Raw genomic sequence first — 54,753 nt, 5'->3', positions numbered from 1 at the left:
TCAACAACTCAGAAACAAACTGAACAAGTTTTACAGACATGTGACTAACAGAAATGGAATAATGTGTCCCTGAACAAAGGGAGGGGTCAAAATCAAAAGTAACAGTCAGTATCTGGTGTGACCACCAGCTGCATTAAGTACTGCAGTGCATCTCCTCCTCATGGACTGCACCAGATTTGCCAGTTCTTGCTGTGAGAGGTTACCCCACTCTTCCACCAAGGCACTTGCAAGTTCCTGGACATTTCTGGGGGGAATGGCCTTATCCCTCACCCTCCGATCCAACAGGTCCCAAACGTGCTCAATGGGATTGAGATCCAGGCTCTTCGCTGGCAATGGCAGAACACTGACATTCCTGTCTTGCAGGAAATCATGCACATACTGAACAGTATGACTGGTGGCATTGTTATGCAGGAGGGTCATGTCAGGAAGAGGCTGCAGGAAGGGTACCACATGAGGGAGGAGGATGTCTTCCCTGTAACGCACAGCATTGTGATTGCCTGCAATGACAACAAGCTCAGTACGATGATGCCGTGACACACCACCCCAGACCATAATGAACACACCACCTCCAAATCGATCCCGTTCCAGAGTACAGGTTTCTGTGTAACACTCAATACTTTGACGATAAACGCAAGTCCGACCATCACCCCTGGTGAGACAAAACCGACTCTCGTCAGTGATGTCTGGTAAGGACCTGCCTTACAACAGGCCTAGAAGCCCTCAGTTCAGCCTTTTGTGGACAGTCGGAGCACTGATGGAGGGATTGAGCATTCCTGGTTTAACTCGGGCAGTTGTTGTTTTCATCCTGTACCTGTCCTGTGGGTGTGATATTCAGTTGTACCAATCCTGTGCAGGTGTTGTTACATGTGGTCTGCCACCTGTCTCCCTGTAGCACTGTCTTTGGCATCTCACAGTACAGACATTGCAATGTATTGCCCTGGCCACATCTGCAATCCTCATGACTCCATAAAGCATGCTTAAGGTACATTCACGCAGATGAGCAGGGACTCTGGGCATCTTTCTTTTGGTGTTTTTCAGAGTCAGTAGAAAGGTCTCTTTAGTGTCCTAAGTTTTTATAACTGTGACCTTAATTGCCTACCGTCTGTAAGCTGTAAGTGTCTTAATGACCGTTTCACAGGTGCATGTTCATTAATTGTTTATGGTTAATTGAACAAGCATGGAAAACATTGTTTAAAACCTTTACAATAAAGATCTTTAAAGTTATTTGTATTTTTACAAATTATCTTTAAAATACAGTGTCGTGTAAAAGGCTTTTTTGCTGAATTTATGTAGGTGGTCAAATTTTGTGAGTTTCTATTTAAACAAGAATGCAGGGGACTGCCTTTTAGTCCCTTTTAAAGGGATAGTTCACCCAAAAACTCATTATTTACTCCCCCTCATGACATCCCAGAGGTGCGACTTACTTTATTCTGCTGAACTATGTACTTTCTGAAAATTAAAAGATTTGTTCACCATTCATTTGTATTGTATGGACCTATAGAGCTGAGATATTCTTCTAGAAATATTCATGTGTGTTCAGCTGAAGTAAGAAATTCATACACATCTGAGATGATGTGAGGGTGAGGGTGTTGTTCCAAACCAACTTGAGGTAAACCACTCCAAACACTTAATCGTATTAAGTGTGTATCAGCTGTTCTCTACATAACAGCAAACACTGGTAAAAAACACTTGACTCATATCACATTCTTAAATACAAGCTATTTTCAATCATTATGTAGTAGTCACTAGTTGTCTTCAAAATATTATATTGATAACTGCTCTCATCATGATGCATTAAGATACACAGTACAGTATAACCCATTTATTTAACCACAAGCAATGACAATCATGTCACTTTGTCAGGGCAACCGCAGTTTCCTGAGAGACAACTTCAGGGAGACAGACCAGCGATGTCTATCGGCTCAGAACAGCACGTGTAGCTAAATGGTTAAAGTATATGACAGACAAATGCACGAGTCGATGACTGAGTGGTGTGTGTTTACACGTGCAGAGCCTGCAAAAGAGTTCAGTCTGTGAGTTCAACCACCCAGCCAACGAACCAAGTGGTAATTTTAAAGGCATTATTTGTTTTCTATAAATTCCTCTGATCTTTGTTGTAAAAAAAAATTACTAAAAAGGGAACAACTGAACAAGTAAAGGGCTAGTGCAGATATTCACTCCAGTAATACAGTGCCCCCTGCTGCTTCAAGTGCTGTTTTTAATTTTTCTGCCTCCTCTTTAGACACATTAGCCCGGATCTCTTGAGGTAGGGACTCCACAAGCTTCTTTGCCTGTATTTAGGGAGGGTGGAAACATAATAAAGGACACATTGCAATATGAAATAAGACTTTTTTATGCAAGAAAATGTGCAGTAACATAACTGTGAGCTCATGTACATATCCTACCTGCACAAGATTCAGGCCCTGAATGCAATTCTTCACTTCTTTGATCAATTTCACCTTCAGTTCTGTCAGTTTGACTGTAAAATGTGTTTTCTCTTTCTTCGCAGGTACTGCGTCCTCATCTGCAGCCTGTATATGTAGTAATACAATGTAAAGGGATCAATGAAAAGGAGGAGGCAAGAACCGGCTTGACAATATAAATAATCTTCTTGTAACAGTGTAGTACACCCCCACCTCCCCCATAAAGTTCCCTAAAAAAACTTGTCTAATTTTGCGATCTCTTCATGTATTACAACTTGTGAGTATGTGTGCGTCAAGACAGTTCTCCCAAAAATGAAAATTCTCTCATCCTTTACTCACCCTCATGACATGCCAGATGTGTATGACTTTCTTTCTTCTGCTGAACACAAATGCAGATTTTTAGAAGAATATTTCAGCTATGTAGTTCCTTACAATGCAAGTCAACATGGTCCAAATCTTTGAACCTCCAAAAAGCACATACATATGATCAGAGCCGGATTATCCATAAGGGCACTTGGGCCAGTGCCCAGGGGCACCAACCATTCATAACCACTAGGGGGGCACCACATGACACAAGCTTTAAAAATATTTTTCGTAAATTGTTATATTATTAACTTGAAATTCTTGAAAGACCATACATAACTTGTTTATGAACACTAATTTAACAATAATAATAATAATAATAATAATAATAATAATAATAAATTATAAATAAATGAAGATTACATGACCACTATCACTCCCCTCACCAATCTGTCAGAGTTGAGTTGGTCCAGAACAAGTACGCGCAAATGTGTCATTTTTTTAACGGCTACAGAAAATGAATCAAAATCCAAAATGGACAGACGGGCGTCACGTCTCGGTGCACGAATTTACACGGAGAATACACGGTATAAAAATAAATAAAACTAAATAGCAATACATATCGCTCTATTTCGCATAATGAACAGTCTGATCAAGATTGCAATGCTGGAGTGTGTGCGTGTGTGTGTGTGTTTGTGTGTGTGCGCGCGCGCGATCGAACTGTGTGTGTGAGAGAGAGACACAGATCTATTATAGAATGTCATTATATAGATCAGTGGAGAGAGAGAGCGAGAGAGAGAGGCGCGGGCGCGATCGAACTGTGTGTGTGCGTGTGTGTGAGAGAGAGAGAGAGCCGTGGTCGCGATCGAATTGTGTGTGTGTGTGTGTGTGTGTGTGTGTGTGTGTGTGTGTGTGTGTGTGTGTGTGTGTGACGTGAGAGAGAGAGAGCCGTGGGCGCGATCAAACATAAAAACATACTCCGTCATTTTGTTCATACAGGACATCATTCAAACTGCAAAGTGTTTACTTATATTCGTGTACACTCGCAATAAAACACAACAAAGTGCTTTTGTCACACTCTAAACTCTTGTCAAACTGTAACCTACAACTGTCACCCAACAAAACACACACACACACACACAAATCTGTTTATTTTTAAGTTACACATTCTACATTGATTAAAAATCAAATGTGTTTTAATGGTAGTCAGGGTTTCCCGCAGCACTTTGAAACTAAGGCGCCGCCTTAACTACGTCGTCAAAAAAATATATATGAGGCGATATTCGCCGTGTTACTCTGTCCTGTTTTCTCCCTTTCCATCTTTAAATATGTGATAAGCCTTCGTGTTCGCTTCAGTCTTGTTATCAGCGCGTTCTTCCGCAGGACACTATAAAGCCACAGAGCATAACCATATAACTTAAATCACAATATGCAAAATGCATAGTGCTATGGGTTTGTGAGTCTGACTTGAAGAACGAACGACTCGAACCGAAGAGACGAACTAATAATTTCTCTTTCCGGTACTGACAGCATAGTCTCTATGGGACTGACAGGAAGAACGAAAGACTCGGACCCGGCCGAACCCAAACCCGAAGACTCGAGAGTCGAGACTTGAACTAATCATTTATCTTTCCGGATCCGGACCGGTATGCTGCATGTGCATGCAGTCAGTGAGTGCATTGGCTGCTGTGTCACACCACACGGCCCACACACAGACACTGACGAGTCGACATCGACAACTAAGTATTTTTAACGTTTTGAAGTTCGAACCCGATGACACAAGAGGCGGAGAAAAAGGAGGTGAGGTGAACTAACTGCAATAGCTTAAACTTAAGACCCAATTAATAAATTAACATTTCGGTTTCTTATAAATTGGCTTTGGCTGCATTACCCTATAGTTTATTTTTATTTATTTATTTCAAATTGAATCAACATTTTCGTAAGTAGACTACTTGATGTTTTGGGCTATTTAACATGACATTTAATTATATTCTGCTGAAATGAACGAAATGACTCGAAAAAAGATTCGTTCATTTTGCTGAACGAGACTCAAAGATCCGAGTCAGTAAAATGATCCGAACTTCCCACCACTAGTGTGTGTGTGTGTGTGTGTGTGTGTGTGTGTGTGTGTGTGTGTGTGTGTGTGTGTGTGTGTGTTTGTGTGTTCATCTGAACCTCATTGGTCTGTCACTGCTCGTCAATGTCAGAATATTTGAGATGACCAATCAAATCAAAGTAGGCGGGCTTTATGTTCACAGCGCGAATTTTAGTAGAGCGACTCGACAGTAAAGGAGCGACTCGACGCTAATCTAAACTTCGTTCACTTTCCGTGTAGATCAAGACAGACTTGCGGAACAGACTGCAGGGGAACAGTCTGACAGCCTGCATGAAAATATACATAAATGGTCCACTCGTAAAAGAGTGCAATTACCGAAGGGCCCTTGAATTGTTTTTTTCTAAACCAAGGAGGATAGCCTGTAGCGATGCTAGGTGTCAGCTCTGCCATAAGCAGTGATTGTAATAAGCTTTGCACATTTTGACGGAATATTAGATGTAATGTTATATTACTTTGACAAACTAATACATCATTAAAAAGATATGACTCAAGTTTCAGTATTTGTCTTAATTTGTGTCTGGAGTTATGCAATTCCAAATACACCCCCCCACCCACCACCACCTTAACTAACACATTTTCTGCGGGAAACCCTGGTAGTATTAATTAATTGAGACATTTGAATATAGTGCTCACTGCTCATATGCCTACATGTATGTAGTTGGACAAGTTAGGAAATTACATTTGAGAAATCACCTTGATTATGTCTTGTCTGATTGGGGGGGGGGCCTTTTGAGGTATAGTGCCCAGGGGCACCACACTGTCTTGATACGGCCCTGCATATGATAGAGAAACAGGTAATTATTGAAGTCTTTTTTTTTTTTTTACTATAAATTGTCCTCCTGCCCAGTAGGTGGCAAAATGCACAAAGAATGTGAACTGCAAAAAACAAAAGAACTCTTAGAAATGAAGTGTTGTTTGAAAGTGGAGAATGAAAGTAAAAAAGGACATTTATATTGATCTGTTTCTCACCCACACCTATCACGTCACTTCTTAAGATATTAATTAAACCACTGGAGTCTTATGGATTACATTTATGCTGCCTTTGTGCTTTTTGGAGCTTCAAATTAATTTGCATTGTATAGACAACAGAGCTGATATATTCTTTTAAAAATATTTGTTTGTGTTCTGCAGAAGAAAGAAAGTAATTCACATCTGGGATGCCATGTGTGTGAGTAAATGATAAGAGAAGTTAAATTTTTGGGTGAACTATCACTTTAAGTAAGTGGTTCCTAATCCTGTTCCTGGAACCCAACACTACACAACTACCCTAATCAAACACACCTGATTCAACTCATTCGCTCATTAGCAGAGACTCCAAGACCTGAATTGCATGTGTCAGAAAAGGGAGATACACAAAATGTGCAGTGTTGGGGGGCCTCCACGAACAGGGTTGAGAACCACTGCTTTAAGTTAATGGTTCCATTTCTTTTGGAACATCTTTGTAAACACTATAAATCAAGACAAATTTAGCATTTTTGAAAAAATAAAAGAAATTCTCTCATTACCGCAACACAAAACCCTGGCCAAAATCTCAGAAGCTGAGTGATTTGAACTTGATGTCAACATTTAGTAGAGGCTCTAAACATATAATCATTACTTGCCAAATATGATTAAAAATGAGGGCTGTCAATCGATAAAATGTTTTAATCTAATTAATTACATGGTGTCCCGATTAATTAATCGTGATTAATCGCATATACAGATATTTGCTGAGAAAGCCCCTGATATAACAATAATTCAATATATAATGATGAAATAATTATACATAGTTATCTTTAAATATTTAAAATTATATATATATATATATATATATATATATATATATATATATATATATATATATATATATATATATATATATTCAGATAATTATAATGCATTACATTCTTGTAGCAGAAGAGTTAATCATTGATAAGACAATACAAAAAGCGGCTTTAGAATACAATGTATTGTTTACGACCATATTATTGATCATATGTCAATCATTGTCATACAGTTCACAGCAATCCATTTCACAAGTGAATTTGTCAATCAGTTGGAGATTTATTATGAGGGCTTGTTTAAGGGCCCGTCAATTTACACCTACATCAGACGTCTCGGGTGTGTTGCGTCATAAACATAAAATGTTTAGGTCACTCTGTCAAGTTAAATATAGTTTAATACTCAATCTTTAAACTCATCTTGAGATCCCTTAGATCGCATTTGAGCTCCTTCGAATGTTTTGAACGCAAGAACGTAATGCATGTTTTCGTTTTTCTGCCTAAATGTTTTCTTCACTTTATAAACTGCGTGTTGCTCATACAGCTGAAATTTCACTTACTGCCCTCTGGAGTAAACAGGTGTTACTACAAGCTTGCATTTCTCAGGAATCTTATTATGGTGCGATTAATAGCGTTAATTTTTTTAATTGACAGCCCTACTAAAAAAACATATCTCTATTTACTGAAACACACCAATTAAATTTGCAACTTGCGTTCATCAATATTTTTTGTAAAACTTTTCTTGTATGTCTACATTATTAAGGTATTGTTATGTTTAGTAAAGATAAGTTATGGAAATGAGAATTAATTATTCTCTTTCTACTACCCCTTTCTTTCTGACTCATAATTTAAACTTCAGTAGCAAAAATGGCTTTAGAGTTGGTAAGTTCAATTGATTCAAAATTGTAATTCAACGATTCACTTGTATCTTCATTTAAAAATATTAAAAAGTCTCCAGATTTGTATGCATTTAAATGTTTTAATAAACTATATGTTGGTAAATCCTTCTGTTTATTATTATGTAATTTTATATTGGTGCATATAAATGAACATGATTAAATATTCTTGCGTTCATTGACTGAAACATTTTTAACTAGATTTTTACTGTTTTTTTACTTCTCACATTATATACATTTTGAATCGAAAAGTTTATAATGGCAGTTTAGTTCAAATGAATGGATCCTCTGATTAAATTCCTTTCAGAGCAAAAATAAATAAATAAATAATAAAAAAGATACATGTAGGCTATTGAGTGTCTTCAAATTCTGAAAACTGAGATATGTTTTAATGAGTCTATATCACCCAACCCTACACACTACCATTATTTCAATGGAGTTTTGGCAGTGTGCTGGTGTACCTTAAGTAATTCATTGAGGTCTGACACTTCTATGAGAGTGAGACTGGAGATGTCATTGACGAGCTGCTGGATTTTGGGTGAGTATGGCTTTGGTGCTCCATCAAGAGGAGATGTGGCGATGGCATCGAGACTGACAGGACTGGTCTTGAGTGCTCGCAGTGCCGGCTTCTGTAGATTGTGTCTGTGGAATGTGTCCATTCAGACAGCAATCATGAGAATATAAAACAAGCAACATCACATAGAACTCAGCACAAGGTGTATTTAGGTAGATCTCTGTTGCATGTGCGGCTTTTTCAATTTGCGAGGACATGATGCATAGAAGATGGAAAAGTGTTAAAGGGGTCATGAAAAGGAGAATACAATTTTCCTAAATATTTCGACATATTAGATTAGATTCAACTTTATTGTCACTGTGCAGAGTACAAGTACAAAGACAACGAAATGCAGTTTGCGTCCAACCAGAAGTGCAAAAAAGCAGAAAAGTGCAATGTGATAATCAAGTATAGACAGGTGGTGCATAGGCAGGTACAGAAATATATTGAAGTCTTATAGTGCAGAATAAATATGGCTATGTAATATGAGCAGTGTATGAACAACATGTACAGATATGTGCAATGTAGTAGAGGTAACTGTACTATAAAAACATACTGTAATTTTCAGAACTAAAAACTTCCTCCCCAGTCTAAAAAGAGCATTTATAGTTACCACCCCACTGAAACATCTAATTTTGAAATCGTTGTTCGTAACGTCACAAAACATTGCTCATTTGTATTTACACATCCCACAACATGTGTCATTGTACCCTTGGCCCCGCCCACTGGCACGCAGTTCAAGTCAAGATGTCAGGCCTTGTGAGGCTAACTATTCCTAAAATAACTCCAAAGGTGTTAAAATTGCCATGTATCTCACTGCTTTTAAAAGATGCAGTGTCAAGTTACAACTCTGAAAATGGAGACGCAATTCTCTCATTCTGCAGCTGCCTTTGTCATGAATGCGTTCTTTCACCCATCTGCGCTATTAATTGATATTAATTGTTGGTGTATGTAAACATAGGACATCTTTGACCGCTTCGGTGTGTTTCCGGCGATGTGCGCCTACAGTATGCGTAAACCTTGCAGTTTTGTTTTATAATGTTCGTCCAATTGAGTTCGCTGAATTTGAGGGGCTGCATGATGTTTGCAGGTGTAGGTGTTTACGTTCATGTTTTAAGGAGGTGCTTAGGCCAAAACAGAGTATTTCAGACAGAGGGCCAAAAACAGGGAGGAAAATGATCATATATTACTAAATTATGACTGTTCTGGTGCAAAATTTGTGTTTTTAATAAAATGATTACTGGACCTCAGGGAAGATAATAAAATTATATAAAGAAAAAGCATTTTATGACCCCTTTAATAATGAAGGGATGCCTTTAAATTAAAAGCTTGTACATCATCATATCTGATGACAGGTCCAAAATGTTTAAAATGATTATTTATTTATTTATTCTTAAGGCTGCACATTTTTCTTTCTGAATAAGATACTTAAATACATATTACCTTTTAAGTATTTACTAAGTAGAGCATTAAAAATGTAAGCTATATGAGCCAATTCAAGTAGATTGTCATTTAACATACATTTCTAATATACCAACATCAAAGTCTTCAATAAAAAAATGTAAATGTGTTGCCACAGAATGGGTTAAAAAGTAATATTTGTGTAGTCAGGGTGCCAATCGATATTTGTTAACGTGAAACTGCAAGACATGGCAAGTAATGTAAGGGTCACCTACTGTAATGCATAAAGTAAATAATCAATTTATTAGACAATGAAAAAGTAACTGTGTTAGAAATTACCTTCTATACCGGAACAGTCATTCATGTAATTTAAAGGTTACATTCTAATAGGTCAAATCTCTGAGCAATAATGCAATATAACCTGTGCTATGCACACATATTCCCTAACATTGAACCTCTGATGTTATGAGATGTAAACATGCTGCAGAATATATTAGGATGCTCATATCATCTCACCTCATGCTAAATGAGATTTGTGCACGTTAGCTTTTAATCAAACTGAACGCTGGGTTTAATTATTGACACTGCCGTTACTGGCACATCTACTGTGTGTAACGTTCACTAGATATTCACCGACCTTGAACGCTTTTATCTTAAGTGTGTTTGACACAGACAGTCTGCTGGTATCAGTCGCTTACCGGTGTGTGTTCGCCGCTATCCGCTGCGCGCTCCGGACGCAAAGTCTCGTGCAGTGCATGAAACCGGTGTCTCAAACAAAACGCTTCAGTAAACGCGTGTGACCAGGGGGCTGTTCCATAAACCAAGATTAGAGTATAAGCCAGGCTTATTTCGTTTAGTCAGGCTTATTTTTGGTAGATTCGGTTTCATAAATCAAACTTAAAAAAGTTCAAACTCTGTTACCCCGGCAACTTATGCTGGCAAATTAACCTGGTCCGGGGCAGGCTAACTGTCAGGCTAAGTCTGAGTTCAGGCTTAACGAGCATACCATTTACAGGTGAAACTCGAAAAATTAGAATATCGTGCAAAAGTTCATTAATTTCAGTAATTCAACTTAAAAGGTTAAACTAATATATTATATAGACTCATTACAAGCAAAGTAAGATATTTCAAGCCTTTATTTGATATCATTTTCATGATTATGGCTTACAGCTTATGAAAACCCCAAATTCAGAATCTCAGAAAATTAGAATATTACATGAAATCAATAAAAAAAAAAAAGGATTTTAAATACAGAAATGTCGGCCCTCTGAAAAGTATAATCATGCATATGTACTCAGTACTTGGTTTGGGCCCCTTTTGCATTAATTACTGCCTCAATGCGGCGTGGCATGGATGCTATCAGCCTGTGGCACTGCTGAGGTGTTATGGAAGTCCAAGATGCTTCAATAGCGGCCTTCAGCTCTTCTGCATTGTTTGGTCTCATGTCTCTCATCTTTCTCTTAGTAATGCCCCATAGATTCTCTATGGGGTTCAGGTCAGGCGAGTTTGCTGGCCAATCAAGCACAGTAATGCCATGGTCATTGAACCAGGTTTTGGTACTTTTGGCAGTGTGGGCAGGTGCCAAGTCCTGCTGGAAATTGAAGTCAGCATCTCCATAAAGCTTGTCTGCTGAAGGAAGCATGAAGTGCTCTAAAATGTCCCGGTAGACGGCTGCGTTGACTCTGGACTTAATAAAGCACAGTGGACCAACACCAGCCGATGACATGGCTCCCCAAACCAACACAGACTGTGGAAACTTCACACTGGACTTCAAGCATCTTGGATTGTGTGCCTCTCCATTCTTCCTCCAGACTCTGGGACCTTGGTTTCCAAATGAGATGCAAAATTTGCTCTCATCAGAAAAGAGGACTTAGGACCACTGAGCAACAGACCAGTTCTTTTTTTCTTTATCCCAGGTAAGACGTTTGACATTTGAAGCCCATGTTCAGGACCCGTCTGTGTGTGGTGGCTCTTGATGCAGTAACTCCAGCCTCAGTCCACTCCTTGTGAAGCTCCCCCACACATTTGAATGGCCTTTTCCTGACAATCCTCTCCAGGCTACGGTCATCCCTGCTGCTTGTGCACCTTTTTCTTCCACACTTTTCCCTTCCACTTAACTTTCTATTAATGTGCTTTGATACAGCACTTTGAGAACATCCAACTTCTTTTGCAATTACCTTTTGAGGCTTTCCCTCCTTGTGGAGGGTGTCAATGATGGTTTTCTGCACAACTGTCAGGTCAGCAGTCTTCCCCATGATTGTGAATTCAACTGAACCAGACTGAGAGACCATTTAAAGGCTCAGGAACCCTTTGCAGGTGTTTAGCTGATTAGAGTGTGACACTTTGAGCCTACAATACTGAACCTTTTCACAATATTCAAATTTTCTGAGATTCTGAATTTGGGGTTTTCATAAGCTGTAAGCCATAATCATCAAAATGATATCAAATAAAGGCTTGAAATATCTTACTTTGCTTGTAATGAGTCTATATAATATATTAGTTTCACCTTTTAAGTTGAATTACTGAAATTAATGAACTTTTGCACGATATTCTAATTTTTCGAGTTTCACCTGTATACTCACCTGCTGGTATTTCGATGTCATTTTATTTTACTTAACCACTATTAATACATTTTTTTTTTAAATAAATAAATAAGGAAATGTACTTTTACTAATAAATGTAAGAAATTATAAGGTATAAATACACTAAGAAATGTTCAAAACTTGTGTGTTTAATTGGTGAGTTTGGTAATTAATTAATTAATTAAAAGTATATAAATAGGGAGCTGAACTCGTTTCCAAACATAACCATGGCGTGTCCTTTCATAGATGAGGTGGTGGATGAGGGAGCTATAGTCTTGCGGAGGGCATTTCAAAGAGAGAGAACTTTCAGAGACAGGTCAGACCCATTGGCTTTTAATGACAGCTACCTATATGAGCGATATAGGTTCTCAAGAGATGGGATTGCATATATTTGTAGATTACTAAGCCCACACATTGCAAATAATACACGCCACAACAGAGCGCTCACAGTCCCACAGACGGTGTGCATTGCACTTCGCTTTTTGCCAGTGGAACATTTTTGTACACAGTTGGAGATGCAGAGAATATCAGCAAAGCATCAGTTTGCCGCTCTGTACCGAACTGTGTACCTTTCTTAAAAAGACTACTCAATGTGTTCATCACATTCCTGGCCACAAAGCTATTCGTACCATTAAACATGCCTTTTATGGAATAGCTGGTAAGTTCAAATAACTATAAAACATGGAAATATTTCTTGACTGTTGATTTTACATGGGACATATTTAAAACAAACAAATAATTTTCCTAGGTTTCCCAAATGTTATCGGTGCATTGGACTGCACCCATGTGTGTATTAAGTGTCCGTCTGGTCCACATGAAGCGGACTTTGTGAATAGGAAATCAGTACACAGCATCAATGTACAGGTACGGTCCCACTGAGATGATATTGAAGGCTATGCTCTAGCACTGAGTGTTCTGTACTAAGCTGGGCACCATTGTTTAGTTTATTGCAATTAAAATGTAGTGACCTACAGGTTTAATTTATTTTAGATGATTAGTGATGCAGATTGCATCATCACAAATGTAGAGGCCAAATGGCCAGGCTCTGTGCATGACTCCAGAATCTTTAGAGCCTCATCTCTCTACCAGCAACTAGCAAGAGGTATGCTAGTAATCACTTAAATCGCAAAAAGTCTTAAAAAAAAGAAGAAGAAAAAAAACTACATTATATATCTATATATATATTAATTCTGTCTATGCAGGAGAATTCTCAGGAGTTTTGCTGGGAGACAAGGGATACCCATGCCTGCCTTACCTCTTGACACCCTATCAGGAGCCCCAGACAGAGGCACAGCACCGTTATAACATTGCCCATGCACGCACAAGAGGTCGTATAGAGATGGCATTTGGGCTGATAAAGTCAAGGTTTCAGTGCCTGAAGCACCTCAGAGTGACTCCACCTAGGGCATGTGACATTGTAGTGCTCCATAACATTGCTTGTCTGAGGAGAGAGAGGCAACCAAGCATTGTTGAAGAGGAAGACTGGGGCAATGAAGCAGTATTGGAAGAAAACGAAACAGGCAGACTTATACGAGACACATATGCAAATAATTATTTTGCTTAATATGGTCTAAACCATGTGTAGCCTTTAAAATTTTCCACTGGCCCCTCAACTTTCTCCTTAGTTGAACAAACACACAGAAGTCAAAGTATTTAATGTGATTTGTCTTTATTCAGAGTGAATCTGCCTGTTGGGGGTGAAAACACACAAATAAATGTTGTGGAAAGTGATCAAAAAGGTAATGTTTTTTTTTCTTTTCCTTTTTTAAAAATGGTAGTTCTACTTGCATTTTTCTGTAGCTGTTGAATTTCCAGCTCCAACTTCCTCATCTTCAGTTTTTTATACTGGATGTCGATATCAATCGCTTCCATTTGTTTAAGGAGGTAGCGTTTATACACTCCTTTTATGTTTTCTGGGTTCTGTAGCAACATAGATTTAAGTTATTTCATTGAATACTCTTGTCACATTGTTTTCATTTCTTAATACTCACTTTGTCACATGTGGTCCCAGACTGAGAGGGCTCTAGAACAGTGTCAGCATCCTGAAAACACATTATGATCATTTTATCACACAAGTACACTTTTTAATATTCAATACAGTATAGCATGGAACCTGTGAGTACCTCAGGCCTCCTTGAACATACAGATACAGTCTCCTCATCCTCCTCAACTGATGGGCCTTCTCCCTGTGACCACTGATTAAACTCAGTTAAACTCATTAGCTTACATGACTGATTTAAAAGGTCTCATACTCACAGGCAACATGATGTCTGGTGGATCCATAATGCATACAGCATCTTGATAGAAAAATTTTTTTTTTTTTTTACCAAAATGCACCATTACAGTAGCACAAGTACCTCTACGTGACATTACTGCTATGATGTACTTAGGCTTACAATGCCTAAGGAAGGAGGAAATCAGTTAGTCAGGAAGGAATAATGATAATAAAACACACACACACCTTTTATATACTCACTCCTAATACTACGTGATATAATTTTAGATGATGTCCCCCCCTCTATTCCCTCAAGGATGGGCCTCCCTTTATTAATTTCCAAAGCCAGCTCCTCTGCAGGAGTGAAGCTGGCTGGTGGTGGCCCTCCCCCAGTGCCAGCAACCTCAGTCTTCTTTTTGGTCGCTGCAATTAAAAAAAATAATAAAAAAAAAACCTGAATAGTTGTAACTTCAAGCTGGCATTGATTACATATGTACATACCATTAGATTTACTTACCATTCTGAACTATATTTTTATATTTTATTTTCACCTGTTGCCAGGTTCTTTTTCCTTCACTTAAGTTGCTGCTGCGTGAAAGCAATTAACGTTACTGTTATTCACACACAAACTTTGCAATGTATTGTGACACACATTCAATGTTGATAAAGTATTTGAAATAGTTTACACCGCTACTTACGCATTGAGACGATCAGCAATTTCCTGCCAACCTTTCTCTCTTGCTTTATTTATTGCTGCTGTATTGCGTTTTTTGGTGATGACATCTTTAAATTCTTCATATGTTTCCAATAGCAAACGCTGTTCCGTTGCCGTGAACATCGCTGCTCTATCTTTTCCTTTTGTTGGCATGGTAGCCCACAGTAAATCGATTGGCCCATGCTCGACTTTTCAGGACTTTTAAACAATGGCGTGCACGCGCAATTATCTAGACTATTTAAACCTGACTCAAATTAGTAAGATCACATGATCCTCAACTTACTGTTATGGAACCAATTTAAGCGCGGATGTTTAGCTCGGCTCATTCAAGTCAGGTTTTGGACTTTAATCCCCGCTTTTCTAAGCGGCTTTTATGGAACAGCCCCCAGCTCTCCTGTGCTGCAGCTTAGCTCTATCTCATCTCGTGTGTGTGTGTGTGTGTGTGTGTGTGTGTGTGTGTGTGTGTGTGTGTGTGTGAGCGTGTATTTATCACTTTGTGGGGACCAAATGTCCCCATAAGGATAGTAAAACCCGAAATTTTTGACCTTGTGGGGACATTTTGTCGGTCCCCATGAGGAAAACAGCTTATAAATCATACTAAATTATGTTTTTTGAAAATGTAAAAATGCAGAAAGTTTTCTGTGAGGGTTAGGTTTAGGGGTAGGGTTAGGGTTAGGTTTAGGGGATAGAATATAAAGTTTGTACAGTATAAAAACCATTATGTCTATGGAAAGTCCCCATAAAACATGGAAACACAACATGTGTGTGTGTGTGTGTGTGTGTGTGTGTGTGTGTGTGTGTGTGTGTGTGTGTGTGTGTGTGTGTGTCCTGCTGTAGCAGAAACACTTGGCGTCCTCCTCACGCACCCAGACCTACCCGCAGTGCACTGCGCACGAGGGACAAAACTTTATTTAAAATATTCCTGAACTATGCAGCCACAAAAGCGTATAAAATGGCTTAAAGACATTAAATACATGTATTGCACAAATTTACAAAATCGTATTACAATAAATGTATTATATGTTCAAATTATGCACAGTAAACTGTCAGCAAGAAATATGAAATATAAATCTTTACATTGGGATTCTAAAATAAAAGTCTAAAAAAATTAAGCACAATACAATTATTACACAAAAGTCTCAACAAAATCTGAATGAGATCATTCAACAGTCCAGAGCTATATGTAGGGGAGAGCAGAGGTCTAATAAATTCTAGCTATCACTTGATATTATGAAAATGAATCTGTGACAGAAAGTCATATGATATGCCATTAGAAAAATGTGATCCAATGGGTCAACTTGCCCCAGGTTAGGGGTACACTGCTCCTGGTTAGTGGGTAAGATGAGTCATATGGTAGGGTGACCAGATGTCCCCGTTTTCCAGGGAGAGTCCCAGTTTTTGTTGGCCTGTCCCTGACTAGAGCTGTCCACGAAATGTTGTTTTTTCCAGAGTGTTCAAGACAGCCTTCATAGTGAAATATTACTATGCAAGAAACCCCGAGCAGCAAAGCCTACTTTCTGCTGTTTATTTTGACTAACAGGGATTAATTTTGAGGTAAGAAAGTTACTTTTTTAACATCATTAATTTGTGTGATGCAATGCCTGATTTGTAGTTAAACTCATCAAAGTTAAATTATGTTTATTGTGTGTCTGTGTAGATATTTTTCATGCAAGTTGTTAGGTGAGCTAGTTCATGGCTATAAGACTCTGGGTTAGATGTAACATCAATGAAATAGGTTACAACCTACCCCAAGCAAATGTTTTGTTGTATTCGTTTTAGTGTCTGCAAACAGTGCTTCACTGGTTTCAGAGTATTATTTATTGCTAAGTGCAGCATAATTTATTTGCGCTGTACAGAAGTTGCGTTTGTTCCCACGCAACCCTGAGTTTCGGTTTCGGGTGACCACGTGACTAGCTTTGTTGTGATAAGTAGCATTAAGGCGTGGCCAGCGCCAGGTAAACTATTTAAACTGTTAGAAACATAGTCATTCAGGAGAAGCGATCTATCTACAGGAGTCTGCAGTTGTATGTAAGTGTGTTTATTTCATTGTTTTTAACGTTGTTATAGTGGTATTCATTGCTAGATCAGGTGCTGTTTGTTTACTGTCTTTAACGCGGGTCGCTTAGACGTGTGTTTGGTGTGTGCGCGCTATATTTGTGTTGACTTGTCCCATAGTATTTGCTGATAGAATTGCTAAACTTGTTTAAACTTGTCACGTAGGATTTGTTGCTAGATTTGCTTAGACTTCGGGTTGGTTATCCTGTGTGTGTGTGTAAAACTTTCGTCGTTTTAGTGTCTGCAAACAGTGCTTCACTGGTTTCAGAGTATTATTTATTGCTAAGTGCAGCATAATTTATTTGCGCTGTACAGAAGTTGCGTTTGTTCCCGCGCAACCCTGAGTTTCGGTTTCGGGTGACCACGTGACTAGCTTTGTTGTGATAAGTAGCATTAAGGCGTGGCTGCTTTTTTTCCACTGAACAGCTCGTAAAAGTTGTTATTTATTGGACTTAATGCTGACGCGGAAGCGGCAGCGGAAGTGGTGGCCCTCGTGTGAAGCCCTCCTTGTGTGAAGACCTACTTGGGTAAAGACCAGCGAGTCTACCTGTGCGAGTCCACCGAGCAAGAACACCGACAAGGCTCCACTCACCAAAGCACTTAAGTATTTTTCTATTCTATCTCTTTTATTATTTTACTTATACATACATACTAACATGTCTAGTTCACTAATAACACATGCCTTCAAGCACATCCCTGTTATCTGTTGTAGACCGTTCACAAGATACAGATGCAAGACAAAACGCAACCCACACAACCTACGGCCGCTTTGCACTTCAACACCTGCTCCACTCTCGTTCTCAGTGGGACTCTGGAACTGCCAGTCTGCTGTGAACAAAGCTGCCTTCATTCCGGCTTTCGCCACGCAGTCCACCCTCAGCATCCTGGCACTGACAGAGACATGGATACGTCCTGAGGATACAGCAACACCTGCTGCTCTCTCTAACAACTTCTCCTTCTCCCACACCCCTCGACATACTGGTAGGGGTGGGGGAACAGGTTTGCTCATTCATAATAACTGGACTTTTTCACCACATGCTTCACTATGTAACAATACATCTTTTGAATTCCATGCCATTACTACAATGCAACCCACAAAAATACATGTTGTTGTCATCTATCGCCCCCAGGTCAGCTGACAAGCTTTCTTGAGGAATTGGATGTCCTGCTGTCCTCCTTGCCAGAGGATGGCAGGCCACTTGTGGTTCTTGGTGATTTCAACATACACCAGGACAAACCCCAGGCCATTGAACTGAATACTCTTCTGGCCTCATTTGACTTGGAAAGACTACACACCACAGCAACTCACAGGTCGGGCAACCAGCTGGACCTCATTTTTACACGTAACTGTACCACCTCTAATATTCTTGTTACACCTTTACATGTTTCTGATCACTACTTTGTTCAATTCAACATGATTCTCCCATCCATTGTAAAACCGACCCCACCTTTGGTTTCCTTTCGCCGTAACCTCCGTTCCCTCTCACCCTCTCGCCTTTCCACTGATGTCTCTGCCTCTCTTCCCACAATAAATGTATTTTCCATGCTTGATGTGAACACTGCCACAGACACACTTAGCTCTACTTTAACAACCTGTCTAGACAACATCTGTCCTCTCTCCTCTAGACCAGCACGGACTACACCACCCAGCCCCTGGCTGTCTGACATCCTTCGTGAACATCGGACTGTTCTCAGGGCAGCTGAGAGGAGATGGCGGAAATCTAAAGATCCAGCTGATCTAGGTAAATATCAGCTTCTGCTCGCAACTTTTTCAAATAACGTTAAAACTGCAAAAACTTCATATTACCAGACCAAAATCAACAGCACCACAGACACTCGTAGCTTGTTTAGAACATTTAACACACTTCTCTGCCCTCCCCTCCACCACCTGACACATCACTGACAGCAGATATATTCGCCACATTTTTTACTGATAAGGTTACAGCCATCAGCAATACATTCACAGCACCACACCCTGTCAAACACCTGGCTCCTGTATGCAACCCTTCTTTCACTATGTTCTCTCCTTTAACTGACACTGAGGTCTCTAAATTCCTCCTCTCCAACCACCCCACAACCTGTTCCCTTGACCCCATTCCATCACACCTTCTCCAGGCCATCTCTCCGTCCATCCTACCGGCACTTACACACATAATTAACACATCCCTTCTTGCAGGCACTTTTCCCACTACATTTAAGCAGGCTCGAGTAACCCCACTGCTGAAAAAACCTGCACTTAACCCCACACAGATAGAACACTACAGACCAGTCTCTCTCATCCCATTCATGGCAAAAACACTTGAAAGGGCAGTTTTCAATCAGATCTCCGCCTATCTCTCACAGAACAAGCTGCTGGATGACAATCAGTCGGGCTTCAAAAGTGGACACTCCACTGAGACTGCCCTGCTGTCTGTCATCGAGTCGCTGAGACTGGCGAGAGCTGAATCGAGATCATCCGTTCTGATTTTGCTGGACCTTTCTGCTGCCTTTGACACAGTCAACCATCAGATCCTACTCTCCACCCTCTCTAAACTGGGTATCACTGGAACTGTGCTTGACTGGTTCAACTCTTATCTCTCAGAAAGGTCCTTTGAGGTAGCATGGAGAGGGAAGTATCCAAGCCACACCAGTTACTTACTGGGGTACCTCAGGGATCAGTGCTTGGGCCACTTCTCTTCTCCATATACACAACATCACTGGGACCCATCATCCAGTCACATGGTTTCTCTTACCACTGCTACGCTGATGACACGCAACTCTACTTGTCTTTCCAGACCAACGACACCACAGTGACCGTTCGAATCGCTGCCTGTCTGGCAGACATCTCGGCCTGGATGAAGGAACACCACCTTCAACTCAACCCTGCCAAGACAGAACTCCTTGTCTTTCCAGCCAACCCTGCTGTTGAACACAACATCACCGTGCAGCTGGGTCCAACTACAGTTTCGCCTTCCAAAACGGTCAGAAATCTAGGGGTAACCATTGATGATGAGCTAAATTTCACAGACCACATTTCAAAAACTGCAAGATCTTGTAGATTTACACTCTACAATATCAGGAAGATAAGACCCTTCCTCTCTGTACATGCCACACAACTGCTCGTTCAGTCCCTTGTCATAACTAGACTGGACTACTGTAATGCTCTCATTGCAGGCCTTCCTGCATGTGCTATTAGACCTCTCCAAATGATCCAGAATGCAGCAGCACGTCTGGTCTTTAATGAACCTAAGAGAGCACATGTTACACCACTCTTTGTCTCTCTCCACTGGCTGCCGGTTCATGCACGTATTAAATTCAAGGCCCTGATGCTGGCATATAAAACAGTCACTGGGTCTGCTCCAGCATACCTAAAAACATTTATGCAGAGCTACGTTCCCACCAGAAGCCTGCGGTCGGCTAAGGAACGTCGCCTTGTCGTACCAAAACAAAGAGGCACCAAAACACTTTCCCGGACTTTCAGTTTCATCATACCACGGTGGTGGAATGACCTTCCCAACTCAATCCGGGAAGCTAACTCACTCTCTATCTTCAAAAACGGCTAAAAACACATCTTTTCCAAAAGCACTTAACCGGTCAATAAAAAAATAAAAATAAATAAATATATATATATATATATATATATATATATTTACATTTCTTGTTGCACTTAAATCTGTTTTGTATACTATTATGATGATAGTGAAACTTTGTAATATGGCACTTTTTGTACCACTGTCTCCCTAAGATGATTCGCTGATGTTCTTCCTCTTTTGTAAGTCGCTTTGGATAAAAGCGTCTGCCAAATGAATAAATGTAAATGTAAATTTATATGTTTTCTTTGAATTTCAGTATGCCTAGGTCTTGGAAGAGAAAGACAAACAGGGGGTCTCCCAGCATTTTGAAGAGAGCATCAGATGATGTAAAAGAGCAAGGAAAGTCTGTAAGATCTGTGGCAAAAAGTGTATGGCATTTGCCATGTAACCTTGTACAGATTTTGCAAAAAAGGAAGATGTTAGAAGTGAAGGGATCAAGGGAACCTCCGAGTATAGGCTACCAAAGTGGAAAGAAGGTCTTCACTGATGAACAAGAGAAAGAACTTAAAGTATATCTGATGAGGGCAGCTGATGCATTTTATGGACTGTGTCCACATGAATTAGGATAAAGAATAGGATTAGGGATAAGATTGGAGGGGCTGCTGGACCAGATACTATTCCTGGCAGAGTGCTCAGAGGATATGCAGACCAGCTGGCAGATGTTCTTACTGATATCTTCAACATCTCTCTGCGCAGCGCCGTCGTTCCAATGTGCTTCAAGGCCACCACCATTGTCCCCATGCCAAAGAAATCCTGCCTCAACGACTACCATCCCGTCACACTTACACCCATCATCATGAAGTGCTTCGAGAGGCTCGTAATGAGGCACATTAAGTATAAGGATAAATAAATCCTATATAACAGAGTGACCACTCTCTGCTGAACATCGACGACTCCTTGGTGTTCACCTGCGGAGAACCTCACCTGGTCCCTCAACACCAGCTCTATTACCAAGAAAGCTCAGCAACATCTCTACTTTCTTTGAAGGCTGAGAAAAGCACATCTCCCACCCCCATCCTCACTACATTCTATAGAGGGATTATTGAGAGCATCTTGAGCAGCAGCATCACTGCCTGGTTTGGGACTTGCACCGTTTCTGACTGCAAAGCCCTGCAGAGGATAGTGAGGACAGCTGAGAAGATCATCGGGGTCTCTCTTCCCTCCATCAAAGACATTTACACAAAGCGCTGCATCCACAAAGCAACCACCATTGTGGATGACCCCACATACCCTTCACACAAACTCTTCTACCTCCTGCCGTCTGGCAAGAGGTACTGAAGCATTCGGGCCCTCACGGCCAGACTGTGTAACAGCTTCTTCCCCCAAGCCATCAGACTCCTCAATATTCAGAGACTAGACTGACACACACACACACACACACACACACACACACACACACACACACACACACACACACTCACGTGTACACAATCCAACTTTTGCACATGTCCAGAGTTGCACATTAATCCATTGTCACTTTATACCTGGCTGTTACCTCAATAGCTGCTATATCCATAGAACACTGTTTCATAGTATGTTATGTTTACATTTGGCATTTTTAGAAAGTGACATCTTTTTGCACTATTCATTACAAATGTGTACTGGTCGGCGTTGCACTGTCTCTTACTGTGTCTATTGCTGTTCCGTTTTAGTAATTTATTGTACTGACCCATACTTTTTTTGGACACGTTTGCACATGCACTTTATGTAAGAATATTATGTAGAAATATTATTTAGTCTGTGTAGTCTCATGTGGTTCTGTGTTTGTCCTATGTTGTTTTATGTAGCACCATGGTCCTGGAGGAACGTTGTCTCGTTTCGCTGTGTACTGTACTAACTGTATATGGTTGAACGACAATCAAACCACTTGACTTGACTTGACTTTACTACACCTTTTTATTCAAATTATTTATTTATTTAATTTTATTATAAAATTTTTATTTTAAATGAACTCAAAATATTAAGGCAACCAAGTTACTTTTTTTAAGTTTACCCAAAATAATTTCTTACAATGCATAGTTTAGCACATTACCACATTCACCATGGTCAAATGACATAAAAAAGCACCTAGCTTAGGGCTAATATTGTGCTAATCAAATCATCAGTATTATACATTGGATATACAACATTATGTATGATGTCATTTTGTACCTGAATAAATTTGCTTTGGCACAACGATCAGTAAACCTCAACTGTAAAACATTTCTTTGCTAGCACAAAAACACTTTTATTTTGTACTCTTTTCCCATGTGGTTCTCCTCTTCACAGCCAGATATAAATTATGGCTACTTCCTGCTTACAAGGTCATATGACAAAAAATATCTACAGTTGCCTAGATACAATGGATGGGTCAACTTCGGATGTAAACAGGGAACTTCAGAACATTCTGATGAAACATAAGGCTGCAAATCGACTCATCATTCATGTGGGGAAGAATGATATTCATAAAGAGCAGTCAGAACTCCTTAAAAAGGATTTCAGTGAACTTTTTGAAACACTTAAAAGACTGAAAGTTCAAACATTCATCAGTGGACCACTTCCAGCAAGAGGAACAAACAGGTTTTCATGGTTGCTTGGGCTTAACACATGGCTGCAAAAAACCTGCAATATAAAAGGAGTTAACTTCATTGAAAACTTAAATCTTTTCTGGAGTCAGAGGCAACTGTTTCGACAGGATGGCCACCACCCAAACAAACTTGGTTCAAGAGTGCTAAAGGACAATATCTACTTCTCCCTCAATCATCCTTCTGCAGTGTGTGCCAATCCACTCAATCTGAATGGCACACACACACCTGGACACAGTATGAATGACCACAGGACTTCACTTCAGCACCTGAATGGACATGCAGTTGACAAATCACACAAGGACAATGATAACACCACTCAGCCACAACAATTTCTGCTCATGGACACAATCTCATCTGAGCCCTGCCCACAAAGTTCACCACAGACAGACTGTGACATATTAGAACTGCTCCAAGATTCAGCACCCAAGGACGACTTTCTGGAAAACATCCAGGGAAACCAGGACAGCATATTACAGCCTCCGATAACACCAGAGCGACAGCCCCTCTCACCAGACACGTTATCCCTCTCTCCAGCATCTCCACATCTGTGTTTCTCAGAGAAAATGGAAGAACTGGTGTATGCTGGAACCAAACTATCCCACTCTTTTGCTGCTACCAGCTCTCAGTGATATGTGTTGTGTCCCCGCTATGATAACAGTAACTTTCTCAAATGTTTACAAAACAAGCGGGAACCCAGTGTGCCAGTATCAATCTCTGTTGCTATTCTATTGCTGTTCGATTACATCATATAAAGTCTAAGGCCTTCAAAAGCCGTTCAGCAAACCCATCTAATCTGGTGCCTATTACACGCCAAACTAAGATTGCTGTGGGGACAAAAACTGTTAAGTTAGTGTAACCCGTGTTTGTAGGTAAGTGATAACTGATAACTAATCTGATTAGCTATGAAGTAAAACTGGGCCAATATCAGAAACTCTAGGTACGACTACGGAGCCTGAAGTAGTAAACGGTCAGCAGAGAACAGACAACACAAAACAGGTAAGTTTGAGAAATATATTGTACAAAATTATAAAACAATTATTTACATTCCCTGCCTACCTAAGCCGGCTTTCTGAGTGCACAAGCGCACAATAAAGGGACCCAAAATAAATAACTCAAAACAAAAGTGTCTCTTTGTGAGATTTTGCCAAACTTAAATTAAAGTTGCTTCCATTTGAGTCCATGAAAGTTCTTGGTGTGTGTGTGTGTGTTTCTTTAAGTATGTTCTTCTCACTACCCGGGTAGGTTTACGTGTGATCTTATCTGTTTCTCAAATGATGGAACAGGATAATGAGGGCTCCAAAGATGCCACGGCTGGCCACACCAGGCTCTTGGTCCGTTCAGTCGACTTCTGGGTTTGGCTCGCCACTGACCGCGAGGGTCAGGTTCAGATGATCTCTCTCTCTCTAAAAAAAACCAATCTATGCATACAGTACAGGATGCATTAGTTACTATTTTATCATTTCTGTTTAAATCCGATCAACTTATCTCCATTCAAATGTCAAATCACATATAACCAATTGTAAAGGATATAAATACTCTAATCATTATGTAAATGAATAGGTACACATCACACCACATAAGATAAGTCAGTTCCAGGGAACAAACAATCAATCAATCATGTACTTCAATCTCACAGCATAGAAATTAAATCATGAGATTCTGAAACCAGATATTTATGTTTTTAACCTTTTAAATCTATTTAAGCATCTTAATAACATTTTACACATCACATTTTAACCAAACATTTAATATACTCATTCTTTTAACAGTTAAGATTAACTTCTGTTTCTCATATCCGTATCAACATGTATATTGACAATTAAATGAACTAAATCACCCTTATCTTACATATGATAAACAAGAGGATAAAAACTCCCTCAATCAAATGACTTCTAAGTCAACAAAACAAAGTATAAAGGCACCTTTAGTGATGTGAATACTATCAAAAATTAAGCTAGCAGCAGAGCTAAAATCAAAACCGATTCACATTTAGATGCTAGCGATTAGCTCATGGCTAGCTGATTCACGATCTTTTATAAGCATCTTCAACAACATAAAACAATCTGAATCTGTGTCTATATGTTATCCAACAGCAAGAATTTGGGTCACAACTCCGATTGGTTTTAAAAGAACATCCTTACCGGAGGTATCTTGAGCTTACAGAGTCATGCGGCTCAATTCACTCTCTCACAGCTTTCAACCAGTTCTTGAGGTTTCTCATAGCGTCTCCACCGGAAGAAAGGAAAGCGAGTGTTGCTAGAAAATTTGCGCCACCCTCTGGCAGAGTAGAGAATTGCACTGCAGTAACCTTGTGTGGGTTACATTCTCCCTCCAAACTTATGCACGTCCCTGTGCATAGCAATGTTCAAACAGGTATCACCGGAGGGACAGATCAGGGAATGAGCTGATGCATTACTCTCACGTATGATGTCATTCCAGACAGTAGTCAGCCCTTGGAAGAATGACTTCACCACTGTGACTAAGGGGGTTCCCAGTTCAGTGTAGTCAAGCCGCCTAGGTGGCTGACAATTCCTCTCGGATCTCCTGATCGAGTCAACACTGTCTGCTTTTTCCTCAGTCTCCTTAATCTCCTCTTCTCCTTCATTTTCAAGAACATTTGTCTCATCACATTCTGGCATGTCAGAGAGGACTGGAAGTTGTTCAAGATAGTCCTCATCCGACAAGTCTTTCACAAGGTCGTTATTGTCAGGTAAGTTTGTCTCTCTTTCCACACGTTCATTTCCAGGTAGGTCTTTCTTTTCCACAGGTTCATTTTCAGGTAGATCTTTCTTTTCCACAGGTTCATTTTCAGGTAGGTTTAGTGTTACTTGGTTGACTGGAGTAACATCAGGTAGGCTATCCGCACTAGCTGGAACATCATCAGTCACCTTGTTGAGGTTTGTCGTCAGATTCTCTTTAGAATGGCTTGTACCTTGGTGTCTTGGAACATCTCGCGAGACAATACACCTGGTTACCTCTGGAACTGGTTCTTTTTGGGACCAGGTAACAGGAATATCATCACTATCCTCATCTGAGGACTGATCAACTTCTCTTGGGTCACTACTGAGTGTTCTGGGCGTGTCTTCATGGCTCGAGTGGTTTAGGTTGTGCACACTCTTCTATTACATGGAGGAACCCACATGGAAGCAAGAGGTCTCGATGCAGTGTGCGCCAGGGTCCTTCTCCGGTCTCTGGTTTTACTGTATAGACGGGGAGATCTCCAGCTTTCCTCACTACCACATGGACAGTGGACTCCCATCTATCAGCGAGCTTGTGCTTTCCACGAATACGTACGTTCCTGACAAGTACTCTGTCTCCAACTTCCAGAGCAGAAGGAGTCACACGCTTGTCGAACCTTGTTTTGTTCTTTTCAGCTACTTTGGCAGCACTCCTTGTAGCTATTTTGTAGCTCTCCTCGAGGTGGGATTTGAGATGCTTTACGTATTGGGAGTGTGACTTCTGTTGCTCTTCTTTGACAGGTAAGCCGGATGCAAGGTCGACCGGCAGGCGGGGCTGGCGTCCGAACATTAGCTCATATGGTGTAAACCCAGTCACTTCACTTCTGGTACAATTGTACGCGTGGACCAAAGGCTTCACGAAATCCTTCCAGCTTGACTTATCCTGGTTTTCCAGAGTTCCAAGCATGTCTAACAGTGTGCGGTTAAAACGTTCCACCGGGTTGCCCCTTGGGTGGTACGGAGTTGTTCGTATTTTCTTTATGCCTGCAACTTCACACAGTTCTTTGATTAGCCGCGACTCAAAATCAGGACCTTGGTCGCTGTGCAGTTTCTCTGGAATACCATAATGGACGATGAAATTGTCCCATAAGCACTTTGCAACTGTTTGAGCCTTTTGGTTTGGTGTTGGGATAGCCGCTGCGTATTTTGTGAAGTGATCTGTGATCACGAGAATGTCCTTCGTGTTACTTCTGTCCGGTTCAATGGACAAGAAGTCCATGCAGACCAGTTCAAGCGGTCGTGTTGTCATTATGTTCACTAAAGGTGCTGCCCTCTCAGGTAAGGTTTTCCTGAGCACACACCTGTTACACATCTTGACTTTCTTCTCAATATCAGAGGCCATCCTCGGCCAATAGAATCTGGCTCTGATCAAGTCCAGTGTACGGTCTTTTCCCATATGACCCATGTTATCATGTAGGCTCGTTAAGACCGTCTCACGTAGTTCTTCAGGTAAGACTAGCTGGTACTGTGTGTGGCCTTCTTCTTGGCATGTTCTATAGAGGATGCCTTTCCGCAGTTCAAGCCTGTTCAACTCTCTCAATAACAGAGGTAGGTCTGGAAGCTCAGTTCTCACAGCGGGCGGTGGTTTCTCGCCATGCTCAATCTGGAAGATGACATGTTTAATGCACTGGTCAGCTCTCTGTTTGTCTCTGAGATCTGCCTCTGATAGATCGCGGGATGATGGGAAGCCCTCCAAGCTCATCTTCCTGCTCAAAGCTGTCAGGTACAGCATCTCCAGAGATGGCAAGGCTCTCGACGAGGGAGATACCTCCATCACTGCCCATTCCATCATTGGCACAATAAACAAGTTGTCTCTCACAGATGGCACGAACAACCCCCTGATCCACAGCCTCAATGTTATCTGGATCTGATAGATGGTGTTGTGTGAACTGGCGGATCCTTTCCCACTCTTTTTGAGATGGGGGGTCGTCACCCAGATTGCCATGGGGACGACGCGATAGTGCGTCAGCATCTCCATTCTGCTTCCCGGGGCGGTACTGGAGCTTAAAGGAGAAAGTGGAGAGAGCAGCTAACCACCTGTAGCTGGTTGCATCGAGTTTGGCTGAGGTAAGTATGTAGGTAAGAGGATTGCTGTCGGTGACTACTGTGAACTGGTTGCCATAGAGGTAGTCACTGAACTTCTCTGTTACAGACCATTTCAGCGCTAAAAACTCGAGCTTGTGAGCTGGATAGCGGGACTCACTACGTGATAACCCTCTGCTTGCGTGAGGCGATGACACGCAGCTGTCCCTCCTGCTCCTGATATAAGGCCGCTCGAGGCCGGTGGAACTTGCATCCGTGTGAAGGATGTAAGGAAGTGCAGGATTTGCGAAGGCCAGAACTGGGGAAGTTGTCAACTTGCCGATGATCATCTCAAATGCCTGTTGGCATGCGGGAGTCCAGCGTTTCAGAAATGGTTCTTTGGGGTGGAAGTATTGGCCACTCCTTTCCTTTGACTTTGGATGCTTCCCTAGAGGTGGGTAGCCAGATGTTAAGTCATTTAGGGGTTTCATTATACTTGAATAGCCTTTGATGAACTTCCTATAATACCCACAGAATCCGAGGAAGGCTTTTAATTCTTTTAGATGCTGAGGGATTGGCCAGGTCTTTAGGCTGCAATCTTTTCCGGATCGGTCTCCACTCCCTGCTCTGAGACCACATGCCCCAAGTATCGGACTGAGGACTGAAAGAATCGACATTTTTCTGGGGACAGCTTGAGCCCATACTCCTTCAGGCGGTCGAGAACCTTGGTGAGTCTGGCTTCATGATCTTCTAAAGTTTTTGAGAAGACTATCAAGTCATCCAGGAAAACGACAACTTCCTTCAAGTTCATGTCTCCCATGCACTTTTCCATCAGTCTCTGAAAGGTACTTGGGGCGTTTGTCACTCCCTGAGGCATGCGATTAAACTCCCAGAAACCAAGTGGGCATACAAAGGCGGTCTTTGGCTTGTCAATCTCGTCAACTTCGATCTGATAGTAGCCAGACTTTAGATCGAGGACGCTGAACCACTTGGAACCGGAGAGTGCTGTGAAGGTGTCATCCATCCTCGTAAGTGCATAAGCGTCTTTCACCGTCTGCATGTTCAGTTTCCTGTAGTCAATACAGAGGCATACCTGGTCATTCTTCTTCCTGACTACAACGATTGGGGAGGAGAATGAAGACTCACTTTCACGAATCACCCCAGCATTGAGAAGCTCTTGAAGATGTCGTCGAACAGCTTCTACATCATGTGGGTGTATCGGCCGAGCTCTGAGTTTGAATGGTGTTTCATCGGACAGTTTGATATGATGCTTGACTTTGTCTGTCCTTCCAAAATCAGTGTCGTTCTGGGCGAAGACCTCAGGCATGCCGTTCAATTTTCGAGTGATTCTGTCTTTCCATTCTGGAGGGACCGGGGACTCACCAAAGTCAAAGGCTAGGTCAGCTGCCTTGGAGCATTCTGGTTCAGATGGCTTGGTCACACACTGTTTGTGAGACAGAATGGTCTGGATTGCACTGAGCTCAGCAATCACACTCTTAGCTGGGATAATAATGTCGTGTTCGACTCATTTGAGACCACAACTGGTAGTCTGCCTGGCTGTCTGCTTTGTAGATCAACGAAACAAGGCTTTACTAGCAGCCCTCCAGGCAGAGAAGATGATGAAGGGTATTCCATGATGACAGACCTCTCAGTATGGAACCCTTTAACTGATGCCACTCCCTCCAGAACAACTGTTCCTCCAGCTGGAATTAGTTTTCCGTCTCTACCTTGCATCCTCACCAGTCCGATGTTACTGTCATGGCTTTGTTCCTGTCGCAGTTGAAGTACTTTCAGCACCGTCGTGTAGCCGTTCTGGACAGGATGGTAGCTTGCTGGCCTCTTCTCTCTGCACACACCATACACTACATCAAGTGTGTTTGTGCCAATCAGTATCTGGTACCCTGAAGTACCGCTGTCTGGGACAACCAAGGCCAATGTTGGGACTTCATATTCAGCTCCAAGGAACTGTTCTGGGAAAGTGATTGTGATTTCAACATATCCAAGGTAGGGCACAGGTTGACCATTGGCCCCTTCAACTTCCAGAATGTTATAGAGTGGTTCGATCTGTTGCTTAGGTAGGTATTCGTCATAGAAAGACTTGGTGACTGTGGTTACTTGCGAACCTGTGTCAAGGAGACAGCTGAACGGTTTACCCTGGATGGTAACTTGGCCTGTAATTTTCGTGCCTATCAGTTTTTCTGGGACCCTGAAGGGGTGTTTTCGGATATAAGATTGGTTCAAGGCAGCACTGAACTTGGACTTGTCATCACGTTTATCTTTAGCAGGGCGTTGGTGAACTGCTCCAGCCTCAGTTTGCCCTGCAACTGAGACTTCATCTAAAAATCCCTATTGTCTGGTGAATGTTCTTTAGCCTCCCAGAGCGCTGCTTTTCTCTCAACTCATCTCTTTTTTTATTGACGAGAGTGGGGTTTGGATTGTTACTGCAAGCTGAGGAGATGTGACCGTCCTCGCCGCACTTGAAACAATACCAAGGTCTCGGCTGGGTGCTTGTCTTTGAGCTGGTAGGTTTCCAGCTTGGTGCTCTAGGGTCAAGTTTAGATGCTGGCCCATCTGATGGATGCTCAGTGTTCCCCTTGGTCTTCGGGGTCTTCTTGACTTTCTTAGACATCAGTGCGGTGAGTTGGCTCTGCAGACACGCCACCTGCTGTTTAAGCTCTGTCAATGGGTCGGACTCAGGCTGGAACGCTGCTTGTTGACTGCAGATGCATGCACTCTGAGAGCTTACCATAGCCCGCTGCCTGTGTGAGACAAGGTGCTTCTTCATACGTGTGGCTTTAGCTGCCTGCCTATCCTCCTCAGTGCGGATTAACAACAGGAGCCCTGAAAATGCTGGGGGGTGACTTTTCTTTTCTTCAAGGTTGAGGTCAGAGAGCAAGGTGTTGTCCCAACACCCACGACAAAACTGTTTGAGAATGTGTCTATCTGCTTCTATAGCAGCAGCTCCTCCTCTCTTAACAGCAAGGTTCAGGGCAGCTTGAAGGCTGACAGAGATAAGTAGAGGCCTTTTCACCAGGATCCTGAAGAGTATTCATAAACTGGGCGAAAAGCTCTTCTCCGTCCTCAACGGTTCCAAAGGCTGCGTCCAGCAGTTGAAGGTAGGTTTCAGGAGTAGCTTCAGGGCTTAGTCTTTTGACAATATCTGCTGCAGGGGAGAGCAAACTTTCAAAGATTTTCCGTGATTTATGAAGATTAGACATGGTTGGGTCTTTCCTGAGAAGCTCAACATGTGAACGCCATGTGTCGTAGTCTGTCTCACTACTGGGTCTGGGGATCTTACCAGAGAATGAACGAAGCTTGATGGGAAAGTGTGAATGTGTGTTTAATTCATCTCTCCTCACAATGTGCTCAACAATGACCTTTTGAATTTCGGGTGGATTCAGGTCGCCCTCCACACTGGACAGACTTCGCTTCACATCAGCTGGTGGGCATGGCTCAGCACCACCATGAATGAACCGTACCTGAGAAGAACCTGGGAGCAGCTGGGGGTGTGGGGTTTCAAATGTGTCAAGAGATGTATTGAGCTGTTTGGCTACAAACTCAGTATCACCACTGCTATCAGTCTCAATTGTCTCACTGATCTCTGACATCATTTCTTTCAGCACCTCTTCGAAGCCTCTTCCACTCAGTTTCGCTAACTTCTTGATTTCATCAAGGTAGGCTTTGTTAACACTGCAGCCAACTTTAGTGGTGTACACACTTGCTAGAGCTTGAACATAGTATTTTACATCTTTATTGCATTTAAGTTCATGTGTGTAAGGCAGAAGAGGGGCTAAGGCTTCAATAGCAGCACCATCTTGATACTCAATAATCAGGTTTTTATAAAACTCTGAGTTATTGTCAGTAACTGGGACAAGTCTCATGGAGCCATACTCCTTAAGGTAGTCTATGACCTCCTCATCTTCTGGTGATTCAAGCAAACCGCTCACCATTACTGCATTGGGGACTTTGATACCTGAGCTCATTATGAACTCCATCTTTAGTAAAGAATAATTTATAGACAAATAACAAAGAGCTTACACACTTGAAAATAGTTTCACAAACTTGTAATGTGGTTCACCGCTAACGCATAACTACGCTCCTGGCTGGCTCGCCACTTGTAACCCGTGTTTGTAGGTAAGTGATAACTGATAACTAATCTGATTAGCTATGAAGTAAAACTGGGCCAATATCAGAAACTCTAGGTACGACTACGGAGCCTGAAGTAGTAAACGGTCAGCAGAGAACAGACAACACAAAACAGGTAAGTTTGAGAAATATATTGTACAAAATTATAAAACAATTATTTACATTCCCTGCCTACCTAAGCTGGCTTTCTGAGTGCACAGGCGCACAATAAAGGGACCCAAAATAAATAACTCAAAACAAAAGTGTCTCTTTGTGAGATTTTGCCAAACTTAAATTAAAGTTGCTTCCATTTGAGTCCATGAAAGTTCTTGGTGTGTGTGTGTGTGTTTCTTTAACCTGTTAACCTGCACCCCCACTCAGGGGCTCACAGCTGAAAATGACATACCTGAATTAAAATAAATATAGCTCCTGAGAACAGTGTACCACAGGCACAATTAAGGTCTCTTTGGAAAGAAGACACTTGGCACTCTACTAACAATAAATCAGAGTTGATAATGCTCAAACAAATAAAAAGTTATAAAAGTTGAAGTGCCTCATAAATAATGTGAACTTCAAAAAATGTTTTATTATTTCATGTACAAATATATAAAAATAGACCTGGAGGAATCCAATTAGGTAAAGGATTGAAAGCCACAAGTCTCATCAGTTTATATTTCAAATTTGAGGAAGATATAATGAAAAATGGGGTTCCTGCAAGCTTTTTTCCAAGACTATGTCAGTTCCCTTTCTCCCTCCCCTGCCCGAGGCACATCCCCAGAAATGACATCCCCAAACTAAAATAATTGTAGTTACTGAACAATTTGCTCTACATGCACAATTTAGACATATTTAAAAAGAAGACACTTTGGAGTTTATTACCCAAATGTAAAAGTTGAAAAAACTTACACCGAAAAACATTTATAGAATTTAAAGTGTCTTGAAGATAATTTGCACTGCAAGTAACATTGCATTATTTTATGAAAAAATAAATGAAAACAAACCTGGAGGAATCCAGTTAGGTAATTGATTGAAAGCCACAAGTCTCATCAGTTTATATTTCACATTTGAGGAAGATATTATGAAAAATGAGATTTCTGCAATATTTTTTCCAAGACTATGTCCAGGTACCAAGAAGCCTCCTTGGATACCTCAAAAAGCAACCTAATGACCAAATGTTATGAAGGGTACTGCAAGCTATTTTAGTCATCATATACACTGTTCCATGCTTTTTCAGTTATAAAATAATCCACACAGCTGTTGCATGGGAAAGAATGGAAAGATAATTAGCACCGCATGTCAAGTAAATAATTCTGTATAGTTTTTATGTGGCTGGCCATTCAATCAACAATCAAACTGATGGGCAGTCGTTTAGACAGCATTCATAAATCAACAATCAAACTGATGGGCAGTCGTTTAGACAGCATTCATACTAAAGGTCGTCCATACAATCAAACTGATGGGCAGTCGTTTAGACACGTATAATGTGTGCATGTTACATAGCAACTCACCGATGTAAAATTGGACCATCTTTTCCGTCCTCAAGCATATCACCCTCGACGCTGTCTTCACTCTCCTCAATTTCGTCATCGCTGCTTCGAGTGATCGCAAATAAAACATCTTCAGCAGAAAAAACTTCTTTTGACGATCCATTTGATGAGATAATCCGTCCAGTAAGTAAGACGCGAAAACAGATGTTGACTGGGGAACCGTCTTTTTACTATGGCTTGTTTGTTGTCAAATGACGGGGTGTGGTCACAGCCTACGTCGCAGGTTAGCTCCTCAATAGAGAGTGGCTGATTCAAATAAATAAAAAAACATCTTGTTCGCGAGGAATTTAGACTTCCGGGTATCGTTGGAATCGTGCACTGCTTGGCTACATTTTCTATCAGTCATATAATTTCAATTCTTTCATTGGCTTTCGTTGTAAAGACAAAATAATAGGATCAGCATATCATGACATCAAAAAACTGACCGCAGTGTTTGGATATTTTGACCTATATATTGCCTATCTTTGTATTTGTGTGTGTGTGTGCGGTCTTAATTTGTTCATTACACTCTAAGCAACACACCCATATAACGTTCGGCTACCGGGAGTCTGTTTTTATGCATAATTTTATTGCATAACCGACAAGTATGATACTTCACCCTGAAGAAACTCGATGTAAACAAAGGAATAACCATCGATGTTACAACGTTATTGTTTCTTTGGACTAAAAATGCTCTATGGGATGTTATTCAGTGGACCCTCACCTTTCCATTCAATCTGGAACTTTTAGCAGTGGATGCGTGTGTGGCTCGTTATTACGACACTACTGGTATGTACTCCGTTTTTGATTACGTGTGTTTTGATCTGTACTGCTTACATAAATGCAAGAAATACATTCGTTATAAGCTTTTCATCGAAAAACAGAGCTCTATCATCGATGCTTGAGGCTTACACCTTTAAAATGATATATAGTTTGCCAAGATTAATGATGTTCTTTCACGTTAAATCTATTCATAAACATTAAACTTGTGGGGGGAAAAAACTCTTCCGTGCGCTGGCGCTCTGGCAAAGGTTAACAGGTTAAGTATGTTCTTCTCACTACCCGGGTAGGTTTACGTGTGATCTTATCTGTTTCTCAAATGATGGAACAGGATAATGAGGGCTCCAAAGATGCCACGGCTGGCTACACCAGGCTCTTGGTCCGTTCAGTCGACTTCTGGGTTTGGCTCGCCACTGACCGCGAGGGTCAGGTTTAGATGATCTCTCTCTCTCTAAAAAAACCAATCTATGCATACAGTACAGGATGCATTAGTTACTATTTTATCATTTCTGTTTAAATCCGATCAACTTATCTCCATTCAAATGTCAAATCACATATAACCAATTGTAAAGGATATAAATACTCTAATCATTATGTAAATGAATAGGTACACATCACACCACATAAGATAAGTCAGTTCCAGGGAACAAACAATCAATCAATCATGTATTTCAATCTCACAGCATAGAAATTAAATCATGAGATTCTGAAACCAGATATTTATGTTTTTAACCTTTTAAATCTATTTAAGCATCTTAATAACATTTTACACATCACATTTTAACCAAACATTTAATATACTCATTCTTTTAACAGTTAAGATTAACTTCTGTTTCTCATATCCGTATCAACATGTATATTGACAATTAAATGAACTAAATCACCCTTATCTTACATATGATAAACAAGAGGATAAAAACTCCCTCAATCAAATGACTTCTAAGTCAACAAAACAAAGTATAAAGGCACCTTTAGTGATGTGAATACTATCAAAAATTAAGCTAGCAGCAGAGCTAAAATCAAAACCGATTCACATTTAGATGCTAGCGATTAGCTCGCGGCTAGCGCGATTCACGATCTTTTATAAGCATCTTCAACAACATAAAACAATCTGAATCTGTGTCTATATGGTATCCAACAGCAAGAATTTGGGTCACAACTCCGATTGGTTTTTAAAAGAACATCCTTACCGAAGGTATCTTGAGCTTACAGAGTCATGCGGCTCAATTCACTCTCTCACAGCTTTCAACCAGTTCTTGAGGTTTTCTCGCAACGTCTCCACCGGAAGAAAGGAAAAGCGAGTGTTGCTAGAAAATTTGCGCCACCCTCTGGCAGAGTAGAGAATTGCACTGCAGTAACCTTGTGTGGGTTACATTAGCACTTTTAAACATCTGCTCACTTAAAAATAAATCACTTCTAGTCAACGACTTAATAAGCACATACAACCTGGATTTTATGTTTCTAAATGAAACTTGGCTAGAAGCCAGCTGTAGTGCAACAGTCCTTAATGAAACATCCCCTCCTAACTTTACTTATTTGAGTGTCTGCAGAGAAGGTAGGAGAGGTGGGGGTTTAGCTGCTCTTTTTAAAGATGTCTATCAATGTAAGCAAATATCATTTGGGAATTACCCGTCTTTCGAATATCTGGGTAGTGTGTTAAAAGGTGCTCCACGCATTTTATTTATCATTATTTACAGGCCTCCATAATACTCTCCAGCCTTTGCTGAGGACTTTACAGAACTGTTATCAACAATTACCTCAGAGTTTGACTGTTTTGCCATTGCTGGAGACTTTAACATTCACATAGATAATGCAGAAACCAATATGACAAAAGAAATCATAACTGTTTTAAAAACTTTTGATCTGACTCGGCATGTACATGGACCCACACACAATCATGGACACACTCTAGATTTACTTATCAGTAAGGGTCTAACATTTCATCGATTGTTATTAAGGATGTAGCACTGTCTGATCATTTCTGTATTTTCTTTGATATGTTAATCTCTCCTGTCATTGAAGCTAGATCTGTGTCTGTCAAGAAGAGATGCTTAAATGAGAACACTAGTGTACTATTTATGAAGGCTATATCTTTAACTCCAAGTATATCTGCTGACTCTGTTGATTTTCTCCTTGATTCTTTTAACTCAAAAGTTAAAAGTGTAATTGATGATATTGCTCCTGTGAAAGTCAGGAAGAAGAGTGGAAGACAAAAAGCACCTTGGAGAAACTCAACAGCAGTGCAAAATATGAAAAGACAATGCAGAAAAGCAAAGCGCATGTGACGGAAGACAAAACTTGTAGTCCATTATAACATCTACAAAGACAGCATCCATGCTTTTAATATGGAACTAGGCAAAGCTAGACAGACTTTCTTCTCGAATATTATAAACAGCAACTTAAACAACACACAAACTCTTTTTTAGACTGTAGAGAGACTGACAAACCCCCCAAGCCAGATTCCCAGTGAAATGCTCTCAGACAGCAAGTGCAATGAGTTTGCTTCTTTCTTCTCTGAAAAAATCAATAATATCAGAAAGGTGATCAGCACATCCTTGAGTTGTGCTTGGGTCAGACAAACAAAAACCACAACCTGAGAAAGTAGTTACTATGTCTGATTTCAAAGAAATTGATGGCAAAATTTTGGAAGAAACCGTACAGCACCTTAAAAACGTCAACCTGCGCCCTTGATGCACTTCCCACATCTTTTTTCAAAAGTGTGTTCAACTGTTTAGAAGCAGATCTCCTAGAAGTGATAAACTCTTCACTTCTCTCTGGGAGTTTTCCAAACTCCCTGAAAACTGCAGTTGTCAAGCCCCTCTTGAAAAAGAGCAATCTGGATAAGACCATATTAAGCAACTATAGATCGATCTCAAATCTTCCTTTCATAGGCAAGATCATTGAAAAAGTTGTCTTCAATCAGCTGAACAAATTCTTGAACTCAAATGGATACTTTGACAATTTTCAATCTGGTTTCCGATCGCATCACAGCACAGAGACAGCGCTCATAAAGATAATAAACGATATTCGCTTAAATACTGATACAGGCAAATTATCAGTACTGGTTTTACTCGACCTCAGGGCTGCATTTGACACTGTTGATCACAACATACTTCTTGACAGGCTGGAAAACTGGGTGGGGCTTTCTGGGATGGTCCTAAAATGGTTCAGGTCATACTTAGAAGGGAGAGGTTATTATGTGAGTATAGGAGACCATAAGTCTGAGTGGACGTCCATGACATGCGGAGTCCCTCAAGGCTCAATTCTTGCCCAACTCCTGTTCAACCTGTATATGCTCCCAATGAGCCAAATAATGAAAAAGAACCAAATTGCTTACCACAGCTACGCAGACGACACACAGATCTACTTAGTCCTATCACCTAACGATTACAGCCCCATTGACTCCCTGTGCCAATGCATTGATGAATTAAACAGTTGGATGTGCCAAAACTTTCTTCAGTTAAACAAAGACAAAACTGAAGTCATTGTGTTTGGAAACAAAGATGACGTTCTCAAGGTGAATGCATACCTTGACGCTAGGGGTCAAACAACTAAAATTCAAGTCAGGAATCTTGGTGTGTCTCTAGAGTCAGACCTTAGTTTCAGTAGTCATGTCAAAGCAATAACTAAATCAGCATACTATCATCTGAAAAATATTGCAAGAATTAGATGCTTTGTTTCCAGTCAAGACCTAGAGAAACTTGTGCATGCTTTCATCACCAGCAGGGTGGATTATTGTAATGGACTCCTCACTGGCCTTCCCAAAAAGACCATAAGACAGTTGCAGCTCATACAGAACGCTGCTGCCAGGATTCTGAGCAGAACCAGAAAATATGAACATATCACACCAGTCCTCAGGTCTTTACACTGGCTCCCAGTTACATTTAGGATTGATTTTAAAGTATTATTACTGGTATATAAATCACTCAATGGGCTAGGACCTCAATATATTGCAGATATGCTCACTGAATATAAACCCAACAGATCACTCAGATCATTAGGATCACATCAGCTAGAAATACCAAGGGTTCACTCTAAGCAAGGAGAGTCTGCTTTTAGCTTTTATGCCAGCCGCAGCTGGAACCAGCTTCCAGAAGAGATCAGATGTGCTCCTACAGTAGTCACATTCAAATCCAGACTCAAAACACATCTGTTTAGCTGTGCATTTACTGAATGAGCACTGTGCCACTGTGTGTCCGACTGTTTGTACTGTATTTTATTTTATTCTAAACTGTTTCAATTATTCTTATTTTTTATTTTTTTATTCTTATTTTAATCTCTTCTATGTAAAGCACTTTGAATTACCATTGTGTATGAAATGTGCTATATAAATAAACTTGTCTTGCCTTGCCTTGCCTTGCCTTACCCACTGGCTCATCTTACCCCACTCTCCACCTAAATATAATAGCTTTCCAGATAGCCATGTACATCTCAGAGATATGTGTTTTAGATCTTATTAGATTTTATGGATCTATTTAATAAAATCCTTTATACGAGATCTAAGTCATGAACCAAATAAATCAGCTATGAGATGAATAACAACATAACAAAGTTTGATTCAAAGCAAAAAAAAAAGTATTTGAAAATCAGACAAATAGACAAAGGTACAAGGCTGTGTACTTACATCTGTAATGAGGAAGTGAACCACAATCCCATGAAGCATTGCCTAATTGCAATAAAAACAATGGGAAAATATAAAACTATTGATTTAAAGTTGATGATTGTGAATATTGAAACAATATATTTTGATTTTATAGATAAATATTCAGATATTTGCAAATACACAAATATTTTAGAGTCCAGGAAGACTGACTCGTTTGCATCATTGCAGCAGAGCTTGTTTGTTGCACTTTCTTCAGCACAATTCTCTGATTGGTGGATCTTTCTCTGCAGGATCATGGGTAGTGTAGTTCTTCACCAGAAATTCAGTTAGTAAATGCTATTTTTATGAAATAACCATGAAATTACACAGACTGTTGGCTTTAATAGAAGCATATACCATTGATTAACAACCTCAGAGCTCACAATAGGTCTGTCTTTAGTGGTTTAGAATTTATTATAAAAAATTGACACTCCTATGGAGAAAATTAATGGGATTTTTACTTCTGGAACCACACTGTTATGCTCTATAGAAGTGGGTATTTTTAATTCATCATTTATTTTGATTTAGTTCACTGATTTGTTCAGTAACGATCTGCAGATTATATCTTTATGCCAGCAGGTGGCAAAAAAATTGCATATTTTATGTTATGAGTGAGTCGGTCACTAAACTGATTCATTTAAAGCACTGTTCACAATCAAAATAATGAAAGTGAACAAGAACGATTCAAAGAAATGCACAAATGTAATTTTCTTTCTGAAAAATACATTATTCCATATTATTGACTTACTTTTTGAATTGCTAAATAAAATAAATATCTGCATAGCCATGTTGATATTCAGAACAACAGCACACTTGCTTATGCAAAATTGTATATATATTGCCAAATACTTTTGTGAAACATACTAGCATGTGGAATATTATGCAGTATGCAACACTTAATATTTCAAGCTTCATCGTTGTTCATTGTTAGTGGCGTCCAGTTATCATATACATCTATTTTACCTTTATATGCAAATTTGTGTAAAATAGTCAACTTTTGGCATACTGATCAAATAATGACACAAGAAAGAGATGCTAAATTGCAGCTTATATTACTTAACACTGGAAATTAAGTTGTGTAGTACTGACAGAATATAATAGAATTATACTGAATACATAATAAGAGCGCATACGTACAATTACTGTGCATGAAACAGACATAATTAATTGGACAAGCCTAGTAAAAGCCTTCATAAAACTATATATGATTTGCATGCTATGTCTTTTTCCTAGTTAATACAATTATCTTAAGAAAAAAACAAAAAGCCTTCTGCTCTCCAGATCGTAGAGGAGGAGCACACAGAAGCTGCTTATCCAGGTAATCTCCTGTTTCATCCCCCAGCTAATGAGCAGAAATTACTGAACATTCATGGATATACTGCACTAAATACATGAACAGCACATGAGAATGTTCTATTAAAAATAACTTAAAAATCTATTCAATTCTATGCCATTCTTAAAGTGGTAATGGCTTGTAGTATAAAGACACAAATATGTTTAAAAAGGAAGCAAATGTACATTAAATATTCATTTATTTAGCATATTATGCTACTCTCACCTGCAGCTGAAAAGAGACAGAACAGTTTACTTTCAGTACTTTGTGAGATCAAGGAAGATCAGTCCCACCGGGAGCTGTTTGTGTAACGGGTATAACTAATAAGAGAGAATATTATTGTTATTGTGGTTATTTCATTGTTAATATGTCATTGACTCCTGTAGTCTGTTATGATGCAGTACCAAAAGACTCCAGCAGGGGGTGGGGCGAGCATGGAGGGTTTAATAACGGGCACATAGTTTTTCTTCCTGCATTTTATAATACAGAGATCGAGGGAAACGCAACAAGTGTTTGTCTGTCGTGTCTGTTATTTAAATTATCTATGTTCCCCTTTTCCAGGGAGACTACATTTGCATTCTGAGGTGCTTTATTCACTAGGGAGGCAACACTAGGGAGGCAAGGCAAAACACAAACCAAGAGCCCAACCAATTACTCATCTGCCAAGATGGAGTCAGAGATTGAGAAATTGCAATTTGAGATTAAAGGATTGTTATTTCAACTCACCATTGAACAGCTGATGCAAGTAAGTGACATTTTGAAAATATCAGGAATTGACAGGGAAGAGATTGCTTATAGAAGCCGAAGTTCTTTTGTTTCATACATCAGTCAGCATGTTGGCCGTGACGAATTATCTGAACTCGAAGATGAGGGCATGGCAGAACTGCTGAGCTTATTGGACATTATCAAAGGCATGCCAGTCTTTCGTGCAGACACCAAAGAGAAGGAAGTTAAAGTAGATTATGTACAAGCCAAAATAATGAGAGAATTTAAGACTGGCAGTCCAACAGAAGGAAACTGAAATGCGTGAATTGACAATAAGGGAAATTAAAGGCAGGGGTGATGGTGAAATGTTACAAAGAACCCCACCAGCAACCCAGGTAAATAGCCCCACATGGCGGAAAGACTATAAAATCTCAGGCCAGATTGGTGAACCGGGACAAAGGGACCAACTCACATTCTCAAGTTTAGCGCGCCAGATAGAGAATGGCCTTAGCAGAGGGTATTCAGAGACAGAAATAGTAGATGCTGTTATCAGAGCCATTGTACCAGGCCTGCAACTGCGGAGCTACCTTGAAGGTAAAAGTGATCTATCTCTGCCTACACTTAAGAGGATTCTCCGTTCGCACTATCAGGAAAGGAGTGCAACAGAGCTTTACAAACAGCTTACCACTGAGGTGCAGAACAATAAGGAAACCCCACAGAACTTTTTAATTAGAGCGATGGATCTCAGACAAAAAATATTTTTTGCATCACAAGAGGCAGAGTCGAATCTCAAGTATGATCCTGTACTCGTACAGAGCATGTTTATGCACACTATACTTACAGGTCTGCAAAATGATAACATCAAAAGTGACCTCCAACCCTACCTCTTGCAACCTACCACTTCGGATGAGTTGCTACTAGAGAGACTCAATATAGCATGTGGGCATGAGAAAGAGAGACAAGACAAAAGACGGTAAACACCACAGCAGCCAGCAGGTATGCACACTGTACAGTCCAGTGATGCCAGTGGAGATAGGAAACAAACAGCTCAGCAGCACATTGTTACCCTGCCCCCAGACGTGTTGTCAGATTTAAAAGGACTTAAAGCAGATATGGTACTGTTAAAAGACCTCAAAACCGAGATGGCACAGATCCGAGAGACCATCCAAAAGAAGGATCATGCTACTGGATGGAACCCTCCTGTCAGCAGGGAAATGGATTGTGAGGAAGCCCAACACCAAATGAACTCTCAGCCTCAGGTCGCCCCTTGGAACATGGAGAGCACTGCTGCTCTTTGTCAAAATGGCAGGCTAGTACAAGACTACCGTGGTGGTGAGTGTCCCAGGCGAGTTGTGGTACCAGCCCAGTTTCAGCAGAGATTTGCACCACAAAGATACCCCATGCCCCGTCCTAGACCTAGGTGTTTTGGTTGCCAGCAACGAGGGGAAGAATACTGCCAGCATTGTTACCAGTGTTTAAGTGTAATTGCGTATGGATCACAGGCATTGTCAAAATCTGAGAAAAACTATTACCTCAGGTAAATTGGAATTTCTTGCTCTTAAATGGGCGATAACTGAGAGGTTCTGTGACTATCATTATCATGCACCTTTCTTTACAGTAGTTCTAGCCCACAGAGTCGTTGTTTAGCCAGGGAACTGGACATGCTGGAAGTGGATGAATATGGAGTCCTATGGAGAAAAACGGCACACAGAAAACAGCTGGTAATACCTGACAAACATAAAATCACAGAGTTGAGAGAGCTGCACGACCAAATGGGACATCAGGGTGCCGACAGGACAATATCTTTGATTAGAGATCGCTTCTTTTGGCCATATATGCAGTGTGAAACAGAACAGCATGTGATGAGTTGTGTGTGTTTAAAACAAAAGAAACCTAGCCATGAAACTAGAACACCTCTCGTAAGCATCACCTCAACACATCCATTCGAACTTGTGTCTGTGGACTTCCTCCAACTAGACAAATGTAAAAGTGGCTATGAATATATTTGAGTGATTGTGGATCACTTTACGCAGGCATACCCAACCACATCGAAGTCAGGCAAGGTAGTAGCGGACAAAATATTCAATGATTATGCTCTCAAGTTTGGCTTTCCGATGCGCATTCATCACGATCAAGGAGGTGAGTTTGAAAATCAACTCTTTTCACAACTCTGCAAGTACTGCAGTGTGGCTGGCTCGAGAACAACCCCTTACCACCCACAGGGGAACGGCCAGGTGGAGTGGTTTAATCAAACCTTGCTACAGATGCTTAAGACTCTCACAGACAAAGATAAGACCAATTGGAAGAACTCTCTGAATAAGCTTATATTTGCTTACAACTGTACACGCACCAAAGTGACAGGGTTTTCCCCATTCTACCTCTGTATGGCCGCTCTCCTAGATTACCTGTCGACATGTTGTTCAATCTTCTTGGTGATGCATATGGAGCCAGTCACCAGATTTATGTGGAACAATGGAGACGTGGAATGCAAGAAGCATACTGTGGCAGCGGGGGCGTGGTCAAGCGCCCGTCCGGGAGAGAAAAGCGGTGAGGGCGCTTACACCTGAGCTAAATTATGTCTAACACCTGTCTCTAATTTCAGTGAGCACAGGGAGAGCGGCATAAAAGGGCAGCCAGAGGGCCTCCATGGGGAGAGAGATGACAAGCTAACCCAGTGCGCTTGTTTTATATTGTGTGTGATTGTAAAACGATTGAAAAGACAACGGGCATTAAAGGCTTACCTTGCAGTGAAGACTTGTTTCCTGTCCTTCTTCCTGTGAGGGGTGTTACACATACATTATTGCAAGGGAAAATGCCACAAAGCTGCTCAGAGAAATAAGAGAAACTATGATGGCAAAGTAAGGAGCACAGTACTGAGTCCTGGAGACCGTGTGTTAGTTCGGAATCTGTCTCCACATGAAGGACCTGGTAAATTGAGAAACCACTGGGAGGATTTAATTCATGTTGTTGTCAAACAAGTGGGTAAAGATGTTCCTATCTATAAATTGAGACCTGAACGTGGAAAAGGGAGATCAAGAGTTATGCACAGAAACCTCTTATTACCATGTGATTACTTACCATGCGAAACTGAAGGGCTCCCGCCTGTAAAACTAAAAAGAAAAGATGCCAGACCAGCTAAAGTCAGGAGAGAGTTGGATGGAAGGGTAGAAGACGAGGATGAGGATGATGATGATGAGGATGACTATTATTTCATGGACATCCAGCTACCACAGGAAGTGGCTGAACGTGAAGAAACAATTCAATTTGAAAGGCATACAGTAGAAACAACAGATCTCGAAAGGAAAGATGGTTGTCTCAGTCAGGATACACCAGCCAGTAACTCACCCGGGGCAGGGGAGGATTTAGTCACAGCTGACACGGTTGAGGGAGTACCGGAGTTCTCGGAAAGAAGTGAAACAGAGTCTATGCCTAAGCGACCACAGCGGGAACGTAGACCACCAAAGATCTTTAGATACGATCAAATTGGGTCCCCCTCTTGTTATGGCCTTACTGCACTACCTTTCCATACCATGCCTCAAGTGTGGAAATATCCATTCCAACCCTACTATCATCAGCCTGTGTTCTCTTATGGAATGTAAGTTAAATATTCTCTTTATAGTTGAGTAGACCCTCTATGACTTGAAACCAAACTGAGTGTATCAAAAGAGTTCCAGTCTGTAACCAATATACATAATATGTTGAATTGTACTGATTAATTGATGTTGGGACAAGGAAACAAAGTTGAATCTATCAAAAGAGTTCCAGTCTGTAATCAATATACTGAGTATGCTTGAAAATAGTACTATTTACTGAGGTATTGATGTTGAGGACAACATCTAATTTTTTTTTGGGGGTAATGTAACAGGTATAACTAATAAGAGAGAATATTCACAACCGGAGGAGGAACAGCAGAATCTACACAATTACACAACAAGATTTACACTTTTATAAGAAATGAGGTTAACTTGACTGTGACACATTTGAAATATTAAACAATAATTCTGAATTACACGTTTCTCCATATAAACAATGAACATCAATCAGAACAGTATTATTTATTTGATTTAGTTTTAAATATGCTAAATATTATTATTTATATCTTACAAAAGACAGAAAATAATCTTTTGCCATTTTAATATAAATGCACAGCATCTCCATCTCTTTGACAACAAATATAACTTGCAATTTAACAGCCAGTTAGTGCTGTATAATGTAGAATATATAAATATACTTATTCACAGATTAATAAAACATCTTCAGAAATCAGAACCAGACCTTTTCTATCAAAAACATTCAACGGTACTTCTGCTTAATTGAAACCTCTAAATACAAATCAAATATTTTATAGAGCTGCATATAATATAAAAACAGTTATAAAACACATTTAATTGTAAGTTAAAGCTTTTTTAGTGTTTTTAATATCTTTTCAGGTTAGTTACTGGAGGATGGATAAAAATGACTAAATTGAAATTTACGTGTGGAGCATTTAACAGAAAATAAATGACAAGCTGGCTAAACTTTAAAAGGATTGTTTTTATATATTTACAAAGAAGTGTAGACATTTAATACAGTGAAAATATTACAAATGTAATAATAATACAAAGATTACTCACCAGTCACCATCAGTTTTGTTCCTTGTCCGAATACCACACTGATACATTTCATATGTTCAGCCGTACAAAAACCTCCTCAGTGTCTGAAGAGACACAAACAGAGAAACTCCAACTCAACTTCATCTGTGAATTAAAGTAAACTCATTATAATTGTGTGTTTGATAAACAAGTGAACACATTAAAAGCACGCTGGTATACATTTTAATAATCATTTCATTACATTGAGAAATATTTTTGTTTGAAGTTTTAAATACAGATATACATATGTTGTTCATTTTATTCTTCAGACAGTATTTCATCTATCTACAGTTTACTATATATATATATATTTACAGTATATACACACAGTATCTATTTTTTTATTTATTTTTACCCTGAGTAATAATGCTGTAAATGTCCAATAACTTTATTGTAACAAAGCGATGTGCTTATACAGAAATAATCTTTCAAATGTCTTTGGTTTGTGGAGGTTTGAGGGTGAAATAATGCCACGACTAGTAGAATTTGACTCAACTAATTGGCTCGATTATTTGATAATTAAAAATCAGTAGTTGTGCAAATAGCTCTATTGTTTTTATTTATTCATATGAAAATATCAATCAATGAATTTATGAGAATGAAATTGAACTCTGATTCCAGAATAATCTATTAAACACTGTTGGAGAAGTGTCGTGTAGACATCAGAAGAGCTGTGAGAATGATACAATCTACACAAACTGAAGAGTTGCACTTGACATTTCTTGATTTGTTTAGATATTTTTTATAATGGCCCCATTTTTTTAACGTTATTACCGTGTGATACTTTTTCCCTGTTGTATTTTAGCAGTGAATGTGAGCAGTGAGGAGGTTTTTGTCATGGTGTGATTCACTGTGATACCTCCTCTTTAACAGAAGCATCCCAAGTGTGACAGTAATAAACTGCTGAATCTCCGATCTCAACATTATTAATGATCAAACTATAATCTGATTTAGATGAATGTGTTGATGTGAATTTAGGAGCAGAGAAACCAGATCCATAATTAACTGAGCTCCAGCCATGACGAAATCTTAACACATATTGAGGAATTCCTCCTGGAGTCTGTTTATACCAGCGAGCAGATGAACCAGTAACTGTTCCCAGATTACAGCTGAGAGTGACTTTCTGTCCTTTATTCACTGTGAGAACTGGAGGATCCTGAGTCACTACAGTCACACCACTGACACCTGCAGAATAAAAACAACCTTTATATGAGACAGTTTAAAGATGCCATTAAAAGTGAGATGAGATATTGTGAACACTTACAGGTGAGAAGAGTGCAGAAAGTGCAGAATATTTTCATCATCTTGTGATTTGGTGTGTGTTGAGTGTAAAGATGAGCAGTGCTGTAGAATAATGCTGAGATGAACAGAGAGAGAAACTTTAAGACAGTAAAGAGCTCTGGGAGGGAGGAGCCACTAAAACACAAAACACTAAAGACCAGCCTACATCACAACAATATACTGCACACCAGTGTTATTATAGTAAACGACAACTGATAAAAATCTAATTCTTTTACTAAAATACAATGAAATTATTGGAAAAAACTGAAGCTAAACTTAAATAACCCCAAAAACTGACTAAAATAAAATAAAAAATATCTTGAATTAATTTTACTTTTTGACATAATATGGTGAATTTGGGCAAAGTGGGACAATTGTGGAAATATTTATTTTCTTGACTCTTTGAATTATGATCCAGATGACACAACCTAACATTATACCTCTGAAGAAAGCTTTGGATGTCTTTTACCTTTGTCAAAAGCAAAAATGAAGAAATATTCAATACTGGGAAGTAAAACCTTTGAACATCCAAAAAGCTCATAAAGTCATCCATAAGACTCCAGTGGTTTAATCCATGTCTTCTGAAGTGATCTACTCAGTTTTGGGTGATAACAGACCAAAATGTGACTCCTTTTTCACTGTACATCTTGCAATTGCAGTCTAGAGGAACGATCATGATTTCAAGCTCGATTACACTTCCTAGTGCAGTTCTCAGAGTGCCAGATGGTGCTGGGAAATATAATCAAGCTTGAAATCATGATTGCCAAGGAGACTGCTGATGTCAAGATTTACAGTAAAAATGGACGTAAATATTGATCTGTTTCTGACTCACACCTATCATATCACTTCTAAAGACATGGATTTAACCACTAGAATCTTAGGGATTACTTTTATGCTGCCTTTATGTGTTTTTTGGAGCTTCAGTGATTTGGCCCCTATTGACTTGCATTGTATGAACCTACAGAGCTGAAATTCTCTTCTAAAAATCTTCATTTGTGTTCAACAGAAGAAAAAGAAAATCTGGGATGGCATGAGGGTGAGTAAATGATTAGAGATCTTAAATTTTTTGGGTGAACTGTTCCTTTAATTGTTTACTCTACAAAGTTTAGTTTAGTAATGTTTTATAATCATTTAATGAAATACACATGGATCCAATGTGGATCAAGCTTGAATGTCTTTTGTCACTTTTCCCACATTTGCAACTTTTACAATCCACATTAAACATGAAAATGCCACTGGATAGAGTTAACACACAACTTCCCAGAGAAATATAATGATGTTTGACTTTTTAAATTTCACCACTAAATGTTCAGCTTTGCTAGCCATAAAAAATATTAAAACAAAAATTAAAATGAACTAAACTGAAAATAAAAAATACTGAAAAAATGAAAACTAAATAAAAATAATGGCAAAATGAATAGAAAATAGAAATAAAAACTAAATTATGAATCCAAAACTATAATAACACTGCTGCACACATCTCAACTGCACTTTCACATGTCAAACTGCATATTTATTTGGCATTTGAGTATAATGCATGAAGCAAATAACATTAATTTGGTCCGTTCTATTAAATATAATTTTATCCTGTTGAAAAAGATTAATAAAAAGGTTTAAAATGTCAATATGGTGATCACTGATTAATACAAATATATAATAACAGCAACATATGTTTACTGTTTCACTGTACTTCACTATTTCAAATAAAATTATAATTTCAGTCTCAAAATATATGAAATCCTTTTTGTTTTCTGCAACTATGTGTGAGGTATGGGACTATCTCTAGTGGGCAGCAGGGGTTGTGATTACATGTTGAGCTGCTGGTTGTGTGTTGGGGAGGCATGTTCACAGAGGTTCAGCTCTCTCTTGTGCACTTATATATATAATAACTTTTATTTTATTCACATTATATAATGGAACTGAAATGATTCAAACAGACATTCATCAAGATGTTTACATTTTGTCTGGATGTAAAGTGCATTTATTTGGACTGGCTGAATTTAAACCGTCCATCAAAACATGAATTTTAAGAATCCTGGCTATTATATGAATGAAACAATAATTATAAACATTGTGCATATCTTACATTGAATATGAATGAAAGAACTTGAGATGAAGAGGTTTTTCATGTTGTGTAAAAGCAGAAGTGAATGTGAGCAGTGAGGAGGTTTTTGTCATGATGTGAATCACTGTGATACCTCCTCTTTAACAGAATCATCCCATGTGTTACAATAATACACTGCCGAATCTCCAATCTCAACATTATTGATTATCAGCTGATAGTCAATATTTGATTTGGATTTAGATGTGAAGCGGTTGGAGGGAAAACTGTCACCGTACAGGTTAGGGGAGTCGTGTGAATGATAGAATCTCAACACAAACTGAGGAGTTGCATTTGGAAGCTGTTTATACCAGTAGACATATCTGCCTTCATCTTTTGCAATATTACAGTCCATGATGACAGAGTTTCCCTTTTGTTCTGTCAGTACTGAAGGTTTTTGTGTGAGTACTTTAACAGAACTGACACCTGCAAATTGATAAGAAATGTGAAAAATCTTCATTTCATCCCCGTGACTCTGAGAGAAGAACATGTGAAGAGTGAAATGTGTAACTTACATGACAGAACAGTGAGGAGAGTGTAGAATATGATCAGCATCTTGTCTGTATGATGAGCAGTTTGAGTTTAGTGGAGAGATGAAGAGAATAAGAGACGATCACATGAGACTCATAAAGACAACATGAGGAAGAGAAACTCTGAAAGAGGAGGGGTCATCACAATTCAGCCAATCATTTCATCCTTCTAATAAAATTATAATATTTGTTAATATCAAATGTTAACATTCTTTCTGCTAAAAATAGATACAAAATGTTCAAAAATATAAAATGAATAATTTTAAAGCATCACATTAATAATTTCAAACTATGAGCTGCTGAATATTAAATAAAAATCATTCAATCAATCAAAATTAGCACCAGGATTTCGAGACACATACAAATGTACACCTTCAACCTATTCGAGTGTACTTGTTCCTTTAAGTATTTATGAATATGTTTTCTAGAAACGCTCTTCACTATATCTGTCAGATAAAGAGATGAAGGCTTTGTTAAGACTAATGGATGTCTGGAGCATCATATATTCATACAGTTCTTCAGGTGTGTGCTTTATGATATCTTGACATTTCTATTATTTATTGTATGTTAATGAAGAAGTTATAACTATCTATAAGACTGTTTGAGTTTTTCCATTCTGAGTGAGAACAGAGAAAAATCATTTACATACAGTTAAATAAAGAATGGAGATTTGTGGCAGGTGTATCCTGAGCGAGAAGAAATGAACAGAAATATTTCACTGTTAATTCAATGTTGTTTTTACAATATCTGAAGATGACTTCTGTGACAATGTGGTTTCTGCCACAAAATACATATTTTCTAGTTAAAAATGAATCGTGAGATTTCATTAAAATAACGATTCGATGAATGTGAAAAATTCTCACTTTATTGTTCTGTCAGATTGAGAAAAATAAAACCATTCAAAATGCCAAAGATTTTTAATTCAAATAATAAGACACAAAATGAAACATAATCATATCATGTGAATGTAACAATCAATTATAACAGCTCATTTCAAAAACACAATTCTGAAAATGTATTGAAGACAGAAAAACTATATTTGAACTTAGTTGATAGTATTTCAAGAACACTCAGACTTTGAAAAAGTTTTCTTGGAGAATTTTGATCCCACTGACACGTCACATGAGAAATGCACATTATTGATCCAGTCTGAGGATTTGATGCTCAGATAACTGCTCATTTTGAAGGTTTGATCTGGTTAAAAAGAAATAAAAAAATAGTCTTATATTTTAGTAAAGATAATGATGACAAATACAATTTAATTTATGCAGTTTGGATACAATAAATGTCGTGAATTAATAATTTACTATAATGAATGTCTTTGAAATTTATTTTCAGGCTATTTGCATTTCTCAGAAAATGTAAACGCCCCTATGCCAAAAGATCATCTCGGTTACGTATGTAACGGCAGTGGCTCAGTGGTTGAGGCTCAGAGTTACTGACCAGAAGGTTGGGGGTTCAAGCCCCAGCACCACCAAGATGCCACTGTTGGGCCCTTGAGCAAGGCCCTTAACCCTATCTGCTCCAGGTGTGCTGTATCATGGCTGACCCTGCACTCTGACCCCAGCTTAGCTGGGATATGTGAAAACTAATAAATTTCACTGTATATATGCAAAAAACTGTGTGTATAATGTGTGACCAAAATAAAGGATTCTATTCGATTCTATTCTAACCTCGGTTCCCTGAGACGAAGGGAACGAGACATTGCGTTACTAACGCATATGGGGAGTGCCTTCACACACGACCTATTTGAACCCTCTCTACAATAATGCCAATATTCTAATATTGGCTATGGTGTTTGAGCCCCAACTGTTTTTGGTGCGAAACTGACCGCTCGTTTCGGCGTGAACTGACCACTGTAAAACAGATGCACACACCATATCCTCAGAATTTCTGACTGAGAACAAGGAGCGCATTGCTCGTACCTCAAGAACTCTGAGTCTTGTGGTGCGGCTAGCATTCGCAATGTCTCGTTCCCTTCGTCTCAGGGAACCAAGGTTACATACGTAACTGAGACGTTCCCTTACGACTTCAGTCCACTTGACATTGCGTTACTAACGCATATGGGGAACAGAATCCCATCACGCCGCACTACATGACATGACTTCCTAAAGAGGAAACATTGCGGCGCAGTCTTATGGGACGACGACCGACATGAGTATGCCGCAGTGAGTGATCCTCATGATGGCCAGGAGGAGCGCACTCATAATGAATATATGAGCTATAGCCATATAGTATGAATTACTCCTTATGAACCCAGCCGGGAAGGGAGTTTATTTATAATGAAGTGCTTGTGACTTATGGAATTATAACAGCTTGAATGCAGGCGGTTGTGTAAATGATGCAGAGCCCGTACTTAAAAAGGGGGCATAAGTATATATATATGGCCAATGAATAGCAAGTGCTCTAAACAGAGAGGACTTGTGAAGAAAGAGACGTTACGTCTAGGTTGTAAAACCTTGCGAACGTGTTTTGTGAGGACCATCCTGCTGCAAAACATATGTCTTGTAAGGACACACCATTCGTCCATGCCCATGAAGAGGCCATGCCTCTAGTTGAGTGTGCTTTAACACCAATTGGGCAAGTCTGACCCTGCGATTCATAAGCCAGGGTAATTGCATTGACAATCCAGTGAGAAAGTCTTTGCTTGGAGATGGACATTCCTTTTGTGCATCCTCCATAGCATATAAAGAGCCGATCAGACAGTCTGAACTGGCAAGTACGCTCAACGTATGTATGTAGCGCCATAACAAATGCAATGATTGTTCCTCATCCGAATTAAATGGGGGAGGGAAGAATGCCTGGAGGTGAACCACTTGCGCTTTGAAGGGTGTGGTCAGAACCTTGGGTACATAGCCTTTCCTGGGTTTGACAGTGGCTCTTGAAAGGCCGGGGCCAAACTCCAGACAAGAACTGTCGACTGATAGTGCATGTAGGTCACCGACCCCTTTTACTGAGGCTAGAGCCAGCAGTAGTGTGGTTTTAACAGAAAGCATGCGCAAATCAACAGAGTCCAAAGGCTCGAAAGGGGGCCCTGCGAGAGCTTTTAGGACTAAAGTTAGGTCCCAAGTCGGGATTGTAGCTGGCCGAGGCGGGTTTAATCGTCTTGCTCCTTTTAGGAACTTTATGATTAAATCATGCTTGCCTATAGAGGCGCCGGCTTCATGTGCGTGATACACAGCTATAGTTGCCACATACACTTTTGAGCGTTGACGGGGTGAGTCCAGCGTCTAATTGCTCTTGAAGAAATATTAGAATTTCATGTATGGGGCAGTTTACTGGGTCCTTACTACGTGAGAGACACCAGTCAGTGAAAACCTTCCATTTTAGTGCATAGAGGCGTCTAGTGGACGGTGCTCTGGCTTGTAAAATGGTGTTCATGACTGAACGCATCAGTTCTGGCGCGTGTAGTGCGCCCCGTCCAGTGGCCACACATGCAGGTTCCACAGCTGGGGCTGGGGATGCCAGATTGTGCCGTGCGCCTGAGAGAGGAGATCCCTCCTCAGCGGTATTTCCCATGGTGGGCTGTACAGCATCTCTATCATTTCCGGAAACCATGGCTGGTTGGGCCATCTTGGCGCAACTAATAGAACCGTTTCCTTGTCCTCCCGGACTTTGCATATGACAGAGTGGATTAGGCATAGCGGAGGAAAAGTGTATTTGCGTTTCGCCGGCCATTTGTGTGCCATTGCATCCGTTCCCAACGGGGCTTGGGACTTCGAATACCAAAGGGGACAGTGGGTATTCTCCACTGAGGCAAATAGGTCGATTTCTGCTTTGCCGAATATTTCCCAAATCCTCAACACCGTCTGAGGATGAAGTCTCCAATCGCCCGGTATCACCCCTTGGCGTGACAGTAGGTCCGCGCCATAATTCAGGCAGCCTGGGACATATGTCACTCGCAGGGAGAGGAGATGACGCTCACTCCATAGGAGGAGGTGCCGTGTCAGTCTCAGCAGTGGCGGTGAATGAACTCCACCTTGGCGGTTTATATATGCCACAACTGTCATGTTGTCTGAGCGAACCAGGACATGACAGTTCGCTATTTCTGACTGAAAAGCCTTCAAGGCTAGAATTACAGCCGATAGTTCTAGGCGGTTGATATGCCACGCCCTCCTCGGACCTGTCCAGGTGCCGAAAGTCGGGCGCCCATCGCACACTGCCCCCCAACCTGTGTTGGAAGCGTCTGTTGTCACCGCTTTCCACCTCATAATTTGCCCCAGTGCCACACCTCGCTGGTAAAATGCAGGAGCTGTCCATTGTACCAATGCAGCTATACAGCGGCGGGATATAGTGAGACGCATGCGCCCTTGGCGCCAAGCATGTTGTGGCACACGGCGCTTCAGCCAGCACTGAAGTGGTCTCATGTGTAAGAGGCCTAATGGGATGACGGCCGATGCCGCCGCCATAAATCCCAATGCTTTCTGAAACAGCTTCAGAGGAAGTGATCTACCCAGTTTGAACTGAGACAGACACTGTAGAATGGCCTGAACGTGCTCGCTCGTGAGGTGCGCGCGCCCGCCGTGGAGTTGAGGCGGACTCCCAAAAAGGAGATATTTCGGCTGGGAGAGAGCGTGCTTTTCGCCCAGTTTACATTGAGGCCCAAGCTGTTTAGATGCTGAAGCAGTAAGTCTCTGTGTTGGCATAACAGAGCCTCTGATTGTGCTAGTAACAGCCAATCATCGAGGTAGTTCAATATGCGTACGCCGCTCAGTCTCAGAGGGGCGAGCACCGTATCGATGCACTTCGTAAATGTGCGAGGAGCCAGAGACAGTCCGAAGGGCAGGACTTTCAATTGATACGCTGTTCCCTCGAACGCGAATCTCAAAAACATCCTGTGGTGCTGTACAATTTGGATATGGAAGTATGCATCCTTCAGATCTATCGACGCAAACCAATCGTGTGGGCGTATATGCGATAGAATTCGTTTCTGAGTAATCATTTTGAATGGGCGCTTAATAAGTGCGCGATTTAAATGTCTCAGATCCAGGATTGGCCGAAGTCCGCCATCTCTCTTTGGGACAAGAAAATAACGGCTGTAAAAGCCTTTTTGTGCTTGACAATTTGGCACAATCTCTATCGCGTTTTTCACGATTAGATTGTGTATTTCGGCTCGTAACACTGGCGCGTCTTCGGACGAAACCGTGGAAGACAGAATGTCGTTGAAACGGGGTGGCCGGC

The 54,753-nt window shown here is 40.2% G+C and overlaps 2 protein-coding genes and 1 gene segment (V, D, J or C); 1 reads left to right on the top strand and 2 right to left on the bottom strand.

Moving 5' to 3' along the window:
• Positions 1 to 2,174: 2,174 nt before the first annotated feature.
• Positions 2,175 to 2,898, bottom strand: LOC127653397 (39S ribosomal protein L12, mitochondrial-like). The gene is made up of 3 exons (XM_052140070.1): positions 2,763 to 2,898; positions 2,406 to 2,531; positions 2,175 to 2,291 (listed from the first exon to the last, which is right to left on the bottom strand). The coding sequence occupies exons 1-3, from the start codon at positions 2,766 to 2,768 to the stop codon at positions 2,175 to 2,177; spliced, it is 249 nt and encodes an 82-aa protein (XP_051996030.1). The 5' UTR covers positions 2,769 to 2,898.
• A 14,315-nt stretch (positions 2,899 to 17,213) lies between these two features.
• LOC127653142 (uncharacterized) lies at positions 17,214 to 18,893 on the top strand. Of its 2 annotated transcripts, XR_007971777.1 has the most exons (4): positions 17,214 to 17,623; positions 17,732 to 18,018; positions 18,150 to 18,330; positions 18,646 to 18,893. XR_007971777.1 is itself a non-coding variant. In XM_052139695.1 (3 exons), exons 1-3 carry the CDS (start codon positions 17,676 to 17,678, stop codon positions 18,759 to 18,761), a joined length of 672 nt encoding a protein of 223 aa, XP_051995655.1. In that variant the 5' UTR covers positions 17,640 to 17,675; the 3' UTR covers positions 18,762 to 18,893. The 2 variants fall into 2 exon arrangements, 1 of the variants encoding a protein (XP_051995655.1); XM_052139695.1 differs by lacking the exon at positions 17,214 to 17,623 and having other exon boundaries at positions 17,640 to 18,018; positions 18,150 to 18,362.
• A 26,007-nt stretch (positions 18,894 to 44,900) lies between these two features.
• On the bottom strand, positions 44,901 to 49,125 carry LOC127652992 (Ig kappa chain V-VI region J539-like). The segment is given in 5 exon segments: positions 44,901 to 44,944; positions 45,643 to 45,680; positions 46,512 to 46,845; positions 46,925 to 47,017; positions 49,028 to 49,125. Coding segments are annotated over 5 exon segments (552 nt in total).
• Positions 49,126 to 54,753: the final 5,628 nt, after the last annotated feature.

This window comes from Xyrauchen texanus, chromosome 12 (genome assembly GCF_025860055.1).
Source record: "Xyrauchen texanus isolate HMW12.3.18 chromosome 12, RBS_HiC_50CHRs, whole genome shotgun sequence".
Taxonomy (NCBI): Eukaryota; Metazoa; Chordata; class Actinopteri; order Cypriniformes; family Catostomidae; genus Xyrauchen; species Xyrauchen texanus.
This window is presented reverse-complemented; position numbering and strand designations above follow the sequence as displayed.

Excerpts from the sequence above, each read along its gene's own strand:
- LOC127653397 (XM_052140070.1), bottom strand. Across the intron at positions 2,292-2,405 it reads AGGGCCTGAATCTTGTGCAG|GCAAAGAAGCTTGTGGAGTC; the intron begins GTAGGATATGTA and ends CCCTAAATACAG.
- LOC127653142 (XM_052139695.1), top strand. The coding sequence starts at position 17,676 with ATGTCTAGTTCACTAATAACACATGCCTTCAAGCACATCCCTGTTATC. Across the intron at positions 18,019-18,149 it reads TGGTAGGGGTGGGGGAACAG|GTCAGCTGACAAGCTTTCTT; the intron begins GTTTGCTCATTC and ends TATCGCCCCCAG. Across the intron at positions 18,363-18,645 it reads GCTGGACCTCATTTTTACAC|ACCAGCACGGACTACACCAC; the intron begins GTAACTGTACCA and ends TCTCTCCTCTAG.